Here is a 72,089-nt window from a genome sequence, read left to right as displayed (position 1 = left end):
GTGTATTTGAAATTGAATCCCCATCTCCCAGCACCTAGAAGAATGCCCTGACCATCCAGCTATTGGACTGGGGCAATGACATTGCTACCTGGCAGACACAGCGCTCTGGCAGACACTTCTGGCTAAAGGAAGCTTCCCTCAGAAATGATGGATGCTGCATTGTGTTCACTGAGCGAATGCAGAGAGATTTCTATTCTGTCCAATGTATTGTATGTTTGAAGTTATTTTCCAGTTCCTATGAATAATTCTTGGCTAGGAGCTCTTTCATAAACAACTTATTGCGAGGCCTGAAAAAGCAGCGGGACAGATTCTCCACTTGTTGAAGTCAGCTTTGGTCCACGGGTAACATGGACGTGTGCTGATTTAGGTTAGCTCAAGATTTAGCCTGACACATTTTGATAGGTCACGACAAGTCAAATCTCTAATTATGATGCCTCATTGAATAAGCAGACCCCTTAACATGAGACCTCGGGTGTAAAGCATTATCTGGACGTTCACTTGCCTGCAATATCCAGCTACATCTATTTAGGTATGACAGTAAGTAAGCCTGAAAGGGATGAACAGATACTGATGTGATTTCACTTAAAATACTGGTATATCTGAATTTGTTGCTTCCGTATCTAATCAGAATCTATTAACAAGGTTTGGGGAAACAGGTAAAATCCCTCTGTGCAAGATTATTTAAAACACAGGGCAGAGAAAAGAACCTTTAGCTAATTAGATTTTCCTTTTTGTCCAGTATTTCAGTAATGCTGAGAAATGTCATTTCTGTAGTGGAGGGTGCAAAGAGCTCACTAGCCATAATCCTGGGAAGAAAGAAGCTTTGAAAAGCAGAAGTAAGTATCCTTGGGGCAGCCACAACCTGCTGCCACATACCACAATCTCCTGCCTTGTTTTGCATGCAGTGGGGATGTGTTGCTGTGTGCCCACAATTGATTATGTTCGCACTGCAAAGGACCACTAAGTCACTGTAATTACAGGGCTGCTTTATATGCTCTGCTTATAGATGTGTTTAAAGTTGTAATGCTGCTTGCAAGGCGGTGGCAGATAAAGGTGGATTGTGGTGTACAGCATCTCCCCTACTCATGCCTGCGCCGAGGGTGCACTAATGCAAAAGGTGTCACCTGCACCAGTAAATGCACCACAGTGAGCCTGTGTGCTCCACTGGCCTGGCTTCGGTCAGGTATCTTAAATGAAACGGAGCAGGTTTTATCCCAGATCCTCGTCGTCTGTGACAAAATCCCATTTTGACATCATGAAATTGGCCTGGCAGCCCCTGTCCCTGGTTTCAGATCAGTCAGCAGGGCTGTCGCTCATGCTTCCATCTGCCTCCACATACAGAACAGTCCCTGGGGCACGGGCTGCCGGGGGCTGCCGGCACATCACCAAGCTGCCAGCACCGCCGACGGCGAAATTCACTGCAGCTGAGGCACAGTGGAGAGCCCTAACCACCAGTTTAATCTCTCTTAAGCATAGCTGACCTTATGCAGCCCAGAGGAAGGGTTAGCTATGCAGGCTTCATATGGTCCTGTGAACAGGGGAAGAATAATACAGAGCAAGGAATAACACGGCATAAGCTCTTTTTCATTCCTGCAAAGCCTGGCACTGGATTTGTGCATGCATGTCTCTCCTCCTCCTGCTCCTTTCGCCTCCTGCACTACAGCTACCCGAGCCCTGGGTTGGGTGCTGGTGACCCACTTTTTGCACGGGGTCTGAAGTCCTGTGGCTGTCCGCCTTTTGTGCCACTTGTACCAGCAGCTTTTTTGCAGTTGTGCCCAGGCGCTGGCCCTGATTTTTTTCATGACTAACTGCCTGATGGACATGACCGTACTTTCACTCATTTTTTAGTCTTTTTTTCTTCAGCAATAGTGCCTGGGCTGGTTGGGACAGATTAACACATGTAAAAATCTCCTTTTCTCATAACTGCCTCTTGAAAAAAACTGGAACACAAGTAAAAAGCACATCCTTAATCTGATGTTTTGTGAAAGGCAATCTGCCAGGTTTTTAACTGGACATCCTGATGGCAGGAGGCAGAGGGATGACATTTAATGCTGTCATCCCACAGAACTAAGGTGTGTGAGAATTTTATTAGGATTTTCTTTAATGGCTTCAAGATTGCTTATTCTTTCCTTGTCAGCCCATCACAGTTGAGGCCCCACCTATGATATTCTAGCACTGCTTCTGCATTAAAGCTTTGAGTTGCTAGTCCTCAGCTTTCCTAAGCAGATACAGGGCAGAAGCCTTCCACTTGGCCCCGAATAATCCTTGTTTTTTCATATAGCATTCTCTTTCTTCTTCATTAACATATAGGGGCTATAATTGTGTATTTGAACTTCCATTACCTTCATGTGTTTGATTCCTTTCTACTGAACTGCTGTCCTAGGAGTGAGTCAGCCCAATACAGCAAAAGCCAGTCCCCATAACTGATAAAGATTACAGCAGTTTTGGGGGGAAAGTGTTAACAAATGGCCTCATTGCGTGTAGAAGAATTCTTCTCAGATATATTCCTTGTTCTCATAAGAACAGGCATCCTGCATTGCCTACCAAGTCTAGGGACAAACTAAATTCATCTAAGAAAAAACCCTCACATTTATTCTTAGTTCACTAGATTTAAGAACATGACACTACATATTGGAAATCTATCTTTTCTTCTTTAAAAAAAGAGAATCTCCCAGCACTACTCTGAAACATACTGTATAGAAAACTACTTTCTCACTTGATAATGAGTCTTACCACTTAAAAGTCAGGTCATGAGTTTTAGATTTAAGTGCCCGCCTTCAGACAGCTAAATAAAAGTTTCTTCATTTTCAGGGATGCTCACTAGCAATTCCTCTGTTGATTTAATTAAGCATTATTGTACTTAGCAACTCTGAAGAATTCAGGTCTACCTTCATTTGGGTGTATAATGGTGCCTAGCTCTAGGCATCCACAGAATAAAAAATTTATGCTAGCTTTAAAAACTCTGTAAAAAAAGTCAGAGTAACAGTTTTGGCCAATCCCCCTCATCCACACTTCCAGTGAGCATTTAACATGGTCTGAAAGTTAACCACTATTAGGAAAAAGGAGACCTCAGGGAGCAATATTGCACTGGCAAGGTGATAAACTACCGGCAGTATAATCAGAGTGTTACAGCACAAAATTGAGAATGTGGAAATACAAATTCTAATCTTGACTTGATGTGTGGCTTTGGCAAAGTAATTTCAGTCCCCTCTTTCAGTTTACTAGCTAATAAACAGAGAACAGTAAGTTATTCTGAGGATGCTGTGATATCTAATTAATTTTAGTCAAGCAAGCATTTTGAAAACTGACCATACTAAGCACAATTTTCTACTACTACTAGCAGAAGTAAAAGATAAATCAATTAGGTGTAAGGTGTCTCTTGGGAGACACAAGTGGAGCACCTGTATTCTTCTGCAGGCTTATGGTACACAAGTCTTTCCACTGCAAGCTTTCAAATATATTCAGGCTCTTAGATATAACCAGATCCAACTGGAATTCACCAACCTGACAGCCTTGTGGATCTAAGTATCCTCTTCAAAATGAAATAAAAGTTCCTCCATACCTTCCTTTTAGTGTTGCTGTGACACATTAAAACCTGAGGGATTTTCTAACACAAGAAACTATGTCTATACACTCTCTAGCCTTTATGTCTGTTTTTGAATATTCAAAAGATTCAGCTTTGGGTTTTTGCAAATTTTTTAGCCTCTATGGAACAGCAGAACAAGTCTGCTACCTGTAACATGCAAAAGGACAGGACAGTTAACATTGTGGTTGTAAATTAAATGTTTAAATTACATACCTGGGCTTTAGAACCAGTGATGAGAAAAAGGGGAAGTTCTCACTTATTATTCTTTAACATCTCTGTTTGAAGGTTTGCATTTTGGAGACTATCAGGACATCACAAAGCTCATCAGCTTCATTATAAAGCTGAGATTCTGTAAGATGAACAAGAAAGCCACTCAAACTGTGTATTTTCTAAATCTGTAGAAAAAAATTTAAGCATTTTCTGTTTGATATATGACCTTCATAGTTTTTTACAAGAATTCTGTATTCATTGTCATATACTCATGATTATCTTTTTCACCTAATCTGCCCATTAAACTATGTATCCTGCCTAAGGTCTTTAGACAGTCCCCTGGCCACTCAAAAGGTCAACACAAGTGTCTTCTTGTGTTTCCAAAATCACGTAATGGTGTTTTCCTATTGTGACTACACTTCAGTGAAATAATTTTAGTTCTAGGAATGATTCTACTGGTATACTCTTCAAACAATTTACAGTCTTGAGATATAGGAGATAAATTCTGACAGCCTCATATGTAAGGCACAGGCTAGTGTAAATGATCACCATATTCTTGGGGGTGGAAGTGCTGAATATAGAAGTGTGTTAATTGGTTAAGTGAAACCTATGGTTATTGCTACACTGGTGGCTTACCTCCAACAGTATTTGCTCATCATTAGAAAGTTAAAGTCTGAGCATGACATTTGGAAAGCCAGTGGTGTTAAACTAGACCTCCAGGTAGCAGAAGGAGCCTTAAAGTCTTACAGAAAATGCAGCCTGTGCCACAGGCAAAACCAGACAGATTTTGTTTTGAGAGAACTTTTTTTGAAAATGACAAGGAAAGAATTTAATTAAATTAAGGACTTGCTTAAATTTGGACCAACTGTTTAAATGATAGGGAAAGATGGGGAAAAATGTGTAGTTAACTGGTATTATCTATAGTAATTTCTGAGTTTGATTTCAAGCTGGAGTTTAAATAGGAATGTCAAAATAGAGGAAGAGGGCACTTTCTGTAGATATTTCAGCAGTATCAAACCCAAAAAAAACTATCCATGTGAAAATGTTTATTTGCATGCCAGCCTTGCTATTTGATATTAGATATTTGGATCATTCGGGTAAACATAGAAATTTACAGTTATTTACCATTGACCAAGTCTTCTGATAGTCTCCATGATATTTGCAATAATACTTTCTGATTGTGAATTTCTACTACATTTCAGTTTTAAAAAAATTCAGAACCATTGCAATACTTTGTCTGCATTTTAGCACTGTTGAGTCTCAGATGACAGGGTCTTGAGTGCCCTCTCCTCTCCTGGTCTAGTCTTCAAAACAGACAGGAATGAAATGCTACAAAAAGGGATATTTTCCTGATGAAAATTAATGGAAGGCTGTAACACAGCCAGTTGTTTTTGTCAGGAAGTGTGTGCGCTGGAAACACTCCATCCTACTAAGCTGTAGAGTGTAAAGATTAAAACCTCCATCCAGTCTGACCTCCTCTGTTGTTCTTCATTAGAACATACAAGTGAAAAGAACCTCCATGTTTAAGGAAGCCCAGCACCCATTATTGTGGGCCACAGTATCACAAAACTGTCCTAATAAACTAAACAGCCTCCTCAGAGCATCCCTCTTACTCTTAATGAAAGGATGTTTTAGGACCTTACTGCTATAATAATTAGAAACCTTTTACCCATCTCCAGCCAGCACTTACCTATGACCAGTTCATATCTACATAAGGTTCTTCAAGCCCTAGTACACTCTCTTTATATCCTTTGCTCAAATGTAAATTAAATATGCCAGGCACTTTTAGTCTTATCTTCAAAGGAAGGTACTTTTGAACAGAGAAAAGTTTTTAATAGTTTTGAGACACAAACTCACCAGTACTGCAATGGTGTGTCACAGCACCCTATGCTCCATACTGTTCTTTCTCACTTCTTTGTTCCCCTTTCAACTTCCAGGCATCAGATTTTGTTATCCTTCCCCTTGAGGCATTAACCAGACATTTAACCTGTGGTATTTTCTCTGTGTACACTGTGATCAAATCACCTTTCAACAAACCAGCCTCCAACTTTTTTCCACATGGAATTTTTTGCAGGTCTTTGGGCCACTGCTTCGTGGGTATTTTTTGCATACACCCCAGCTTTTAGACATCCTTCAAATAATACAGACTCTCAGAAAATAAAAATATTTCGGTATCAATTCATCCAGTGCTGTAGGCAGACAATTCACCTCCATATGCTCCTCTACCCAGTTCATATACCAGAAGATCACATTTCGTCTTTTTTGTTGTTGCCACAGAACATATTTAGAAACTGATGCTGACTTGCTCACTCACCATGACTCCTAGCACTATCTCAGAGTCACATCATTTGAGAAGACATTCTTCCACTCTTTATCAAATGCCTGAATTTCTGTCCTAAGTACATACTTTCAGATTTGATTGTGTTAAAGCATATTGTATTTGAATGGAAAAAGTAACCCCAATCTCTATATGTAATTAGTTTACCATCTTTTAGCATTCTGCAATTAATCAATGGTTGAGTTTATATTTATGGTATTCAGATGATCCATGAAAATGTTCTATAGTTTAGATGGGTTGTCAATTCCCAATGTCAAACCCTAGCAGCATCCCCAAATTCACTATTGACAGCCTTTTTAAATTTGTTAAGTACCTGACTTTTATCCATTGTAACATATTTGTAACACATACCTTATTTATATTGTGTAAGAGCATTAAATACATTCCCTCTAAGTACAAATAACTTCATCAGAAAGAACCATTCTGCTGAAAGAACAAAACCAGATTCATTTAACAAGACTTATTTTCTGTTGACTAATTTTGACTCCTGTCATTTAGCTCTGTCTCAGCTGACACTGCACCAGGGTTAGTTCTCTGGTTGCTAACAAAAGCATTTTTAACCACTACTGCTTCATATTAGTGGCTTGGACACAATAAAAAGTTACTTAGCTCCAGCCATCACTGCACAGAGAAACCAGTCTTCGGGCAGCTCTTAACAGAATGGTACAACCCCACACTGAAATGAGATCCTAGGCATAAATGTCTGCTTTCTGCCTCTAAAATGCTAATATCAGTGTCCAGATGGAATCCAGGCATCTTACTAAGGAGACCATTTTTAAACACGGGGCTCCAAAACCTAGTTTTAAACAAGAAAAATTTGCATTAATCCTCCTGCGTTATATTAGCATAACGGCAATCCATTTGTGGTCTCACTGCATGGATCTTTGTGCCAAAACTTTCACTTGAACAAAGAACAGGTTCATTTGCAGCTGCAGCTCTTTCCCCTGCTGCTTCACAACAATGTTAAATAGAGTCTTTATGCCACCCTTCCTGCATATGTTTTTCAGGTGGCTGCTAATCACCCTTTAGCTCTGAAGCAACATGGCAGCAAAAGAAAGGTCACTGGAAGGTTTTGCCTTTTTCCTTTTTTTTTAAGTCCTTGCCACCAGTGACTTTAAGGCAAAGCTGAGATTTAGAATTTTATTGCTCTTTTTGTGACAGAGGTAAGAAATTTCAGGATTTGGATTCAAATCCCTCTCCCCATCCCCTTCAAATGAAAGCTTTAGGTATTAAGTCTGAAATTGCAATCTAGCCTCCACTCATCAGCTAGTCACCTTGCAATTAGATATGTGACACAGCTCTTTTATGGTCAGATAGGGTGATCTGTCTGCCTCCTACCCCTCTCCTTCCAAAGAAGATCATTCTGGTTTTGATGGTATCACACATGTTTAATCTCAGTGGTCCCAGCATACCAAGTTACCCAGCTCAGTTTACATCACTATCTTACCATCATTACTTAGGTCTCTGTCAGGGCCAGCTCATCAGGAGTGTGCCCACATTGGACTGTTCAGTCAATCTAGCTTCAAAGCCTGTCTTCCTCTATGGTAGTGCAAACCTGCAAAATCACCAGCTATAGCATGAGATGTGAATAAGTAGTTAGACCTGTCCTGTTGAAAGTGCTATGAAGACTTTAGGGTCTATGGAGCAAGAAGAAAGAGTCAACTTAAGGACATGAAGCTGTTGCCTACTTATTAGAGGATACAGAATGGAAGCAAATTATAGGTCAGTCCCACAGGGGCTTTGCTGTCCAAGTGAGTTTAATATCACGAGAACTTTTCCGAAAGTGCAACACTTTCCCCGTTCATTGCAAAAAAAAAAAAAAGAGTCATTGATTGAATCAGGTTGGGTGGAAGCCCTGAAGGTCCTCTGGGCAAACCCCATGCTTAGAGAAGGACCCACTTCAGATGTAGATTGCTCCCCCAGTTTGGTATCACCCACCAACTTCCTTAGGCTGCTCTCTGTCCCATCATCCCACTCATTAATGAAGACATTAAACAATCTCAGCCCCAGTACCAAGCCCAGAGTAACAGCAATGGAGGAGGAAGCAGAAGTTTGTCTTCCCCCATTGGCTCTCTTCAGTAGAGAACTCACCGGGACTACAGGAGACCTCCATCCAAAGCCTTTCTCCAAGTGAGAGGTGCTAAACGTGTAGTGTGAGGTCCAGCTTCCTTAAACTGCATAAAAACAACCCATTTTCTTGAGAGTTAGAGCATTCATGTTGAATTCTTGATCTAGAGCAAAAACTGAAACCTGAAAGCTTTTCCTGTCTTGTGGCTACAGTACAGGAAATAGTATAATTGAGACAAGGGGAGTCAAAAGAATCTCAGTAGACATAATAAAGGGGGGTGAAAGATGATGTTTAGTGCTTACATTGTTGAAATTAGCTGAGGTAGAGACAGTCCTTGATAAGAAGCGCTGGTCCCAAGAACCAGCCAATGAGGTAAAGACAGTCCTTGATAAGAAGCAGGGGCAGGCCCCAAGAGCCAGCTAAGACTGGTCTTGCGGCTTGGGTGAATACCAAGAGATCACTGAGCCTGCGCAAGGAAAGAGGTTACTAGTGGTGACGAAGAGGAGTCATCTATCTTCATCTCTGCGACCACCAGACGACCACCATAAAGGGGCCTGGCGCAGGCGCAGTTGGGAGGGGACTATGGAAATGACATCTCAGAGCTAATTTTAATATGAAGCGGGGATAGGTCATGCATATATATAGGCGTATTGTGAATATGTAATACCTGACTGTATAAACTTGAGGCGAACTGCGAAGTCGGGCACGCACGACTTTGGTGGGACTACCCCCCGTGCTGCCCAGCGCTGAATGAACATACCTACTTTACAGTCTCACTGATTGTGGAGTCTGTTTTCTGCACGTCATAATGAAAGTAATTTGAGTTATACAGTATATTAAGCATACAGGAGGCCTTCTATACATTTGCAAGTTTAATCCAAAGATAAATGACATAATTTCTTCTCATAAAATTAATTATGATGAGCTGCTACATTTTCCTAATACTGATTCCATGAGTACTAATATTGATGTAATACTTTAAGATCCATGGGTAGAACCAAAAATTATTATTGAGGTCTTAAAATGCAGTTTTCAGAAAATCCTATTCCTCTAAAATCAGAAGTATTAGAGCTGTGAAATAAGCAGAAATAATTTCCATCTTGATTTCCTGAGTAGTTCCACTGAAATCAATCTCTGCGACTACATGCATGCTTAAGAAAAGAAACACCCTAGTGCTCTGCTGAAGAGAAGCTAAATTACCAATAAGCACAGTTTAGATGCTCCGCGTACTAATGCAGCACTAAATCCAGTACAGTTCACTCCAGGGGAAGAAAGTCTTTCCTAGTTATCACAAAAATTACACATATCCCCTGGGAGGTAAGTTCTGGTCCTGACTTGACTTTAAACAGATGCTCGTTATTTTATATTAGGTCTTATAATAAATGAGCCTTCAGTGGAAAAGTATCTTCAGATAATATAACCCATGACTATAGATTTCCTCAGTCATCATGCTCTAGTTCAGCTATAGAAGCTGCTATGCTAAATAAACCCTTTTCTTTAGAATTTGTGTGCATGTGTACATGTGCTCACCCACACATTTTATGTTTTTTTAAGAACACAATGTTACGTGAACCTTTTAACTCCAACTTAGGCTTCAAACTTCTACAACTTTTTTGATAATAAGCTTTACAAAAAAAGGTATTAATATCAGTGACTTAAGATCCAAAGCACTAATAATACTGTATTCAGGTTAGGTTTCTAACCTAGTCCACCAATATCATACTGTAATAGCTCCTGCTGGAAGACTTTTGTGAAGACCTCCCTGCACACTGCACCATGGGATGCGAGGCGTGAATCTGCATCTGGAGTACTGCCAAAGCCAGATCAAGAGAAACACATATCTTCACCGCAGCGCTGGAAGACTTCTTCAGCAATACCCACTTTGTCTGCTTTTAGAGCATCTTGCCATCTAAATTCTCTCTACAGTCAGTGGGGAGAAACAGGCATCTGCAAGGTGCAGTTAGTCTGTTTTAGGTATTTGTCTTGGAATAAGACGATTCAAGTGCTAGAGGCACCCAATTCTGTGCATTGATTATAAAGGCTACCTAGTAATTAGCTCAAACACAAACATCTACACCACATGCCCAACATTAATTGAAACAGATTTTACCCTATCTGTGTCTGTAAGCCTTGCTGGGAAATAGGCCATAGGAAGTTTCCTAATAAAATAGAGCCAGTTCATGAAACCCAGGCCTAATGGAGCTCGTCTCTGCATGGGGAATCAGAGGAATCGAGGTTATGGGCCAACACCCCAGGAAAGGTATTTCTGGTGGTTACAAATATCTTAGCTTGGCATTGCCTTGTAGTTTTGTTCTCAGCATCCCATAAGGTATAGTACAAGTCGGTTGAGTAAAAAGGATCGATAACTTCTACAGTCTCCTATTATAACATCACTGTCAAGCCAACATTTGGTTTTCTATGGTCCAGCTTCAAAAAAGAGTCTGGCATCACTGAAAGCAGCTGAGCAATGTTTGGGGAAATCTGGAGCTGCACTATATAGGATCCAGCTGACTGTGATGAAAAAGAGCCTGTAATAAAACTGAATTTGACACAGTCAGACAGTTTCCTGGTTGATGTGAGCATACTAAATATGAAGAAAGAGACTAGCAAACCAGTTAAAAGGGTCGCAAAGGTTAAATACAGAGAAAGAGACAGTGAGAAATGTATCCCAGTTGTGTACCATTTGCATTTTAAACAGAATGATTTTAGAGGAAACGAACCCACCAGAATAAAGAAACTAAGCAAGGAATATTCAGAAACACATTCATACAGTTGGACAAAAAACACTTTTCCTGGATTTTAAGTCCTTTTTGTACATGTTCATCTCCACAAATTACTACACAGATCAAAATCTCAAATAAACTAAAAGCCCACTTGTTCAAAATATTTTGTTTGGGTTTAGTTCAAATGTTCGATTTCACCTTGACTGCTTTTTGTTTATGTGGTTTAATTATTACAGTGACTTTAAATTTTGAAAGAAACTATTTGCATTTCTCAAAATGGAATGCCATACAGAAAAAGCTAAGCTTTAAGCCATCTGGAACATGGAGAAGTTTTCTGGAATAGTTCTGACCTCTCCCAAAAAAACAGGCTTGGTTTTACCAGAATGATTAGAAGCTTGTTTATCAGAAAATTGCTCCAATTCTGCCGATCTCTACCATTTTGAGTTAAAAAACGAGCCTAGTTTTCTTCATACTTCTACTCTCTTGGTCAGGAATAGCTGCAACATCAGAGTGGGGACAGGCCAGTACACAAGAGACCTAGGTGGAGAATGTTTCTTTTAGTATAGTTTCTACAATACATAGGAGGATGCTCGGCAGCTGCCTGTTATATGGTGGAGGATATTAACTATTCTCTGTGTGTTCCGGTCCCTTGCTCACAGATGTGCACACATCCACGCTCACAGATCTTGCCTTGACTCACAGACCTAATGACCTGTTCCCTGTAAAGATAGATGCAGGCGGTAGCACGGTCTACGCTGCTCCTTAGCCACCAGCAAGAGTTAAGCATCTGTCTTTTCCTTGATACCTTGGGACTGCCCTCTAATGCAGGTAAAAATTCCCTGAAAGAGGTAATTTTACTCATGATGCTCTTAAAAAACTGTGGCTTCTCTATCAGATGAAAAACCACTGAAAGAAAGACAGACTAAAAATTAAGATCATTATGCTACACCTTTTATTGAAAGTCTAGGAGAATGATTCAGTGAGGTCTGTGAATTTAAGACTATGGTTCTTCCAATCAAAATAAAGTGATTCAGCAGGCCATCACCTCAGATTCTCTTTCTAAAGCTTCGCAACTGCCTTTAAAACTTAAGGATCAAAAGCAACTGTATTATCTTCCTGTTAAAGCAAAGTAAAGCAATTTAGTCTTTGATGTTTAGTCTTGTGCTGCCTTTCTGCCTGCCTGTGGGCACGATCCTGTAAGCTGTCAGGAACCTCCCAAGTTGCCTGCAGCACTTAACAGGGCAGGGCCAGTTCATATCTCTCCTTCCTGAAGTCAGGGCATGGAAGCCCTCCTCTTCATCAGTTTTGTGGTGCAGATGCTAGACAGGCACTCCAAAGATCCAAAGTCGTGTCCTGTGGGTACCTATGACACCCATGACAATGTCATTCCCTGTGATCTGAGTTCCCAATCTTAAGTGCTAGAGGTGGGGTTTCACCATTCAGTTATTTAAGATACAGACTTTTCAAGGCAGAGACTGCACTGCACAGGAACCTCTCTGCTGGTCTAAACCTGTCTCCTTTCTCTCTCCCTCTTTCAAGACATTCAGTTCTTGCAAATAACCCTTTTACCTTTCCTTACCAATATGAACATAGAGATTAAAGGCACACAAGCTGCTTGTTCCTTTTTGTGTGTGTGACTCATGCTACTTCAAATCAAAGAGCACCTAGACATAAAATAATTCTTCAAGGCCCAACCTAAACATGCAGAACTTCAGAGTGTATATATGCTTTTATGTTTGTATATATAGAATACCAAGAAATACATCCTGAACAAAAGTAGAATTTGATCCCATCTCCTGACTAGCAACACCCTGTCAGGCAAGGATGCATTTATGGGCTTGTTAATTTAATTTCACTTTCCTACGTAATTTGACAGGTTAAAAAAAACCAGGCTCCTATAGTATACATGCACCTCAAGATGCACTCACTTTATTCATGATTCTCCTCTTGCACTCATGGAAAATTATATTCAGTTACTGTATTGACTTAAGGGAACTTGTAAGAACTTGAGGAATTGTTCTGAATTACTATCTTTTCCCAGTGGTATTGCTTTCACCCATGTAAGACCCAGCACTTCTAATATCTGCTTCAGATTGCCCTATCTGCATTACAGGCAAAGATGAAGAAGATCGTGCTAAAGATCTTTCACTGTCGTAAGAGCAAGATCCTGTTGGAGGAATGGACAAATCACTCTGACTCATTTGCAACAAATTGAGGCTTTTCTGCAACAAAAGGCAGTCTTTTTTATTCCTCATAAGACAAAGTAAAATTATTTTAGCTCTGTGCAATGTTAGCCAAAAAGTTCATGCAAAAAGCAGGAAAAATAAATCTGTTTCTCAAGGTGATGGGCTTGTTAAGGACTCATCCCACCACTCTTGCCCAGCATCACCGTACATGTGAGGTTTTTTTCCCCCTAGAAACACTGTCATTCCCACAGTAGTTCACATTCCAGTGCCAGATTCAATGATGTTTAAGCTAGTTGTTAGATAGGGAACGCTTTTGAGATGAAAGACTTTGAGAGAGCCACCTGAGGATACTTTAACTGGCTGGGGCACTGCTGAAATTTTGTCATATTTGTAACACAGAAACATCACAGGTGGAGACTGAATTTAAATCAGAGCTTTTAAACAGCTTAATGGTTGCACGACTATTTAGTGTCCCTCTACTGTTATCCTTTTGTTTAAGGCCTAAACTAGAAGATGAGACTATTATCTCTCTGTTCAGGTCCTATATTCAAGAACATTAGTAGAAGATCATCTAGACTGTGAATCTTTGTAGGACCGAATTAGAAAAGTATCCAGGATTTGAGCTCTTTCATGTCTTAGATGATAGACAAGAATTTTGAAGATCTAGATGCCAGATTCAGATACATACTGTGGCCATCCAGCACCAAAAACCTTTATAGATGTACTCACAGCTGTCCTCATTTTGCCATCTTTTTTACTGTAATGCAGAGTTTGATTAAATATTTGATTTCACATGGGGTAAAATCTGGGCTGTGTAAAAAAATCAGTGGAGGTTTTGCTATAGATCTCATGACGATTCAGAAATGCCAAATTTAATGATTTCCTCATTAAGAACACACTATTTTTGGTACCTTTGGAGCTTCATCCCTCAGGAGCCAGAGGGCTGTGAGAGTTTGTCTTTCTGATATATATGCAATACACACAGGTGCAGGTAAAGCTTAGACATGTGAATACTGGAGAGCTCTGAAACCAGATAAAATGAACACTAACTGTATGATCTTTCAAACAAACCACAGCCTTAAGACTTGTAAGCCAGTCTCATGACGACTCAGGGCCTGGCAATAGAGAATGCATTCTGTATGTAAAAAATATTCCATTTTATATGAAATAACTGGAAGGTTTGGATGATTTGTTTTGTACATAAATAACCATGTTTTGATATACCATTTGCATGAAGATTTGTAAACAAGACCACTAGGTGATTAAAAAAACACAGCAAAAGGCAATTTGAGGAATTTAATTTGAAGACTACTTTGCAAGTAATATTCAGCACATTTTCACCAGCTCTGCTCAACAACCTCTAAGCAGCTTTCAAAGTCCCCACAAATCTGATGGAAAGTAGTAACTCAAGAAGTGAATTGAGCTGATGCTAATCTTAAGCTTGGTGCTTTTACTGTACTTTCAGAAAGATAATATATACCCTTTGCAGATGTTTTCCTCCATTTCTGTGGAAGTAGGACTTTAGCGGCATGAGACAAGGACATGTTCTTAGCATGTTTATTCATTTAGGGGAAAGGTCTGCTGTCTGTAGAAACAAAGCTATCACTCTCATACATATTGACAGAGAGTAGGCACAGCCACGGCTGGAGGGGGCTTTTCTGCTTCCCTCGGTCATGTGCTGTGCATCACGTCTGGAATGATGCTGAGAATCTTTTTTTTGCCCCCCCCCCCCCCCCAAAAGAAGGAAGTATCCATGATCAAGCAGGATTTCCCAAATACTTATATAAGTGTTAGTGAGACTATGGCAGAAGGAGCAGCTCTTCATGAATATACCAATAACTTCATACACCAATTGGATTCTGAGCCCCCGTCTGTATCGAACCTCAGAAAAAAACCCAGACAAAACAGCCAAAGCAGAGTCCAGCATTCCCTTTAAATTGCTTTCTCAGTTGATTAGTGATGCCACAAGACAAAAGATCATATTCAGCAAAGTCTTCCTAACCCTATTAGTCCAGGAAAGATCCTTAATATCTTACCAGGTAGGAATAGGATGGGAGATCTGAACTGGATTTGGTCTTTGCAGCTTCTGGACTCTTGGAAATGTGCAGACTGGAACTGGTACAGCGAGCCTTTCCTATGTACAGACCCACAAACAGCTGGGGAAAGTTATAGGATGGTCTAAATAAAATGCATGAGCACTGCTGGTGGCTAATAAAATACCAAACATGCAAATATCATTGATACATGGCAGCATTAAATTGCAAATGCATGCCGCAGTAAAGGGCGTGCAGCCGCTAATAAATGTAAACTATTAATACCAGTTCTTCAATAAATAAAGCCACAAATCTTGCCAAGACTTACCGTGAGTGCTGCAGAGCGTATCAGCAACTGCTCGTATTTCTGTTCAGGAAAATAATCATGACAATGACAAAGAAAAATTGGCAGAAAAAATGTATTGAGATGAAATAATAATAATATTAATAATAATCTTACTTTCTCTTTAACAAAGCTTTGTTTGAGCAGAGAGAAATATTTTTACAGGCTTCCACCTTAAGCCTGATTTTTATTCTTTTTGTAGTTCTTTCTGCATTGTCCTGCCCACAAGTAGGGCCTTGAAGTAGCAATGAGGAGCTTTTACTCCTGCTCTAATCATAATACATATTTTTATAAGACTTTTTCAACCATTCAGTCTCAAAACACTTTGAAAAGGAAGTCTTTATCCCCAAAATGGGGCAAGAAAATGCATGAAAAAAACAGTTTCCCCACTCATCACGTAGACCCCAAAGTTGGTGAGGAGCAGAGCAGTTTGCCGAGCGCCAGTGCAATTTACTCTCCCGTAGATCCCCGTTTCCAATCCTGCTAATTGTGGGGCCGGGGCTGGGAACCTGAGGGTTTGTGCCTGCTGTTAGTGAAGTCAAAGGCACCTTCTGCTTGTGGGTAGTGGTGCAACATCAGGGCTTTGGGTGTGGGGTTTGTGTTGGCAGCCTTTCTGCATCATAACGTCCTGGTGCTCGTAAGGTCTTGGCATGGGACAAACCCAGCTCCTCTTTAGTCAGGGGACCGAGGCAACTGGGAAGGAGAACTGGGGTGAAACCAAACAATTGCAGTCAAATAGTATTTCTGAATAATGGGGCTATACTTTCACACAGAGCCCAGCAGTGAGTTTAATTAAATACTACACATACTTACTTACGGAAAAATCCTGTTTCATTAACATAAACGGATAGGAGAGCATCAGTGCATGACAACCCACAGGGCACTAGGGAAAATCTGTTTTGAATTTTGTACATCAATCAAGTGATTCATATACATGGTATTTGCAACTGATGGCTGCCTGAATGGAGTCGAGTGCTTTTTACACCAGGGTACACCACTAAAACCCTCTCATTAATAGATAATCAGCTTCTACTGATCAACTCCTCGGCTGCATTCCAAAGCATCTGTTTTGCCTGTTTTGTGGTTTAGAGCTGCTAAGCGTGATGAAAGCAGGTTTGTGTTATTTCTTTACTCATTAACCTTATTATACTATTTCACCCTCAGCAGTGATTTTTTTTTAATTTTTATTTTTTTAAAGAAAGATGATAAAAAGTGAGTGAAAAATACATTAGCCCACTAACTGGCCCATTATTTCATTATGTTTGTGCCAACAATGTAATAGCAAGAGCCACTCTAAGCAAATAATATTTTTTAAAGAAAAAAAGTCATGAGAATAATTACTTTTTTAGCCAAATTGAATAGTTTATCACTAGACTTTTAGACTTCAAGTGATTTTGATAGGATTTTTTTCCTACTAATGTTACACTGTGAGATGAATGGGAAATTAGTAGGTGAAAAATTACTTACAGGAATAACATTTTTTACTCAAGGCATGTAAAATGGTTATCATTTGCTTTTCAGAGTGATATTCTAAATGATGCTTTAAGCCTTTTTTTCCACTGCATGGTAATATACTTCAAAATGCAGGAATTTTTTTAAAAGGTGCTAGCTGTGTCTGTGAACATATGGTGGTTTCCCGCTTTGTTTTACGTTACTGCACCTGTAGGTATTTATGGTCGAAACACTCATGTAACATCTATATGTTGTTTATATATTTCAATTTGGAGGTAAAGTAGCCAAGGGCTGATCTCACGTAGATCAGATTTGCCACTAGTGTTTTATGATGTCTTATTTTCAGGCCCTATTAAACCTGACACAATGATAGGTGGAAAGGAGAGAGAAGACTAAATAAATAAAGCGACAGTAAGCTTTGAGAAAGAAAAGCTCTCCGACCAGTTTGCTGTTGCTTTAATTTGTTCCTTTGAACATCTTAGCTGCTAAAAACCTAACCTACATTTGACATCCAAATTATAGCCCTAAAGGTATCCTATGCAGGGCTCTGAAAAGCAGTCAGTTATCCTCTCTGCCTACTCTTTTATTCCAGGTTGCTTTAGCTCTGTGGATTAGGCAGCAACCCCAAAAACGTTATTTGCTCAAGAAGATCTGCAGAGCTCTGTAGCAAGCCAGGATCTCCAGGGTATGTTCAGCCATAGCGGATGCTGCGGTGCTGTCAGTGCTCTGGTTTGCTGGTAACCCACTGGCTAAAGTGGCCCTCTTCTGACCAAGCTGTGGTCCTTGGCCCATTTCCCAGGATGTTGGCCCAAATGGCAGCTTGCTTCTCTGTGAGATGCCATCTCCTGAATATGTTTGCCCTTGCTCTGAGGGAAGGTATCCAGAGCCAGCTCATGCTGGTAGGAGTTCAGTCCGGGCTTCACTCCATCCTCGCATAATTCTGCTCACATGGGCAAGGAGAGGATGTTTGGGAACTGGATCCCTCTTCACTGATACCTTCTGGAATCAGAAACTTGTTCCTCACTATTTCCCTGTGTATTAGAGCATGTCAGGCTCTTACCTCACACCTTATTATTATCATCACCATCGTCATCCTGAAACATTTATAGTCTCAAGCTGCTGAACGTTTGCTTATTAGAATCCCACAAATTCCATTTAGTGAAACACTGCCCATACTCAGAAAAGCCACCTTACTGGCAGTGCAGTTCTGTAAGAGGGCAAGGTTTGGCACAGGCTTTAAAACAAATAAGCATGGAAAAATGAAAAACTTAAGTAAACCCATTTCAACAACAGACATAGAACAAATGGCACGGCGGTATCACTGGCTCAGTAGAGTCCAGAGCTGTGGGGCTTTCAGGAGATGTATCATCTGGCACATGACCTTCTTACTTTTCTATCGCTTATACTTTCTGGGAAAGGGGTGTGACATCAACAATTCCACATGTTGGGTTTTCTTTGTCACTAGTGCTTATTAGCAACCCCATGTAAATTAAAACAGTCCTGGTTTTTAAAACAGCTTTATTTGCTGATGGCCGGGCTGAGTACAAGTCTGCTGCATCTTGGGGCTGGGGCCATCATCTTCAGCTTGACTCAAGGACTCTGAAAGCTTGTGTTTTCCAGCTGCTGTGACTTTGGAGATCCTTCTACACTGCAGATTCTACCTTTCATTTTTAATGGATTTGGCCCCTCTTGTTTTGAATTCCAAGAGAGAAACCGTCTGAAAATGAAATTATCATAATTGAGATTTATCAACAGTTGAGCAAAATGCTTTCTGCTTAGTAAACAACAATCTGAAGGTACAGCTACAACATCTCTTATCGAAGAGTCAAGTTCAGGTGCATACCAGTCTTCAAAACCCCCTCTAGTGGCTCTGTGCATCATTTCAAGTTACGGTTCTAGTTTTCACAACCACTTAAGAAATATCTCCACGTAAGTGAATTAATTTACTGTATTTTGCAGCTGAATCTCTTCCCAGGCAGAAAATTATGGGGTTTTAATTTATTTACCTACTTATCAGTGAAAAGAATTATCTGTGTCAGCATAAACAGATGCTTTGTCTGCAAAAAACATTTGTAACTGCTACCCATTTTTTTCTCTTCACAGAGGAAGAGACATTTGTACATTTGTAATGTCACAGACTCCTTTTTGGCTCAAGCTGTGATTTATGTTTCAGAGTTTGGGTAGAGAAAGCTGCAACATTTTATCACTAGATATAACCCAAATATCTCAAAGCAAGCTCAACTGCTTTGATCACCTTTAATGAGCTAAACATCAGAGACAGTTTTTCTGGCTTGACTTCATGGGAGTCCATGGAGTTAAGGCAGAATGAAAACTAGATATTCCTCACCTACAGGGGCATGGTATTCAGCAGGTCTAGGTGTGATTTTCTCCATCCATGGGATATTAGCAACGTCATTCACTGTGGGATTTCCAATCATAAGTGGTACATGTGAAATGCAGGATAAATTATGTCAGTAACCACATGTTAGAGAAGACAGAGTTTGATCCTGGGAGGTCTTTTTACAGCACCAAAGTTAATTTGCCATAATTTCACACCTACCTATCTTCCCACAAAGAAAAGCAGACTTTGTCCACTGACTTTCTGGTAGTGTCCACATTACAGCATAAACTGACCCAAAGGGAGTCATATACTCAGAAGCTGAGGACTGCAGTCCAAATCCATGGACTGCCTCACTGCATCAGACTTGCAGGGTGCTGGATGCAGACTCAAAGCACTGGAGGCAGGGGAACCTTCCAAATACCATGTAGGTACTTAGACTAAAAGCATCACAGGTGCAGAGGAGCTGAATGTCCTTGTCTAAGACAGCCTCAACTGGACCCAAAGTTTCACTGAAAGTCATTGCTACTTTTACTCTAGTGTGCCAAAGCAGGCTTTTGAAAATGAGATGTAAGTAATTTCTTAAATCACATACACAATTCCTATGATTTTATTTGCAGTGGTGGTATAGAAGTGAACAAAAGAGAAACATCACCTGGGAGACAAGAAAATTAGCTTCTATTAAAGTCTCATTCTATTAAAGTTTCATTTCAGCTCCTTGACTATGACCAAGAAGACTGAGGCTTTGTCTCTCCAAAACACTGAAGCAAATACCAACACTCCATGAGACATTCTTTGATTCATTTATGTACTCATTTTTAGAGTGAGAGTAAAAAGCTGTCTTAGCTTTTCAGGCATCTGACAGGCTAATCGAAATTAATATAAGCACAATTAAAATTAACTAATTGGTCTACAACCTGATCTTTAAAGGCATGCCACAGTGGGCAGCCAGGCAGAGCAACACAGTCAGCGTTCCAACAGTGTCAGCCTTAATCAGCATCCAGGCAGCTCAAATCTCCAGAGGGTTTACTAGACACCTCCTCTCATTATCCCTTTCCTAAGGAAAATACCACATTCTCAAATCAGTAAGAATATTTGATTGAACTATCAATACGCCAAATGGAAAAATCAGCTTCAAAGAGCAGTATCTCCACATCAGTAATAGCTCTCAAGAAAGTCATCTTAGTTTCAGCCAGATTTCTTAGTGTGGTTTGAAATGGCATGTTTTCTTCCTATTCTTGTGTTGCCTGCCCTTCAGACTCGTATGGTATTAATAGCAATGGTTTCTGTCACTTTTTTTACCCATATTTTGTCTAGGTCTGTGCTTCTTTTGTTTTAAATGGCTGCAAGAAATAAATGGTATGCTATCCTCTCTGTATTCTCACTCTTCCGGTAATGCAGCCATTATTTACTGCCTTAATTTTTAAAGCACGGCCTGTTTTTGTCAGCCCTGTTTTAAATCATCAATGTAGAAAAAATCTGCAACACAGTTATGAGGAAGGCCTGTGTGTAGAAGCTCTGCAATCTTACTGTGCATTTCTTCTCTTCCTTTTCCTGCCAGTTTTACCTACCAGTGCAAGCTTCCAGCATGGAGTGAGAATCTAGACCTGTCCTTGGCCCCACATTATCATGTCCATAATTTTCAGCAGTAATGATCATCATAGGAGTGAACCACGAAGAAACTTATGTTTCTTCAGTCCTCATCATGATAACACCATAAACTTACTTGAAGAAGTTTGAAGATTCAAAGAGTTGGAAAAAAAAAAAAAGGAAAAGAAAAAAAAAAGAAACAATACATCATACAATCATAAGAATATGTTGCCCTGCTTAGTCTATGCACTGGGAATAAAACCCAATCAGTATTGTTTAAGTGCCACCCCAGTAAATCAGAGACCATAGCTTTATATTTGGAGAACAGCTGTACAATTAAATGAGAGCCCATTTGGAGCATCAGCTCCCCTCACTCGATACCATTCACTGCTTTGCCCTCTTTCAGGAACATCACAAAGTACATCAAACTTCCCCTCTTTTCCTTCTTCCCCAGCATTTCTGTGCAAACAATATGTCAGGGTGGAGGGATTCAGTGACAGTCGTTTGTCAGTGATGGCACTGGGCACCTAATCTGCCACTGAATGAGCAGGAGCTGAGATACATAAGTTGAGATGCAGCTGAAATTAAGACATCTATACTGAGGTTCAATTCCGTTGGCCAGGAACAGAGGTGTAAAGCTATAGGATATGCTTAGGCTGCCTGAGATATCTGCATGGAGCTGGTAGGTGTGGCATGAGGCCTATGGGAGACCTGTCCTCTTTTGGAGTTGTAGATGGAGACCAGGCAGAGCAAGACAGGATATCTCAAATAGTAAGAAATGCTTATCGATGGAGAACAAAATTGAAGGCCTTGTCAATACAACATGCAGCGGTTCAGCTGAGGCTCAGCTAGGTTGCCTAACATAGGTGTCCAGAGCTATTTGACATGGTTTTGGTTATTTGAGGCAGCCCTAGGGGGCTAACAAATAGTGCTTAAGTTGGCACTTGGACACCTATATCTAGTCAGCTGGATTGAGCTCCTGCTGCCTCCTGAAGAGTGTGCTGAATGCTCCATTAACTGTATTGATTAAATTTTCATGATTTTTCTCTTTATCACTTGTTTTTCAAGTCCTCTCTATGTACTCAATAACATTCACATACAAGTTGACCTTTTGAACCTCCTCATATTGTTAGAGGAGGTTCATAATTAGACAAAATAACAATCTCTGCTTTTCTTTGCCCTGCTTAGTCCATATATTGTGCACTGGGAATAAAACCCTATCAGTATTGTTTAAGTGCCGCCAGAGAAAATCAAACAGCACAGCTTTACTTTTAGAGAACAGCTGTACAATTAAAGAAGAGGCATGTGATTACTTAAAAGTGATATCTATGTAAAAGAAGTGATTTAAGGTAAGCCTCATTGTAAATCCATTGTGCTCGTTGCCAAGTAGTTCAGACATTCCACAAAAGCTTGAAATATGGAAAAGTGTTACCTGCAGGAACTGCTCTTTTAAAACATCCCCACAAGCTCCCGACCCTCATTTATCAAAAGCTTGCAACTGAGCAATTGTAGTAGTAGTGCTCATTGCAGTAAATTACCAGCACACACACACAAAAAGCTGCTAGGCAGTATCAAAAGAAAGAAGAGCAGTCTCCCCTAGGTCGCTTTGGTAGTTTTCCGTAAGAGTTAAATATTGTTAGCACTTTGACCAAAGCAGTCAGTAAGTAAATGGGAACTTGTGGGAATATTTCCATTTAAAGAAAAAGAAATGTCTAGTATGAAACAGGTCATAGTCTTTGATATAACCTTGTTTCTTTGGAAAGGATCAACAAAGCTCAGTTTCTCTGAATAGGCAGAAAGAAATGAGAGCATACAACTCTTTCACTCACAATTTCCAAACCTACTTTTCCAGTGCGTTACATTCCCTAAAAGCTCTATCTTGCTGTTTTTCCTCAGGGATATACTCACAGCTGTTTGTCTAGTTTTCTGCTGGTTTTCTCCTCTCTTCCTCCCACACATTCAATTTGTCAAACAATTTCTTAGCCTCTGTATTCATACCCAGTGTCAGGGACCCCTCTTACATTCTCGCTATTGCTTTCATATTGCTGAGTGCCCCTGTTCCTGGAGAAGTGTTTTTTTCTTACTTTTTTCTTACCATTGCAGCATTCAACCTTCATATGGTTCCCTTCAGTTAGCTCCAGTGAAGGCTGAAAAAGACCTGACAGCTTTAAATATGTCTATACTGGTCTTGTGAACTAAGAGCCACTTGATGGCAGGTGCAAACTCCTTCCAATACAGCTCAATTCAGGAGTTGTATCACTAGGATAACAAGTGCATGTTGGTTGTACCAATCTTCACACTCAAGCCAAAACATTAACATTCAGTGTCACATTAATTATAATCATGCAAGCAGTCATATACACATGCACACATAAATAATATTACAGAGCAAGACCAACAATCAGGTATAGTCCCAAACATATTTTTCACTGATACATATCCAAGAAACTAAAATTATTTTTAAAGGCAGAAGGAAAGGTGGTGATTCATAGGCCAAACCCTGAGGTTTTTACTCTATTTTGAAGCAATACTGCTCTAAATTGAAGGAGACAGTAATTTCCGGCAGGATTCATGAATTACTTTGGATATACTGTAACCACTACAAATACACACTTCTGGAATAAATCAGTTTTGAGAATACTGTTGAAAATATTCATAATTTGGCAAAAGTAGGAATGGGAGTTTGACAAAATGATCTTATTTTTATCTTTGGCAGAGTTTTAGGCCCATTCCAGGATATTGCCATCTAATGGTGTCTAACATCAGGTAAGGAACAGCCCTTAGACAACAGACCAGGCTGAAGCTAGAACAGATCCATGGAGTTTAGGCAAATGTGGGATACTTCTGTCAGGCTTTTCATTTTCACATAAAGACTGCTTATTGCAACAACAAACCACTCCATAGCACCCTTTCCCAGCTTAGCAGTGTGGAGATACAGAAGGCATCTCTAATTCTTGCATCTGTTTCACACACCTACATGAGACAGAGTGGCAAGACCTTCTTACCAGGCAGTGTGCTCTGTTACCGACTAAGACTGTTTCAGGCAGTAAAAACCTTCTGTAAGCAACAGAGCATAGATCTATCCAAGTTCATGTATCTAAAGTGAACAGATTTCACTGGAGCTTTGCAACCTTGATGGTATTCTAGTAACAGTCTAGATGCCATAACCATAATATATGGTTGCTTTGTACCAAACAAGAGGATAGCTATGGTTCAATTTCTAATGACTGGAGTGCACATTTGTCATTAGAAAGATGCAGAAATCCACCAACTCTGGTTGAAATGTATCATGTCTCAGCCAAAGGCAAAGAACTGAAATAGAGAAAGTCTTTCTCTAGAAGTGGTCATTCAAGAAAGCTTAGAGGTACATAAGCATGGAAATATTAGTCATCACAGATCCCATCTGATGAATAAAGGCAAGCCAGGGAGCCTCAGGTTATCACTAAGTTGCCTTTAGGGAACCAAAAAACTCACACGTACATAATATTTGGCATACCAGTTCTTGAAGACAAAACAAAAACCTGTAGCTATGATAAAGGAGCGACCACATGTTCTGGTGCTATATTAATCTCACCTATGATTGAACATTCAGGAAAATAAAAGCATGGAAAGGTCCTATAAAGGAATCCAAAAAGGAATCACAGAAAATTCCCCACAGATCTATTTCAGCCATTAGGAGAAGTGATTTTCAGCTCCATCCATTAGAAAGAGTGTTTATAGCACTCTTTTTTCATCAGAGAGCTGAATATAATTCAGAACTCAACTATGTGGAAAAAAATAATTATTGAGAAAGTGCCGAAAGGCTTTTATGAAGCTAATGAATTAGCTCAAATTGGAAGAGAAGGTCAGTAAATTCAAGGCTTTCTGAAAGCCTACTTATCTTCCTCTGTAAAAATAGTAGAGACCCTCTAATACTCTTTGGGCTGTCCATTTCCTGCAAGCTTCTGACCTGCTGGAGCAGGCAGGAAGAATTTGACATCTCTTAGTTAATGCTTGGAATTTGTACAAGCAGATTTTTACACTTGACATTTTTTATAAGACTGTTCATTATCTAAGATCCCCAGAGCAGGCAAAAGGGCTGGCATCTTTTTTTTAAACATAGCTAGGCACAACTGTTGATAGAAGGAGAATTAGTCCTGATTTACATGACAACTAAGAAAATAAAATTGTTGGTATATATTCTTTGGTTTTGCAAGAAACCAATAAATATCCTACACTGCTTCTTCATTGCATAGGAAGCTTCAGGGTGCTCTTGCTTTCTTGTGATTTGAACCCTGCCATATTCCTACATTTCCCATTTTGTAAACAGTAATACTAATAAAAAGAATTTTAAACATATTTTAGGATATTTTACACTAGGGAGTATGGCTTTTCTTTGAAAAAATATGGCATGACAGAGTTCTGGTTGCTGTTTCTCAATGATTTCCAGATCAAACACGTTGACTTTATAAATATTGTACAACTCTGGATGCAAACTCTACGTGGAATCTGAGAGCTCACACTAAGATCTTCCTTTCTTGTGTATCTTTGCCAGTGGTAATGATTCAACAGAACACACTGCAACCTCAACAGTAAGTCTCACCTGAAAAATGCAAAATGGTACAGAAATTCTTGAGCAAGTGGATTCTTAAAGGGGTAAGTCATTTCACATAGCTCTGCACAATAGCTTGGGTGTGGAAATACCTTTCTGTGCTACCACAGTGTTAGGCAGGCATAGCACCAAGCTAACATGTTTAAGCTGCATCCAGACTCAAGCTGACGAAGTCTTCTTTGTCCTGTGTCATGCGAAGGTGTCCACAAACTCAAGCATATCCAGTACACCTGAATTACTATGTTTCTTCTTCCTACATCCCCACTGCTTTAAAAAGGAAGGTGAAATAGATACATAAAAAGCATGGGTAATTCTGGAGCAATGCAAAGAAGGAAAAAAAATAAAAGAAAATCTAGCACCAGCGAAAAGGGAAGGAGGAACTAACACCTTAAAAACTTGCCTTTACAGTAGGGTTTGTCTTTAAGCAAATATTTCAGGAGTCAGGCATTTGTCATTGTTTTTGAACACCAAAATTAAAAAATCCCACCCAAAAACATAATTGCATTTTAAAATCGCAGAGGCATCACAAAGGACATAAAAGAGATCCAGGGCCAAGTACTATGTAGGGTGGATCTTCTCCCAAAGGAGCTCACAGCAATGTAGCCAGAAACAATTTGCACCATCTGGCCCGGGAATCAGAATTTACTCCCAGGAGTAGATGCACTTAGCAGTGTAGATGTAACCTACAGGTTACAAGGTTTTCAGTCAAGTCAAGCAGATGCGATTAGAGAGGGACGAGGCAATTTAAAGAAAGCTCTCTGATCCTGAGCACTACATGCTTTCAAGGAGATGGTCCACTACCTGAGAGAAAAACTACAGTTTGGATAACTACAGTTATCATCATCAGATAAGTCTTTACTGCTTTTACCCATTGTGCTCTGTGTGACATACCTTTTGACAAGCAAAGAATGCTTTCCTTCCAAGAGATTTTTCCTGTGACACGTCATTTCCTGCTCTCAGAGGGAAAGGGTTTCTGAATGTTGGTAAAATGAGCTGCAACAGTAGTGTGAAAGTGTCAGGTGATGCCATTCAGATTTGGCTTAACAGATGAAATCTGTCCCTGGTAGGTTAAACTGAAGAGACACTAAAAGGCGTCTAAAGCATAGCTTCTCTTTAACATCTATATTCAACCTACATATAGTGGACATAGATGAATAGGTTAGAGAGACCATTTGTATTATCTGGCTTGTCTTTCTGCACTGCTTGGACCATATATTTTTACACAGCAGTTCCAGAAAGCAGGGACGAACTGGAGAAATTCTTTACAAAGACATGAAAATTGAGTTTAAAGATTGAGAATGGAAGAGAATAAACATGATGAGCAGAATTATTTTTTTTATCTTTGGCATAGTACTGAAGCAGTAAAGGAGTAAAGCAGTCAGACAGCACACAGACATTATCTCTTCACTGCAACAGGTGGAAAGGAAGAGCATGGCCTTAATTAATATTAAGGTAGTGCAAAATCTGTTCCTAACCTACCAGCTATTATAAGCAACCTTTTAATTTGAAAGATAATACTAGAACTTCAAAGATCATCAGCTAGGAAGAAAACAAAACAAAACAAAACAAAACAAAACAAAACAAAACAAAAGCCAAACACCACTGCTAAGGTTTGGGGTTTTTTGCATTCATGGGAAACTCATCAAATGCACAGAAGTAAGAACCAATTATTGTGGAATGAGCTCAAGGGGAATTTGGGGGCCAGTATCTGGAGAAAACAGCTGTTGACCTCACTAACCTTTGACAGTCCTAGAGCTAATTACATTGCCCAGTCTACCTCATCTTTTTGTATTGATCATTTTGCATTTCACAAGAGAATTCATAACAATACTGGAAAAAATTTGCCATTCAGAACAAACAAACTAAGAACTCGTTCTCACAGTTTCCTTCTTTCTTATGGAGCTGCAGGTAGCTACTGATGCAAATGTTGCATCAGCACATACTGAACTTTGAGAAACAGAAAATGTTCTCACTCAATATGCAAGTGATGTGATCAGTCCAATAAAGAACACAGTCTTTATCACACTCATCATGTTCCCAGGATGTTATCATGACTTACTCAAACTCCCACAAAAGTAAAATAAAACCTGAGGTTGCTTAATCTTTGAGGGGCATTGAAATTCAAGAGGAATAATAAATACAGAAAAGCTGTTCCTAGAGAAGCCTAGGGATTTATGTATGCAACTTCCATTAATATATATTTGATGGGAGCTGAGCAAGTAAATCCCCATGCACTGTGCTGAACATTTGCAACAGGGTGCTGAAACAAATATTTATGTTTCAATATGTTTTTCCCCCTCCAGATGCTAAAAACTATGTGTATTTTCCTATGCCTTTCCAAGGCCAGTAGTGTCCCCGGTGTCTTGCATCTCAAAGGATCCCACTAGAACTAGGAGAATCACTTCACTAATGCAATGCTGCCCACTCTGAAGTGGAGGACAACAATCTCTTTGCGTCTGACAGAGAAATTTTGATCAAGCTGAATGGGGCAATTCAGACCTTTAATAGTCATCATGGTGCTGTGATCCTTGTGGAATTAATGGATAACTGAAGTAGACAGAGATGAAACTTCAGACAAATAAAAAGTGCTCAGCTCAGTTTTTCAAGGAATCGCCTTGGCTTACACCTTAGCGGGGCAAAATGTTCGGGCAGTATAAACCAGTGTGACTCTACTGAAGTCGAAGGAATGAGACTGATCCATGCTAGTTCAACAGACGAGGAAGGTGGTGTTAGGTAACATTGCTGCATTTAAACCTCCGCTATCTGTGTATAAAGAGGGAAAGAATCAAAAACCAAAATCAGATATCCACACAGATCTTCCCAAAGTTTGAGAGCCCTCTCAGCACAGCTCACATCATCCAGCTCTGCTATTACCCACAGAACATAAAATTTGTCTAGTCAGAATGACAGTCTCAATGACTTCAAGGAGATAGGCTTTTGAATTATCTGGGAAAGCCTCTATACAGCGGCATTAAACTTAAATTTATGGATATGCTGCTTAAAATCTGAATGTAGCAAGCTCATTTTTACAAACAGTGAAGGGGAGAAGATTATTTCTTTGTATAATTAAACAGCCAGTGGTGTCATTAAGCTAACTTACTTCCTTTGCTTGTTTGTGATATGTTGTATATCTTCCCTCTACTTCAGTGCTTGGGCTCTGAAGACAAGCTTCCTATAGTTCATAAAAAAATAAATAAAATTAATTTTGTAAGAAAGACCATAAGCATGCATTTTTTCAAACATACAAATGTTTGCAGTTATTTTCTTCATATCAGAATAGGAAAACAGATAACACTGCGCTCCAGTCCATCAATTCAGTTTCTGATAGGAGATGGTATCCCATGTTTCAGAAGGCAAAACCCATTCCAGACTTGGCAGATGGTTTTTAATATACCTCCAACCTCTGGTCTCCTCTAATCTCTAATAGTGCTTGATTGGCTCAAGTCCAGGAGGAAAAAAAAAAAGCTAAATGTGTTCCAAAATGTTAGCTTTTACAATTGCAATCACCGTATTTTTATTATCCCTGTATACTTGCAATCCTTACTGTGACCTATCTATGTATTTCTTGCCTCTATGCCATGGTGAACCTATGAGTGCCAGCTTAAATTACAAACTGCATGAAAAGGTACATTCTTTATGTAGTTTTGAATTTGCCATCTCCTTGTGTCATTGAATGTGTCCTTGATCTAGGGTTGGGGGAAAAGAAGAACGGAAACTCTCAATCTTTGTCCTTTGCACTGTAATTGCATAAGAAGCACAAGACTGCAAGCCAGTATAAAAAAAAAGGACTTCCAAAAATATACTGTGATTTATGTGAAAATATTAAATGCAAGGGAGAGAGATTTGGTGAAAATGGCAGTGGATTGGATTGTGAATCACTTCCTCACAAACCTTCCCAGAAAACTAACCCTACTGATATCAGAACAAATAAAGCAACAACTTCTTGTCCAAGAAAGGGAGAGAAGTCTGGAAGGCTCAAACCAGGCAGAGATGAACAAAATTCCCCTTTAAATTCCACTGTGATTCATCCAGAAGTTCTGCAGTGCCAGGGGTTTATTCAAAGTTAAAAGACATGTGTTTGTTATTTTGAACAAAGCTTTCAAAAAAGTGTCCACCAAATAAATAAGACAGAAAAGTCATTGTTCTTCAGATGATGAGTGAGGAAAGCTAAAGCAAATGGACACACCAACTTCAGTTATTGATCAGGCTTATAATATTATCTTTCCAACCTGAGATACTGGGAAGAAATTTTGTAATGGGGAAAACACAGCAAGATCTGAGAGAAATGATATTTGCTTTATCTTGAAAAAAATGAAGTAAATAAACCACATATGTGGAAGCTGACAAAAAGAAAAATGGAAGAGGAAAAGGTCACCTTCACTGCAAGCCTCTGGAAAGCTCTATCTGAAACTTAATAAATTAAATAGGAAGTTCTAGATAGATTGTTGCCATGGGCCACAACAAGTAGGACAAGATCCTGGCAGGGAAATGTGAATTTTAACTCTAAAACTGCAGCTTCCTGGGACCAAGTGAATAAAGAGCAAATCTTAGCTCTCATTTGGAAAAAAGAAAATGTAAAGTTCCATCCTCATGGCTGCAGAGTAAGGTTCTGACATGAATAAACCATAGATGTTTGAAAAAATGTGGTGAAGAAAATAATTGGTTATCTATTATTTTGAGGTTTCCCCATGTTCAAAACCAGACTTGTGATTTGTGACACCTCCCGTATTTTTCTTGAGTTTGAGATTGGGAGGATCAGCGATGTCGCTCTTCCATGGATGCCAAAACCTCATGGAAGAAGAGTGAGGATGTGAGCCTTTGGTGGCATGAAGCGCAGTATAGGGCAGACACCAATCTGGTTTTATATGACCTAGCAAAAGAATTGGGAGAAGTTGGTAGCAGCAACCTGTAGGCTGCCAGGATGCAATGGAAGGTCAGCAAAGTAAATTAAATCATGTGACTCTTCATACAGATGCAGCTAGCTTGTAGTTAGGACTTGAACCAGCTCGTTTAATCCTCAGTCAAGGAGTTCGTACCTATTACCCAGGTACCTCAGTGTAGATGCACCCTAAAACTGCACAAAAAAGAAATTCCAACATCAGACTTCTGCTTTCCTCTTCCAGACAATGTTCTTGTGGCCATCCTTCTTGTCTGCCATTTATAGAAAAATAAAATTAATACAAATAATCTAATTTTCCGATGCTACTTTCAGAAAAACAATTTTGTAAAAATAGCATCATCCTATTTTGACACCTCCAGAGTTGCATTTAATGTTGCTTCTATAAGCTTTAGAGATGACAGCAAGAATTTGATGTTTCTCTCTGCTTTCAACCCTTAAGACCCACTGCAGTTCCAAGAAACAAAAAGAAGAGTGTTTCTGTTCATTCTTGTCCATGTACCACTGATTTGCTCACTAATGTCCCAACAGATCCAGCTGAGCTTATCTGCTGAAGAAAAAAATAGCTGGACAGGTGTCACTGAAGTCATAATTTGCCATTGAGATGACAGAGCTGAGATTAATTCTGGCACTGCACATTGAGCTTTTCAGAGATTAATGTTTAAAACCCCAAAGGAAGAAAATAACTTCAGGTGAGCAATTGGTTCCATACTGCTGCATTTGTAAACTGAACTCAATTGATTTTGGAAATCACTGAAAAAGAAAAGAAATTCTGAATACATATTTTTTATCAAGATTTCCCAGTATAGTCCTACACAGGAGAGTTCTTTCAAATCAACTGTATTTATATCTGCTGTATTTGGATATTTGACATTTCAGTCAAGAATCTCTCCTTGATTACCAGGGGCTGTCATTCATTCTATTTGTCACTGAAAAATTAATTTTCCTCAATATGCAAAAACCTCTTGGAAATAGCCTATGACCTCAGTTTTCATGTACCAATTCCTCTGACGCTAATTAGGAACTATAGGCTGTGTCCCAGAAGATTCAAATTAGCCCAGCGAGGACTTCACTTTTGCTAAGTTCACATGAAAAGTTTTCAGAACAGAGCCAAAAATCCCCAAATGCCCTGTCAAAGACCATATTAGAGCTCATAACCAAATGGGAAGCAGAGTTCAGGTGGTTTAACTCTTCCATTCCTTTTGCTAAGCCTCACAGTTAAGAGATCACAATGGATCTGGACCATCCCCACAGATACTTCGCATCCTTCTCATGAATTCAGGTCTGTGCAGCTCTAGACTGGCTTTGGCAGAGTGCCACAATAATGGGCAACTGGAGACCTCTTTCATCTCAGTGATAAGCAACCAAGGAGAAGAGGCTTCTGAAACAGGCTGCATGAGAAGCAACCTCTATTTCTAGGACGTGATTTTCAAAAGCTCTTAACTTTAGTCTAACATTTCCCTTTGAAAGCAATGTTAGCATCTTGAGTGTGGGCAGTCAGGTCAGTGCTAAAGACTCTACTGAATTTACTTGTTTTTCATGAAAGATGTCCTTGTCGCTTCATTATCACTGTTTATTTGAAAGCCTCTGTGACCCTATTCTATGTTTGCACTGAGCTGTAGCTTTAAATTGAGAAAAATTTATTCATTTTTTCAAAAGAAAGCAATAATCTCTCCCACATTAGGAGGTATAAAGGAAGAATTGTATAAATTGCAGCTGGCCAAGGTCAGCATTAACTTAAGTACTGGAGCTGATTGTTGGCATCCACTCTTATCCACAAAACCAGGAGCTGTTTTCAGGTCTTTTGGAGCTCCTGTATAAATCCATCCTTCCACGCTTTAAAAGGAGACAGCCAGGACTACATTTGTAGTGAGTCTTTAAATGCATTTACTCAGCTTGACAATTTCTCTGTTCACATTACCACTGGTGAAATTTGAGGGCAAGGGAGTAGGGGAGGGGGTATGTGTGCGAAAAATGGTGACAAGTTTTATCTTGCCAATTTTTAAATGAAAATTTGTTTCCATTTTGCAATGAGCTCCAATTTGACATTTCAGGGAGCTCAGTCCAGATTAAAGCTAAGACAAATTCTCTTTTTCTCCTTGTATGGGTTCATCTGGAGCTGCACTGGGTAACTCTCCCTGCAGACAGGCAGTTCAGCCAGTGAACCTGTGAGCCTTACATGTCTGTTAGTTGAGCCTCATAAAAATATGAAGAATATAACCAGAAGCCACATATATAAAAGAAGCTTTTAAAGATTAGACACACACTGATTATTTGGCATTTGGGGGTTGGACTCTAAACACTAGAGTTGTTTGAAAAAATTTGTTTCTATTTTACATATTTTGACAGCATTTTTTCATTCCAAGATAGTTTGAAAAGTGTAAATCACAAAATGTAGAGGCATATTTTTCATTAGAAAGGCATCTTGAAGGACAGCTCCTGGCTAGCTTTTTGACAATAATTTTCCATCTCCCACCTTCTTTTTTGCTGCCAACACCACTTACAGCATTCTCTTATTCACATTCCCAAGCATAAATAAGGAGATATATTGTAACCTATATACTTACACAGCTAGATTTCAGCAATGTTAGCAATATTCAAAATTAAAAACCAAATTCTGATACCTGAATTGCGCATTGCTTCTTTTTTCTTTTTTTCTCAAAGTAGTTTGACATATTAGCATGAAAAAAAAAGATTACAGTATTTTTAAAAATCCCACTAGTAGCATAATTTCCAACATATAGACATATTCTGTGAAAGGCATAGAGTAAAAGTGTCTGAAAATTCTTTTTTGTCACAGGAAAGATAACACAGCTGTCAAAATTGTGATAACACTGCATTTATTCTTGTAGTTTTGACCTTAGAATAGATTAATTGATATTCTATTTTGTCCTTTTCTGAAGAAAGAAAACTCCTTGCCTTCATTTTTGACAGAAATCTTCCCGTAGTTTTGGACTGATAAAGACAAATGCAGAAGAGAAATAGGATTTATTCTAGCTAGATGAGCAGATTTGACACCCATGTCAAACATTATTACAACCTATATGCTTCAAACATAGACTGGAAGTTAAATACTGCACAGACTCAAGCCAAGCATTACAAAACCCAAATGTTTCACAGCCCACATACTTCTTTCTATATGTTCTCAGTGATTCAGTAATGAACAACATGCTGAGACAACATTTGAAGCACTGTAATGATGCGCAAAGTGCACAAAACAAAAATTAATATATTTATAGGCTGAAATTCACTGCAACCACAGGAACCTTTCATAATCAGGTTCTGCATGAGAGGAGAGGATGTGTGGAGAAGTGCAACAAATTCACAAGTCGGACTACAGAGCTGCTTGCTCTCTTGCCCTCTCCCTCAGCATGCAGCAACCACATTTCCCCATCAGTTTTTTAAAGCTCCAAGATTACTGGATCCTTACAACTGTAAGTCTGTAGCTTCATGTGCCCTCACATTACTCCAGGAAACATTTTAAGGAGGAGACCCTTCTGCTCAGTGTGCATGAAGTGCTGAGGTATCTCAGTAGTGCTTTCCAACCTCTTTTCCCTAGGGAGAGAATAAAAGGGTACAAAGTTTTGGACCAGCTACATGATACCACCAAAGTTTTTCCCATGCTTGCTCTCCACTGCAAGTTTCTTGTGGTTTCTACTCTCTGGAGCAGTCCTTCCCAAAAAGAGCTGCTCCGTCAGCCACAGTGCAAAATGAGATCTATTTTGGGGGGCTACCGGGATTGCACAGCTGACGTTTTATTGAGCAGGATTCAGGATGTAACAGGACCGCCACCCCCCCCTCAACAGCACTGAAAAACAAGACACAGCTCTGCAAAACTTTGCGTGCTGCGAGCTGCTAAGCCCGTGTTCATCCTAGAGCAGTGCCTGCTGGTGGTGTCGCTCTAGGAGTCCTGATTAAGAGCAACACACGTTTTACTGAAGACCAGGGCCTCAAGTCAATAACCCACATATTAAGGATGGAACATTTGGTGTTAACTGAGCAGAGCAAGAAGGTGAATATTTAAACTTAAGCAAGTTTTCTTTTTCCCCAGTGGATCAGATTTAACAATATGCTTCTCCCTCCTTTTGTCTGTGTGTGTGTATGTAGCTCTTTGTCGTGCTCCTAAAGTACATACACACATATTTGCTTCAATATCCCACCTGTATAAGCGAAGCATAAGTATTTCACGGATGCGTTATAAGGATAAACTCAGCAGCGTTTAAGAGGTTGTCAGGCCCTGTTAATGCAAGCACTGTGAAGGAGGCTGTGTGACATAGCAAACAGAGCACTGCTTTTGGACTCCCAGCATCTCATCTCTATTCCAGCTTTACCCCTAAGCCGTATCTTGGTTTCCCTACCTGTAAAAATGTACATAATCACATTGCCCCCATCTCAGGACTGCTTTGATGCAACTCATCGTATAGGAAGAATGAGACATAAAGAGTAGATGCCTGGTTTCTGCTCCTTCTTTTCCATATTTACACTGAGGAAAGCAGGAATTTTCTTCAAATTTGTCAAAAGAGTGGATGCTTACAGGTCTGGTGCTGATAAAATATGGCCTTCTAGCTTGGCAAAACCACATGGAACAAGATGAAAAATCTGCTCATTTAGTTTCCTGAGAACAAACACACAAAATTAATGTCACACATTTCAATAACAATTGGCGTCTGTGTAGTTCAAAGAAAAACTTCTGGTCCAAGGAGACAACAGGTTTTATTATACAAATTACAAATAGCAATCCCCGGCCAAGACAAAGGAGTGACGATCAGAACATAACACACAAAGAAGAAAGAAAGGAGCTCAGATTTAACATGCAGAATACTAAAATTATTTCTGGCTGGCTTGCGTGTTGGGCAGTTAAGCTGAAATCATTTCTGCCTGCACGGCTCGGCGTGCCGAGGAGTATGCGTGATGAGATCCCCATCAGCTCTGCGGCGGCAGCTCTGGGGCAGCCGTGCCCGCCTGTCCTGGGTGGGAGTGGGCACCACACCTCAGCAGCAGCCCCTTGGCTGCCCACACTCCTCCTCTTTGCTCCCCAAAACTGTCCTGGTCCCATTTTTATGGGATACTTCTAAACCTTCAATAAAAGCTAAGGTTTGCTGTCCAATCTATCATTTTTTGTAAGTGTTACCAGTACCGGAGAAAGAAAAGGTCAGATTATCTGCAGGCAGGTGACTAGCAGCAGGAGAAGCTGCCCTGCGTGGGGCCTTGGCTCCAGACAAAAGAAACCAGTTGGGAATGAGGTCAGCAGAGGGGAAAACTTGCTAAATCTCCTATCTTGCTAAATCCCTCGTCTTGCTAAATCTTCCATCAAGCCTGCTTCGTCTAACCGCTGCCTGGTCCTCTGTGCGGGACTGGAAAGGGCAATTCCTTGAAGGAGCTGGAGTGAACGGCAGATAGGAGGCACAGGATCTGCCTGCAATGGCATGGGAAAATACTGGGTGGCAGGGTGGAAGAAATCCTGCCCCGCTACAGCGTCCTGGGCTATTTAAACCCGCTGAGTTGTCCTATCCCTGTAGTGATTCCTACCTGAATCAGTAACACTTGAAAACACACCCAAAAAAAAGGACTTTGGGAGTATGTTTGGCCCAAATATCTCCATCAGCTCCTCCCTGCTCCCCAGGTACATGGACAAAAATAATTTTCAAGCTGAGTCTTTGCTGACATATGCTTTTACAGGTCTGAACACTCAGCAGCACCCCAAACCAAAGAGAGGCAAAAGGGTAGCTATAATTCTGCTCTGCCACACTCCACTGCAAATCTAAAGTAGAGCCATTTGTCTAGTTCAGCTTAAATAATGCAGATGTTTTTTTACATTAGAATATAACCACCTCTGTTTTGAATAGTGTGGAGCATTCATTAGGCCAGTCTGGCTTTCAGGTGTTTGTTTGGTCTGCTACCTTGTCCAACCCTGATCCATCAAGACCAGATGCGAATGGTGTTTGGGAGCTCAGCTCCCCCAGTGTAGGTGGATCTATTTTTATGATGTGTTGTGTCCTGTCTGACACCTGAGCTGGGAGCCTGTCCACACACCGCCTCAGCTCCTGTCACAGGATGCTACGTCCTGAGTGGGTAAGTAGATAGTAACAGAATATAGGCAATAAAGTCACCATAGCACCCACTTCTGGTTTTGAAGGCAAGAGCAAAATTTCCACTTACTTCTTTGCAGGGAAAAGGTGGGGAGCAAGACAGGGTGCTAATGAGCCAGCATGGAATTATTTACTCCCTGGCAGATTTAGAAAAAATGTTACTTTTTAAATACAACATGGTTTCACTATCTCTCAGCCTTTGCCTGCAAACTAAATTCTTCTTCTCTTGTGGTAATACGGGTATGCCATTTTTTCTCCCTTTTCCTAACAGGCTTGACATCCTAAGAAAATCTAGCCCACCATTTTGATGAAATACATTCGGAAGGAATTCCGTTCTGTTTCCTAACACTGAGCAACAGAGCCTCTAAAATGCTTATAGAGAGCACATTTTCCTGGGGCTGCAGAGAATGAGTCAGGCTAGATATATGCCAGATCAAATACAGCAAATAATCAGGGAGCTGGCACACTGGCTGGCCTGAGAAAAGAGCATTTCGCTTGTCGGTCCTGCTGTACCTACCTACAGCAATAATTTTCAGGGTGTTATTCAGCAAGAGGATAGACTATCCCACGCTATCGTCCTGCTTCAAAGTCATACAAATCAGCGCGAAATAGATAGCTGTACATTGTGAGAAGGCCATTCTGGGCTTGCTCCCACACAGCACTGAGCACTCTGGCTCAAGGCCATGCTGTGGCTTAAGCACCAATTGTCCCATTGGCCTCGGTGGCTACCGATGGGAGTCAGTGCCTCTGAATGTCAGGCCTCAAGGACTCATCTTTCAAATACCATTTTAAAAGGCATTTAGGCACCTAACTATATTCTCCAGATTTAATTGCTGCATAAATCACATCTCTGCAATAACCCCAGACTGCTGGGATCAGAAGGAAGGTCCCTCAGCTCCAAAACAGAGACAAATCTTTTAATTCTGTGTTTTGCTTGTGATTGTTGGGAGGGGTGAGACATGAACTCTCATAAGTGGTTTTCATTTGGTGCCCAGCTCTGCCATCCACACATAACAGGTCACAGTGAGGTTTAGGGAAGCAACTTAATGTCTCTGCCCCAATGGGCCTATCTGCAAAAGGGGGTTGTTCCAAGGTTGCACTATCCCTCCTGCCAGAGAAGGTCCATTAAAAGTGTGTGCGGCTCTGACTGCAGAAAGTGATGATGAAGAGCAAAACCACATAGCAGTTTGGGCAAAGTGTTTTTCTCTGTTTCTGTACTTGTAACAGAATTAATTTTTGTATTTTATTTTGCCAACTCTGGATATCCCAAACCTGCTGGCCACTATTGGCTAAACACTGCTCAGGGAGAAGAGGATAAAGTGTGAATGAGGTTGTGTGTGCTTTGTTCTCAACAACTGAAGGAGCAATTTAACCCCAAAAAGATCTACACCAAGCGATGAAGCCCATTTTCCCAACCTTCTCTATCAGCCGTGCTGAAGCATCGTAATTTTCCTTATGGTCAATAGTTATTGAACTTTCATGTGTTTTGGTTCATACTTATCACCTGAAATAGGGAAAGAACATAAATATACAAATAATTTTGTTCTAATTAAGAAAAAATCCAGAAATAATTATTTTTATCTTTAAAGTATCTGCATTAATGTTACCTCAAGGTCAGCTGCAAAGGTGTAGTAATTATTAGCTTAACTATTAACATCTCTCAGCAAGCTAATTAGCTGGGCAACAAATAAAAACCATTTATGCCTGAGGTCTAGAGGGGCTAAACCAGAAGATTACTTTAATGTTTCAGGTTAAATTTTCAAGGTGGGAGAAATTCTGCCTCTGGGAATCATGAGCTATTTTCTCACTCAAAATGAAATAAGAAAAGGCAAAAAAACATCAAATGAAATGATGAAAATTGGTCCACGCCCTAACTCTAGGCACTGCTAAAAGATGAATGCATAACCTTCCCCTTTTGATGATGGTGTCTAGCAGGCTGGAGCCTGCATTTTCCACCTGGAGGCTCCAACAGCACAACCTCTCATGTCAGTGTCTGAATGGACAGACTGTCACTAGATGGGACAAATCCTCCAGGTTTCTTATCATTGCACCTTCAGTGGTGACATACTGAGCCCTGTGACTCCCTCTGGAGCAGAGGACACAGTACCCTACAGGATGAGACCGCTGGCAATTCATCTGTAACCATCAGCAGGGATTAGATGGACTGGACTGTGGTGAAGAGCAGCCTTTGGAGTTTGTGGGCTGCTTTGCTCTGGGTAGGAAAGCCGTCTCATTGAAGACAGCCTATGTCATGTGTAAAAGAGACCACTGGAAGGTCTTCAGACCAACTGAGCCCTCGGGACAGCGAGGGGCAGAAATGCACCTACTTCCAGGTGCCACCTGTCATGGTTTAATGCCAGCCAGCAACTAAGCACCACGCAGCCGCTCACTCACATCACCCAGTGGGATGGGGGGAAAAAACAGGAAAAGAAGTAAAACTCATGGGTTGAGATAAGAACGGTTTAATAGATCAGAAAAGAAGAAACTAATAATGATAATGATAACACTAATAAAATGACAACAGCAATAATAAAAGGATTGGAATGTACAAATGATGCGCAGGGCAATTGCTCACCACCTGCTGATCGACACCCCGCTAGTCCCCGAGCTCTGATTCCCCCCCCCCCCCCCCCCCCCAGTTCCTATACTAGATGGGACATCCCATGGTCTGGAATACCCGCTTGGCCACTTTGGGTCAGCTGCCCTGGCTGTGTCCTGTGCCAACTTCTTGTGCCCCTCCAGCTTTCTCGCTGGCTGGGCATGAGAAGCTGAAAAATCCTTGACTTTAGGCTAAACACTACTGAGCAACAACTGAGAACATCAACGTTATCAACATTCTTCTCATGCTGAACTCAAAACATAGCACTGTACCAGCTACTAGGACGACAGTTAACTCTATCCCAGCTGAAACCAGGACACCACCTCACCCTCCTCAGCAGCGGTGCCTGGGTCTGAGGAGCAGGCAAAGCCATATCTCAGCCGCTCTTCCACTCCAGGACCCTAAATGCCACACACTGGCATACTCTATCTAGCTGGCCCCTTCAACCGTGTCCTGCATGAGGGGTCACGGCCGCAGTGCAGCAAGACACAGTAACTGTGACCTGCCCTCCCCATTGCCATGGGGCCAGTGAAACAGCCCACGACCCACACACAGCCTGCAGGCGCAGTGCATCCCTGTCTCACTCACTGGAAAATAAGGTATGAGGGGATTTGCTCACTGGTTCTGGAAGAACCCTATCGTGATTGCAGGCATAGCCTTGGAAAAAGAGGCATAAGGTTTTATAATGCAAACCGCTATATGTTACCTCTCCTGCTAGAGGAAATTCAGCTGCTTATCCACAGCTCTTGTATTCTCATTTTGTTAAAATGAGGAGAGCTTATATTATTTAATTCTTGTTTTACATACACCACGTGCCTCAGCAGCCCAGAAAGACTCTGTCTCGCAGCCCACAGCAGCCAGCTTTGCAGGGCAGTTGCAGTCCTTGCAATAGCAAGGGACACCGCAAGGCAAGCCTGGGCCCTGTGGTCTCATCCATCACTATCGCAGGCACCATGTCATGGTCATTCGTCTCAGAAACATATCCAGCACCATCTCTAAAAATGTGATGTAACTGCCGCTGCTCTGCACTCACTCAGTGGGAGGCTGATAGAAAACTCTCTCATGTTTATCCAGGGCAAAAGTCTTTCCAAGGCTGCTGCTTTACTTGTTGTGCTATGAAAAATAACAGCTTCATACAAAAATAAACAGGTTTGCAAACTGTTCCAGGGCACTAACATCATACTGGTGTAATATACATGGGATCTGATGCAAAGCAGCTTTTTAGCAAACACACAGACTATTCATCTTCGTGCCTTCCCTTGGTACAAATACATTTTCATGGAAAATGCTAAACTTATTTTCTTCTTTTTCACAACTCAAAATAACTTAGTTAAAAAAAATGAACCTCCAATGAAAAGCTAAACCATCAAAATATTTAATTGAAATACAGCAAGAAATCACTTCCTTACTAGCTGTAACTGATGGAACTGAGTCAAAAACTACGACAGGGTTTAAGGAAGGAACCTAGTAATTTTATAAAACAACACATGTACTCAGGTAATAGGACCTACATGCAGCGTAAATTGAGGGAACCAGAGAGTATTCCCCCCATTCTCCTCCCCAGTGTCAAATGTGGACAGGCACAAGTTTTAGGGCCAAGGAATGAGAAAGAGAGGGGATTTGAACAGCAGCAGCCCCCACCCCTGCAGTCCTGACCCCTGCACGCCCACTCCCAGCACTGTGCTGAAGCTGCCTCCCAGCACAGCTCCTGCCAGGTTCCAGTTGCCAGAGCTGCACTGGGAGAATAGGAGGCAGGAGTGGTTTAGCTGTCTTTTGTGTTGTGGCTGCTATAGTCCATGTTGAGACGAGATGCCAGGTTTGTTAAGGGAAAGTTCCTCCTCTCCCTTTGAGGCTCTGACCATGTATTAGGGTATATCAGGACTTGGAAAGCTCTTAGTTCACCATGGTAAGATACTTACCCTGAGGATGCTTCATCAGAGTGATCGAAGCAAAGTAATAGACAAACGCCCACACTAAAAATTAACATGCAGGAGAGAGTCTGTGCACAGACCAAATCTCTGGTCTGTTTTAATCTTGAGGTTGGGCTTTCTTTTCAAAACAGTCCTGCAATCTGATCCCCACGCTGAGCCTCACAGCCTCTTTGGCCTGATTATAGCCCATTCAAATTGAAAAGACTGACTGAGGACTCTGGATATTCAGCTTCACTTGCAGCATGATAATGCTTTATCTGCAGAGATCAGCTGTCCCCTGTTTCCAAGTATCTGTTGCACAATTACAATGGTATTCAAACAGGTCTATGCAAGACTGTAGTTGTTATGAGTTTATACATTTTTTGACTGACGCAGGATTAGTCCTTTAGTTCTTGAAGTGTCAAAACACATATATGATCAGATATTACAAATGTCCAGATACACTTCTGAATAAAACTTGGGCTATTAGTTGGTCACATAATGCTCCCTTGAGGATGCAGTCTTTGTAAATAAAGTTCATAAATAAAACAATTAAGCTTAGCTTTAACCAAACATGAAAATAAAAGAAAGAAAATGGTGTGGCTTCCTATATACAGCCTTTATTGGCAGCGCGTGAGTATTTTTCACATATTGCTTTGAAAGAGAAACAATGTACAACTTAAGCAGAAGGAAAGATTACTTTTTAATTGGATTTGTGGCATGCAAGGGAAACTCTCCATCACAAGAATAACAAGTTTGGGAAGCATAATATACATCCAAAATGCTTCAGCATCCTTTATGATCTAACAGTGGTGACCAAATCAAACCATATGAAAAGATAAATTGCATGCGGCTTACAAACATTATGCCCACAACTGGCTGTTTGGATTTCTTCTGAGCTATGTGTGTTTTAGCAATACCATCTGGACGTTGCCAAACTGGTTCTGAATAGCAAAATACATAGCCATAAAGTAGAGACTTACAAATAGTAACTTGCCTCCTGTCCAAGGCTGCATGTCAGGGCTCCCTTGTTTGCTGCATGCCTGTTTCGGAGTGTATGGTGTAAGAATTAGCCAGACTTGCATCTGTGCATCCAGCAAAATAAGGGTTGGCAGGTTAGGCACGGAAACCAGAGATGGGAGTGGTGTGGCATAGGGGAGTAGGAATAGTGACCCTCGGGTTTTGCTTTGGGAACAGAGAGAAGAGTTGTGGGCAGTGTTATCTGAGAGCTGGGAGGAGGAGGAGGGACTGCAAAGCCCAACATCACCCAGATTTCTCACACATCTGGTGGCTCTCAGTCACATGCACATTTTTTATAGGTGGCAGATAAGGCAACACTTGACCATCCCTAAAACCCCAGAGGATTAGCAGCGTAAGAGGAATTTAATCTACTGACAGGTCTAAGCAACATTTCAGTCTATGCCATTTGGGGGTTTCTTAATGCTGTTGGCAGCCCAGCAGCAGTGAGAGGCCCCCAGTGAGCTTCCCAGCTGGGAAACGTCTCTGATATACAGGGGGAATTAACTTTAGCTCCAAAGACCTTGCAAGCTAATGGACAAGAAGGTCATGCAGCAGAGCAGTGCCTGGCACAAAACCATTTTTTTTTCAGCTCTAGAATGGTACCTACTTGACTACCCACTTCTCTCTCATAAATAATCATACCCATGTTTGAGCAGGAGCTCTCTTCAATATCAATAATCTGAAAAATGCTAGTGTCCACCGTTCACACAGGCTTAGGAAGAGAATAGTTAGAAGCATTCAATCTGAATCATCTTCTTTATCCAGAGATAAAGGACAGTGTTAAAGCTTTTAGGCTTAAAATTAGTCTAAATATCTTTGATCTCTCTGTGACATCTGCCTTCTATTTCATAAGCCTTGGGTACACATGCAGATAGACTAGCAATTTTACATATATGGATATATATAAACATACATACATACACATACAAGCACACACTAAAGCTCCTTTGTCTTTCAGAGAAAAAAAAAGCTCGCTTTGACTACAAAAGTGTCTAGCCTGCAAGAAAAAGCACCTGACTACCATGTCTAGCACTGCTTACTTGGTCCCAAAATCAAAATCAATGAGGAAATGCTTTATTGCTGTTACCGGCCATTGAGTCACCAAAGCTGAATCTACACAGCCTGGCACTCCTTCCCATGAAGTGCAAAGTGGGACCAAATTGCTACTAAGCAGAAATCACCATCCTCAGGGGTCCTCTGGGCTCATTTCATCCTCTTGACCAGAGCTCCTCCTGCAGTCTTGGACTACTTTGCCTCTTATTGTGTGACAGTATACTGAGCAACCACAGAAAGATTGTAAGACATCTGTCGAGTGGATTAAAAAATTATCCTGATCTCCAGGTGAATAAGGGGAATTCTGCTTGGGTCATATCTCACTCCCATTTTTTTCTGTTGGGCTTGATCTATAGAAGTCAATGGAAACAGGAAATTTTCAGCAAAGCAATTTGAAGTCTCCTACAAAGTGATGGGGGAAAGGAGAAGCATTAAGTTTCTTTCTCCTGACTTAAGGTCTGAACCTGTCCTAACTGAAGTTAATAACTATTCCACTTATTTCAGGAGCAGAAACATCCTCTTGCATTTAAATCACTAAGAACTTGAAGTGCCTCAATTATCAAGTATATTCCCACCATGTAGACCATTCTAGCAGCGTAACAGACTCGATCAAGTGGACAAAAGTGTAATTTATTCTGTTCACATGCATAGGTGACTCCCCACCACCAGAGGCATAACATTTAATGGAGAAAGAAACTCAAAGCATCCAAAAAAAAAGCAGTTGCCTCTTTCAATACTTGAGAGTAGGGAGACAATAAAAAGGATGACAAAGCAAACTCCTTAGCCAAGATCTTAATAAATATTGCACAATATTAATTAGAAATTCCAAGCACTTGTAGAAGAAAAAAAATTGTTCCCCCTTGATTAAACATGCATTACATGCTGGAGGTGTCTGAGGGGTCTTCCTGTTACAGCACTGGAATTCAATGTTTGATCTTCCCACCTGAGTTTAAACTCACATGCTGGCACTTTCTCGCCTTTTCAGTTTATAAATGTGTCTCTTGTTCTCCTTTTTAAAGAAAAGGTCAGTGTTCTTCACATAAGTAATGTCATTAAGAAATCAAACCTCATTTTTTCAGCTTGTGTAGCTGATCTACTGAAAGGCACAACCTGCATTTACCTTACTTCCACTTTTTGAACATAAGTAAAAATATATGAATGCAGATAGTCACAGAAAATGAAGAGCAATATCTAGTAGTCTGTCTCTAGGATTGTTCCCTACAGTATATTTTCCAACATTTTTTCTGTTCATTTTAAAGTATACATTTAATAAACTAACTGTTCCTTCCTATCCTAGGGGACACTATTTTGCAGTGCAAGATGTTCATGTTATGAGGGTCTTTCTGTTTAAATTATCCCATTATTCCTAGGTATATATTCTAATATCAGCCTATCTGGCTACCCTTTCACCCTAGAGCTTGCTTCTTCATGTTTATGTCAATACAATAAACTAATCTTGCACAGATCAAAGGAATGAAGTTGTTACTAGTTTCCCCACCTGTCTACCTATCCCATTCAGCAGGTGTTATTTAATGTCATGTACATTACCAGCTTATTCTCATGATAAAAATGTGGCTGATTGATTGATTGTTTAAATATATGAAGACAATACTGTTTACAAAATCAATGTCTGTTTAATGTATTGTGTTGCTTTCTGTTTAGGACGTGGGTCCCTCTCTTTAAATAGTAAGACTGTTTTTCCTCCAGTCATGAAATTAAGAAGTTCTGCACCAATAAGTAATATTCACATTGAGCAAGGATTTTGAAGTAGGGAGGGCTGCTTCAGTTAAGCTTTATAGCTCTTTGTTCAGCTCAGATTTGTTGTCAAAAGCCAGGACTGAATACAAACATTTTTAGTTTTGATCCAATGACCTTTTGGAGCAGAGGTCCCATGGAGAATTTGAAATGGGATGACAGTTTAGAGTGTAGTTTGGGGTTAACTGTTGTTAGGTACACCTTTAGCCCGTGGTTAATCCAAGGCCCCCAAAACCTGTTTGTAATGTTCCCTTTATGGTTACACTGATGTTCCCTTCCACCAACAGAGCCAGATTGGGACCTGGGGTATAAAGTAGATTGAGCTGTGCCATATTCCAGCTGCTTCACACATCCTTAACTCATGTTTTATGTGAGTTTAGATGATGCTGAGGGCATTATTTTAGCAACGGCCAGTTGCCTGTTGATAGCATGACCATATCTGAGTGAAAAATTGTCTTCTCCTGGGAAATATCTCAGGATGTTTCTGTTTAGTTCAGCAAATAGCATCAAAGTGTACAGGAGCTGAATTTCTCTTCACTTCAGTAATGTGATATTCTACTGCTGACAGTGTCCCTAGATGGCTTGTATCAACTGTCCAATCCAATAAACCAATGATATGGGCATAAAAATGAAGCAGAGTCTGATAACCACAAATGAGAGAGCTCTGCCAAGGAGACTGATAAAGTGCTGTGCAGGACCTTAACAGTACAAAACAGAGAGGAAAAAGAGAAATTAAATAGGCCTGGGATGTAGGAATTTTCCTAATCAATACCTCTATATCATTTCCCTTTCCTGATAGCACTGCTTGCTTCTTTTTAGTTCCTCCAGGCCTAGCAAGATCTGCTGGACTATGAGTGAGATAGATAGTCTACTGTGAAAGTTAATGGTACTAATCCCATCATCCGATTCATCTGAAATTGCACCCATTGCTTGAAGCACTCAAGGGCAGACTTGCAGGGCAGAACCGTGTCATCATACAAGAGGTTGAAATTGTTCATGACACCCAGTAAAATATTTCCCCTCTCCTTGTGTGTGTTGGCCCCACCTATGCTTCCTTGTGCTGCCATCTGTAATTCCTATTTTGCGGAAGTGCCGGAAGTGCTGACCAGTGCCCAAGCTTTCCACAAGTTTCTGCCTGAACAGAAAGTGCTTCTAGCACAGGTACCTCCACCCAGATCAGCATGCGCAAAGGCCGACAGGCATGTACAGAGAAGGGTTACTGCCCTCATCAGAGAATGGGAAGAATAAGAATAAATTTAAAGGTAACTAACAAGAAAAATTAGCTCTCATATTTTCTTATCACAAGTTCTGCATTCGAGATCTCCTGAGATACCACTGCTGTGTGCTGATGATAAATATCATGCAGATGAACTATGGCAATGGAATGTTTTTTTTTTTCTTTTCCAATCAAATTATTTGCCTGGGCTGAAAAGAAATATGTTACTTTCAGACAAAAACTTATTAGCACAAATCCTTGAGATTTGATAAACCGGCACTGAAATGGCTATTGTTTGACAAAGTAGCGGTCTGTAAACAGGCAACTATGGCACAAACACAAAAAAAACACCTCTTTTTGAAACAAGAAATGCCATGTTTCTGTAAGCAGTGTCACCTAGTCTGATTTCAGCTGGTATAAATCACAGCCATGCTACTGACAGTGAATGAAACCAATCTCAGTTACTTCATTTGTATAGGACCATCCCCTTACTTCGACTCATGTTGGATTAGATGTAGTGAAGAGTCTAGCATTGATTTACTTTGAATTTTAATATAGCCTGAGAGCTGGCTTTAAAGATCAGCTAGAACACAGTTGTCCTGATTGGAATCTATAATCTCCCACACAAATTCACAGGTGTGATTAGACATATACCTGTATCCCTCCCCTCCACACACAGACAGACATTATATTTATTGTGCATGTGAACCCATGCCACATTCACCTGAAAATTAGAACTGCAGCAGAACTAAACACAGTGACAACCTGTGCTGTAGCAATTGTTATGAGGAGTCTCTGCATAAAGAGAAGCTGCTTTAGGATCCAGGTTTCTGCCCAAACTGTAGTTGTGGTCAGACATCTCTTCAGAAGCACGGAGAGCTGAGCATTGAGTTTAAAATGGCCACATTATATAACTGAAGTTTCCATCAGATTTAGAGACTGGCCTTTATCACCTATAGCTTGCTCCATCCACTCTAGCCTCCACGTAAAATGACTTTCTAGGAAAGCACCATGCTACAATCAAAATGTATCTCTTCACAAAGGGAAATAGCAAATTAGAACAGTAAAATGCTTCACTTTGTGCTGACCTAGTCTTTTTTCTTCTCTCTCAGTAGGTCTTTCCAACTTGACTCCTGCTGATCAGGATTTAAACAAAAGTAAAAGGAAACCATGCATTTCTATGCAGCCTCTGCTGCAAACCTATCTAATCTCGTACAAAGAGGTAATAAAGACAGACTCCGTTTTGTCTTAACATGAAGCCTGTTGCTTTTAAGTCAAATTCATCAGAAGGGCTTTGAGTGAAAGTAGAAATTGATGTCAAGTTTAACAGTTCTTCAAAGCCTTAGAGACATTAAATTTGGAAAGTTCAGAGATCAGCCTTAATGGGAAGGCAAGGAAGAAGCTCATGTTCTCCAACCAACACACTTCTGTGTGCCCCATTCTCACCTTCCACAGTGCAAAGAGAAGCAGCTCCAGGAGACTCAGTGGAAAGACTCTGTCAGCATAAAACACTCTTATACAGTCAAATATGCCATCATTTTCATGATTATTCATCATCACAGATAAGAAACCCTAGCAAATGTGGGGAGCAGACACCTGAAGCAAGACACATGGTCATCAAAATACCTCAACCTCACAACTCCTCCAGGTACCTCAAGTCTTTGGTGGATCAGAAGCATTGTACCTTGGTCTACACTGTTAGCAAGTTACAAGGTAACACATTTCATTGACAGAGGTGTTAATTTTGTTCCAAGTTTTTTTGTTGTTCTACTCACATTTAGTCAAATAAGGGCCAGAATACATGAATAGTGTTCAGTTCCCCTAGAACTTAAACTAGACATTAATGCATATTTTTCTTTTGCAAATAGCTGATGTTCACAGTGAACTGAGTGCTGTATAAAAGCTTTATAAAGATGAGCCTGCTTTGAAGAACTTGCACTCCAAGAAGTAAAAAGGGGAAAGGGATAACAGCAAGCAGACAACAAACTGTGGCCTAAAGCTTGTGACTGACCAGACACTGATGACACAAACTGTTAGAAACAAAATAGATTTGCTGAGACTGGAAGGTGATGTATTTTGTACTCATACAAGGATGCAGTGTTTCACACCAATTTCAATTCACCTGTCTTTGGCATGACATATTATCAAGGTCAAGAGCTTCACAGGAATCAAAAAGGTCCAAGATTTTATGCAAGTATTAAGAATGTCCAGAACTGTAGTAGCAAACCCAAAAAAAAAAAAAAAAAAAAAAAAAAGACGACCTGCAAACCTTCCTGCCTCCAGACATAAATGAATTTTCCACCCATGGAAGCTGGGAGAAAATTTCTCAAAGGTTAATTTTCAAATTGCCACTAGCTGTGAAACTTCTTGTCTCCTCCTTTGAAGCAGCTGGTGCTGTCTGCTGCCAGCTGCAGAAGACTGGTCTTCATCAACCTTGGGTCTGACCTGCTCTGGAGATTCTCCTTGTCCTATATATTGCAAAGTGTAATAAAAAAATTCTGTTGTCACACAAGAAACCACAGACAAATATGTTTTAAAAGACAAGGTTATTCTTTTCTCCTTCCTCAGTGAAGGCTTGGAATAGAGCTGCTTATATCAGGGATTTTCAAACATCCAAAATGTTTAGAAAGTAATGTATGACACTGAGAAGTCTGATAAAAAAAAACAAAAACAGTTCTATTCATCTTGTAGCATAACACCACAACAAGGGGATATTTAATAAAAAATGTGAGTGCACTGAACAGAATTTGAAATTACCTTAAAATCTCATCTCCACTTCGACAATTAATCAATTTCAGCAGCCGCTTATTGCTTAATACACAGCACATCAATAGAGATTAGTGCTGAAACAACAATTCCTTTTAGTCAATCCTAGCAGTGGCTGAAATTTTCCAGATAAAAACAAATTATTCACACTGATGGGTCAGTGATTGTCTGTAGAGAAGGACAGGTAACAGAATCTTTTCAAAAGACAGATACAATGCACAATTTGGACTGCTAAATGTGTCAAATGTGTTTTCCTTTTTCAACCTACAAAACACCAATGCAGCAGTTTCTAAATGCACTGTGACTTGCTAATTCTCCTGAAATAGAGGATAATTATATTAACAAGTGACAGAATAGATATTATTTTCCTAGCAATGAGAAATGCAGCTCTAAGGCTCATAAATACACTTCTGAAATCTAGCTGCAATCCTTGCCTCATTACCCACAGCTACTTTCTGTACAGGACTATTTTATTCTGAATATGCATTTTAAGCCCCAGATCCTCCTCATTTGGTGAAATTTGGGATAGTACCTCTAATTTCAATAGAACTACACCAACCTACATCACCTATAGATCCAGCCAGAAAAGCAAAAAGAGAGATGAGACATAACCACTGTTTCAAGCATTCAGAACAAAGTTTAAACAACACTTAATGTTAGGAAAAAAAGAAGCCAGAGGGAAGGATCTGGACACAAAGCTGATTTTTCTCAGTCAGGGCTTTGTTGTTTCATTGGTAAGTGGATAGCCCCAGATCTGTACATACCCATCTGCTCCAGCCCTTCCTAGAAGGAGCAGTTTGCAGGAGGATGCCAGGGTCCCACAGATGTGGAGGTCTGTCTTATACACCGAGCCCGGGAATAAAGTGGATGAGTCAGAGTGCAGATGGCGACTGAGAAAATCAGAAGAAACTTCATTACGGAAAATGTCAGCAGCAATTTTGGTCCACACCACAAAAATTAGGCTCTTGGCAAATGTTTGCTGAGACAAATTTCTTTCCATTTATTCTCATCACTGTCTTTTTCTACCTTCTCTACTAAGCACTGATTCTTCTCTGCAGCTTTCACAATATCTGCTCCTGGCATCTCACATGCTACCTGCATCGTAACAGAAATCTCGCCATGATAGTCCTTGAAGGGTTTATTAATCCTGGAGCTGTTCACTAAAAGAAACACTTTTAAGGACCATAAATGTTGCCTATGCTCTTTAGAAAGTGATAGCAATCCCTTACTGTATATATAAGGAAAATCCTTTTCATTTAAGAAAAGCAGTAAATACCATCTCTCTCCTTGCTAACAGAAGCAGATACTTGAAGAGACTTTTTTTGATGAGTGTCCCTAGCTGTGGGTTTCTTAGCCTGTGAAGAATGGGGGAGGTCACAGGCATGTGTAAATGCAGTTAGTGCAGCCTCCTGACAGGTGTGAGGAATTCGGTTTCCTCAATTGAGTTTGCTCCTTTTGTGGATGTCCTCTAAAACCCAGGCTTCTCTGTAGTATAATTACTATTTTAACTGTCAATATTGTTACCAAAAAGAATGAGTTTTAAAGGATGCCGTGCAGAGAAACGTCTGTGGTGTCTCCATCATGGGTCATTAGTTTGTGCAACATCCATGGTATTGCCCCTGTGGTCAATGCTTATTGCAGAGTCCCCATAACACAATATACCGATGATAATAAAAAGCAAACCCAAAGGTTTTCATGTGACTGGTATGAAAATCTCCCCCTCCCACAGAATACACTCACAGATAGCTTTGCAAGGCCCTGTTTCAGGCCTAACTCCAATTAAAGCAAGTGCTTAGCTTTGAGCGCTGGAGAGTGCCCATTGTCTGCCTTATAAGACCAAAAAGGTAATTCATGTCTGAAGAAGATAGTGAACAAGGGCTCCTGAAAGGGCCAAGCAGCTGCAAGGGAGGAGGCTATGAGCTTGGACCATGTGCCAAAACACATCACATCTACCATCATTCAGTTCTGTAATGGACCCATGAGCAGTTCCCAGGACCATAGTGCTGTAGGGGACAAACCTCCCAGTCACTACTCTCAACTGACTATGCAGTATCATCCACATCATACAGTATGTATCTTATACACACACACGTACTCAAACACACATTTATAAAATCCCAAACACTGTTTCTGGGAAATATTCACATTTCTCCTCCATCTCACCTCTGTCCTTTAAAACCTTTCAACAGCAGCTCAAGTGAAGATCCTGGGAAATGGCTTACTGAAGAAGACCCCACACAACTTAGAAATGACCAACACAGAACCCAACTCCTCCCAAATCAGGGAGCCTTGTCTCGAGTGAAGGTCAAGATAAGACTATGCAAATGCAATGCTCCCCTTGGCAAGTAACGGGAAACACAGGTGCCACTCTAAGCATAGCTGCCAAAAGACTCTGGATTTCCAGGGGAATATGACCCAGTGGCACCAAACAACAGCAGTGCCTGCTCATGTTTAATCATGCCAGCAAGCAGAGCAGGGAGTGACATGTTCACTTGTGAGTCTCCCTGCAACTTGTTCAGAGAGTGATATATTGCACCGAGCACCCATCTGACTCCCTTCTCCCAGCACAACAGTGACTGATATTCCTGGATTACTTTCTCCTGACATACTTTATGTTGAATAAAATTAGGTACGCTCATGGTTCATAATACCCAGTGCTGTAGCTGTTCCTGAAACTCTTGCTTTGAAGTAAAACAGTAGGAAACCAGCAGGAACATTTTGTCCCAGGAGGTTGAGGGTTTACTTTGCCTTTTCTTTTATTCAAATCCTTTCCTGCAACTCAGAGGAGATATACAAATGGAAAAGAATAACGAGCAGGTACTAAATTCTGTTGAAATCATTGATAACATTTCCTAACAGTAGACCTGGATTAACCTTTTCTTATCAAAGACAGGGGGTTAAACTGGGTCTAACAGGGATGGAGTTAATTTTCTTCATAGAAGCTCATATGGTGCTGTGGTTTAGATTTGTGACCAAAACAATAATGATAAAACACGCAGTATCAGGCCCTTCACTGTTTCTTACTCTATTTCCCCACACACACCATGAATAGTTTGGGGATGCACAATAGGCTGGGAGGGAACACAACCAGGTAGTGGACCCAAACTAGCTGAAGAGATATTTCATGCCATATATATGTCATGGTCAGCAATAAAAACAGAGACAAAGGGGTTTAGGGGGGGTTACACATCTTTTCCTCAGGAACAGGCTGGGCATCGTGCTATCTGTGGGAAGTGGGGAGTGATTGCCTTTGCAGCACTTGCTTTGTTTTGTTTGCTTTCTTCTTCCATTTCTCTTCTGCTTATTAAGTTGTTCTTTTTATCTTGACCCACAAGTTTTCTCACTTTTCCTCTTCCTTTTCTCTTCCCCCTTCCCACTGGGAGTTGGGTTTGGGCGGAGTGAGTGAGCGGCTTTGTGGTGCTTAGTTGGCTATCGGAGTTAACCCACAACAAGGTTTATAATTAAAAACTTTTCGCTTCATAGCATACAGCCTTCTGCCACTGGGTAATGCGTGTGACCAGTGGGCCACGCTGCCACTGGCCCTCAGCAGCTGTGCAAATGAATGCGGAAATCGTACAGCAGCGACCTTCTTCTCTCCAGGTGGGTTCCATCCCACAGCCTATGCTTTCCCTAATTGCAGCCGCAAGACAGAGGGGGAGGCTGACCACCAGGCTCCAGGCCTTCTGCCGCATACAGCCAAAGAAAGCCCTGGGTGCTTTCAGGTTTCAGGCTCAGACCAGCTGAGTTTTCTTGCCCAGAGCTGAGGAAGGCTGAGAGAAATGCTACACTGCTGGAAGCTCAGTTGGTGACTTTTCTAATTTTGTCACCAGTGTACCAGTATACAGTATTTTCCCTTAAGGTCCAGCTCCCAGCATCCAGCAATTACATGAGAATTTCTTCTTTTTTTTTTCTTGTTAAAAAGAGAAAGTTTCTAGAACTTTGGGTCAGGCAGGAAAGGTAGAAAATGTAAGGCTCAAAAAAACCAAAGTCAACCAAGATCAACCTCTCATTTCTTAATTGCATACTAACATGTGTGGTTATTCATATGTTAGAAACCACAGAAGTGCCTGAAAACAGTCACATAGGAATGAAGGCTCCTCCACCCAAAAAGGTGATGGGATCAATAGCCAAACTGAAGTGCATATACACCAACTCATGGAGCATGGGCAACAAACAGGAGGAGCTGGAAGGCATTGTACAACTGGAAAACTATGATATAGTTACAATCACAGAAACATGATGGGATGACTCACACAACTGGAGTGCTGCAATGGAAGGCTATAAACTCTTTAGAAGGGATAGGCAAGGAAGCAGAGGCGGTGGGGTAGCCCTGTATGTTAGGGAGTGTTTTGACTGTCTAGAGCTTCATGATGGCAATGAAAGGATCAAGTGTTTATGGGTAAGAATCAGGGGAAAGGACAAAAAGGCAGATACCATAGTGGGAGTCTGCTACAGACCAACCCAACCAGGATGAAGAGCCAGATGAAATATTCTATCAGCACGTGGGAGAAGTCTCATGATCACTAGGCCTTGTTCTTGTGGGGGACTTCAACCTACCAGATGCCTGCGGAAATACAATACAGCGGAGAGGAAAAGGTCCAGGAGGTTCCTGGAGCATGTGGAAGAGAACTTGCTGACACAGCCGGAGAGTGAGCCAACTAGGGAAGGTGCCCCACTGGACCTGTTGTTTGTGAACAGAGAAGGACTTGAGAGTGATGTGATGGTTGGAGGCCATCTTGGGCACAGCAATCATGAAATGATAGGGTTTTCAATTCTCAGAGAAGTAAGGAGTGGGGTTTAGCAGAACTGCCACCTTGGACTTCTGGAGAGCAGACACTGGCCTGTTTAGGAGACTGGTCGACAGAGTCACTTGGGAGGCAGTCCTGAAGGGGAAAGGAGTCCAGGAAGGCTGGACATTCTTCAGGAAGGAAGTTTTAAAAGCACAGGAGGAGGCTGTCCCCGTGTGCTGAGAGACAAGCTGGCAGGGGAGAAGACTGGCCTGGCTGAACAGAGATCTTGGGCTGGAACTCAGGAAAAAAAAAAAAAGATTATGACCTTTGGAAGAAGGGGCAGGCAATTCAGGAGGACTGCAAAGCTGTCATGAGGTTATGCAGGGAGAAAATTAGAAGAGCCAAAGCCCAACTAGAACCTGATCTGGCTACTGCCATAAAAAAAAAACAATAAAAAAAAGTTTCTATAAATACATTAGCAACAAAAGGAGGGCAGAGGAGAATCTCCAGCCTTTATTGGATGCGGGGGGGGATCATAGTGACCAAGGGTGAGGAAAAGGATGAGGTACTTAATGCCTTCTTTGCCTCAGTCTTTAAAAGTAAGAACAGTTGTTCTTCGGGTACCCACCCCCTGAGCTGGAATACAGGGACAGGGAGCAGAATGAAGATCCATTATCCCAGGGGAAATGACTAGCGACCTGCTACACCACTTAGACACACACAAGTCTATAGGGCTGGATGGGATCCACCCAGGGGCACTGAGGGAGCTGGTGGAAGTGCTCACTAAGGCACTTTCAATCATTTATCAGCATCCCTGGATAACCGGGGAGGTTCCAGTTGGCTAGAAGTTAGCAAACGTGATGCCCAACTACAAGAAGGGACAGAAGGAGGATACAGGGAACTACAGGCCTTCAAGTCTAACCTCAGTGCCAGGAAAGGCTATGTAGTAGACTATCCTGAGTGCCATTATGCAGCATGTACAGGACAACCAGGCGATCAGGCCAGTCAGCATGGGTTTATGAAAGGCAGGCGCTGCTTGACTAACCTGGTCTCCTTCTATGAGAAGGTGACCCACTTAGTGGATGAAGGAAAGGCTGTGGATGTTATCTATCTAGACTTTAGTAAAGCCTTTGATACTGTTTCCCACAGCATTCTCCTGGAGAAACTGGCTGCTCATGGCTTAGATGGGTATACTCTTTGCTGGGTAAACAACTGGCTGAGTGGCCGAGGCCAGAGAGTGATGGTGACTGGAGTTAAATCCAGTTGGTGGCTGGTAACAAGTGGTGTTCCCCAGGGTTCAGTATTGTGGCCAGTTCTGTTTAATATCTTTATGAATTATCTGGATTAGGGGATCAAGTGAGGCCTCAGTAAGTTTGCAGATGACACCAAGTTGGGAGGGAGGGTTGATCTGCTTGAGGGTAGGAAGGCTCTACAGAGAGATCTGGACAGGCTGGATCAATGGGCTGAGGCCAATTGTATGAAGTTCAACAAGGCCAAGTGCCAGGTCCTGCACTTGGGTCACAACAACCCCATGCAGCACTACAGGCTTGGGGAAAAGTGGCTGGAAAGCTGCCAGGTGGAAAAGGATCTGGGGGTGTTGGTCGACAGCGGGCTGAATATGAGCCAGCAGTGTGCCTAGGTGGCCAAGAAGGCCACCGGCATCCTCGCCTGTATCAGAAATAGTGTGGCCAGCAGGAGCAGGGAAGTGATTGTCCCCCTGTATTTGGCACTGGTAAGGCTGCACCTTGAGTCCTGTGTTCAGTTTTTGAGCCCCTCACTACAGGAAAGACATTGAGGTGCTGGAGCGTGTCCAGAGAAGGGCAACAAAGCTGGTAAAGGGTCTAGAGCACAAGTGTAACGAGGAGCGGCTGAGGGAACTGGGGTTGTTTAACCTGGAGAAAAGGAGGCTGAGGGGAGAACTTATCGCTCTCACTTTCTACAACTACCTGAAAGGAGGCTGTAACGAGGTGGGTGTTGGCCTCTTTTCCCAAGTAACAAGTGATAGGACAAGATGAAATGTCCTCAAGTTGTGCCAGAGATGTTTAGACTGGATATTAGGAAAAATTTCTTCACTGAAATGGTTGTCACGCATTGGAATGGGCTGCTCAGGGAAATGGTTGAGTCACCATTCCTGTAGGTATTTAAAAGGCGTGTAGATGTGGTGTTTAGGGACATGATTTAGTGGTAGACTTGGCAGTTTTAGGTTTACAGTTGGACTCAATGATCTTAGAGGTCTTCTCCAACCTAAATAATTCTATGATTCTATGATTAAGGACCTGATATATGAAAAGTCAGTCCTGTGACGTTGTTGGAGAAGTGAGAGGGACAGAACAATGGCTCCCAAGCACTTTGAGCTGGAAATAAAGTTGAACTGACAGTTTTGTTCTTCACTCCCATGCTATGTCCTTGCTGGAGGACAGTAGTAGCATTGATCATCTGGCATTATGTATAATACTGTGCAAATGTCCTTCAGTCACACCTTCAGACACAATGAGGAGGGGAATTCACAATTCCCATTGGAGACTATTGACAAGTGAAGGTGTCTTACTGCACTGTGACCAAAGTTAAGGATGCAAATTCTCTGTAGAGCAAACAGAGAGAGGCAGGTCCTTAAGCAGAGGCAATGATATGTAAATTGTCTATTTAACGTGTATCATATGAGTGACCTACACACACCCACAGTGAGTATATAACATGTAAAAATTTACCAAGTGGGGTTTCCATCACCTAGAATAGAGCAAGGGACAGTCACTACCTTAGTTACCTGCACTAGCTTAACGTACATTATTTATAGACCAGTTTATTTTGATGTTCATGGACCACATTCTGCATTTGATTGCTTCAGTGTAAAGTGGAGTAACTGAATGGCATAATTAGAAGCACTATAGATTCATACCAGTGTGAGAGCTGAGTCCCTGCTATTCCCTGTCCCCCACATCCAAGGGTCACAGCTCCAATGCACCGACAATGATTTCTTGTGTAGGAGCAGCTGGGTATGGAATCTGGATCTGCTGAAGTTCAGAAAAGAAAGAAAAACCTACGCAAACAATAAACAACTGCTCTTAAGCTCTAATGAGTCAATCAAGAAACTGCCACGGATTTGAATATGAAAATTAATTGACCAGTAGAATCCTAGACCTTGGCATTGTAAGTGAAGGTAAACAGCAACATATTAAAAACTCACCACTCTGTAATTAACCTTGTTATGTGTTTTTAATGAAGACTAAAGTCCCACAGAAAATTATGGGATACTTACGCCATTGATTTTATTAGAGTGTTTGTGTGAGGCGACACAGGCAGGACACAAGAACAGCCACAAAACCACGGATGAAATGCAAAGAGTAAATTTACTCTTGTTACCTCATGAACCAGGGGATCTCCAAAGCAGCACCCGGGCAGAGGCACGCAAGCGGGAATGCAGGCACTGCAGATCTCGGCACATGCTAGAAAGAGAGAGATTTTGAACCTGCTGCTTTCGCCTCTATATCAGGGATTTTTGCAGGCGTAGTTTTCCACTGTGCTTTGATCTTTTCCACAGTAAGGCAGGAATCTCAAGCACGTTCAATACGGTGCCTCTGAGTCTATCCCAGGCCTATGTTATCTAAACACAGATGTTCTACTTGTCAAGCACACAAGACTAAACAATGATTAGTACGATATATGTGTTTTTCAACATCCCAGCTGCAGGTCACTTGAGCGTGTTTACAATCCTCCTCACTAATCTTCCATTATTTTCCCACAGTTTTGCATGGCAAAAATAATAAAAATGGCTTATATGATATTCTTAAGGACAGACTAACACTATTACTGCATTGAGTCCAGCTTGACAATGTTGTTATTACAGTAAGAACCACACTTGTCACAATTGCTACACATTCTTCAAAATGCTCCTAAGAGAAATATTCTCTTAATATTCCTACAAAGTGCCTCCAATTGTGGTTCTCTGTTATGCTCTTAAGACCGCATTTAGGCATTTCTGCTTTAATGTTGTGAAATAACTTCTCTTATGTTTTCTTTCCAGCAATTAAATCAGACCTTGAAAAGTCGCAGGGTGAAAATAGGCAGTAAAATGAAATAAGTGAATAGTAGTTACAGTTTATATGAAGTTACGGTGGTTTCCTGCTTGTAGGAGAGTCCTTGGTTATATTGTTCTGCTTGATTGTTTCAAAGTTTTTTAGTCAAAGACTTTTGCTTAGCCCCATGCTCAATTACATCAAGTCCCTTTGTTTCCTGGGTTATTCACAGGGAGAATGATTCAGGGGCTGGAGGCAGCAAACCTTACCTTTCAAGTAGCACTGACAGGTGGAATAAACACAGCATAGACTGCTTTAACCTTTAAGAGGTCTCTGACATATGTAGATGTTAATGTAGAAAGACAGTACAGAGAGAGATGCAAAGAAAAATGGAAATGGAGAGAAATGCACAGAAAGCACCAGCGTGCCTATGGCAACCACACACCTCTGCCTTTCCAGGATGTTCCAGCTTTGGAAAGATTTTGCCACCAGCCAAAATTTCAGGTTTCCCCAACACCTGAGTAAAGAGGCAGAAGACAAATAATCTGCCTATCACCCTTCCTGCTCTGTGGGTCTTAGGGTCTGGCCCATGCACAGCACTAGGAATGTCATACAGGTGTCTTGGTGTCTGCCCTCTCTGCTTTCCCATTGAGTGATGCAGTCTTAGCTTTTTTCCAAATATATTCATGACTATAACCGCAGCAAGAATGCCACAGGCTTCCTCATACAGTCAGTGAGAAGGTCCTCAACGCTGAGCGTAAATGGAGGGCAAATTAGTGCCACATTATGGTAAAGAATCACAGGAGGCTTGGGCTCCTGTTTGACTCAACTCTGCTTTATGGAGACAACAGATATTTTGTAGGATAAATCCTCTTGCAAGTATTTGCAGAATAAAATGATTCATCCTGTGCATTGGAGCTATAATGTAGAAAGCAAGGATAACACTAGATTGAAGAATATAACCCTTCTTGTCAAACAAATTAGAGATCTACTATATATTGTGCAACTCCCTATAAAGACTACTGTTTCTATTACATTTGCACACTGACTTTGAATTTCTAAATCAAGGCATGCATGCAAGTCGAAGGAACATTTTCAGGAAATGTAATTAACGTTCTCTCAGAACATGCTATGCAAAAGTATATGAAATAGGTGTGCTTAAGTCAGTGTGTTTCCCAGAAAATACTTCTAGATTCTTCTAAGGAAGCTAAATGGTGCATTTGTAGGAAAAGAAAAAAAAAGTCAAATACCTTTTGGTAAGTAGTAATTCTGTCTGACTTTTATGTATCTTGAAAAAAACCATGCAGTATTACATAAGCTGATGTTTTGGAGTTTCTTTGCACAAAATATTTGTCTACATAGATCATTCAGGTATGGAGGTCAACGTGCTGGTTCTTAGCTGGGACACAGTGTCATCAACCACGTGGGCCACCAGGCTCTCTCCTGCAGGCAGGTCCCACCTGCTGCTGGAGACCCAAGTCTTAAACGGGAATCCAGCCACAGAGAGAAATGTGCCTTCCACCCACTCATGCTCCAGAGCAGTCAGGGCCAGGAGAACATCCTACATTGACCATGAAGACAGAAAAAATTGTGAGCAGCATCTGTTAAACAAAGATTGATATCTTACTCTACAGTGGCTAACAGCATTAGACAGATAAAACACAGGGGCGTGGGGAAAGGTCAGTGCTAAGTGTAAAGCAGACACAGTGATTGCATGAATTGCTTGGATTCAAAGTACTTGCAGCTGTAACAAATCTTGGTTGTCCTGTATTGGATAAAACAGGGGTCAGGGGCTGGATTTCAATACCCATTCAGAATTAAGGACTGAAAGCCTGAAGGTCTGTCTCTCTTACTTCACTTACACCAGTTTGCTTCCCCTGTTTCCTACAATCATGCATGTGTGCTCAGGCTTTTACACCTGCTGTCAGATCATGTTTACATGTTCTATGAGCATCTATGGGTAAAATGGGTGTTGAAATGGTGGGTATAAGCACTGTATTTGTAATTTCTTGGCATTCAAGTGTAAGCTGGGTAAACTGATTCAATAATGTAAGAAATACCTTTCTCATCCTTCCTTAAAACTGGATTTTAAGCCTACCTGAAAGCAAGTTTCTAAAATTGAGGACTCCAGTCCTCCATGTGTTTATTTTTCATTTTTCTGTATGTGCAAACTCCTAGCAAACCAGAACTCAGAGTGCCTGAATGTAGGATTCATGCTGTGCATTTGGCCTGATAAAAAAACATGGAGTCTAAGTAAAGCTGGTATTTTGAAAAACTGTCAGTATGTGCCTCCTTGTCTTGCCAGGAAAATGAAGGTTATGCTGTTACCCTTACCTCTACACCTCTAGTGCTATGTGTCAGGTTGGTCAAAACAGAGGCCTTCACAGAAGTCCTGTACAGGATTTTTAGGAGAACTAGTCCATGCCCAAAGTGTCTAAATGCTGAACATCTGTCTTACTAACAACACCTCACAATCCAATAAAAATCATTCCAAGGAGCTGCATTAATACTGAAAAACAAAACAACCAACTCAGACTTTCAGCAGTACTTGCAATCGTCTGCACTGGAAATGACCTCTTAGATTTCCACCAAGCAACCTGATCCAGTTGGTCCTGCTTTGAGCAGGAGGTTAGGCTAGAGGACCTGCAGATGTCCCTTCCAACCTAAATTATTCTGAGTCCACAAAAAGTGTATCAGGTGTCCTAAGACCTGTGCAAAGGGCGCTCTCGGAGGGATGCTGTCACCCTTTTGAGTATGTCATATACATCTGAGCTGTCTTGCGCTGATCTACTTTCCTTCCTCTCCCCTCAGCTGGAGTCAAAATCAGACACAGTCACAATAACTCATACTCTGGGAAGTGTTAGTTGTAACATCCATTCCAGAGCAATTATTAGGCAGCGGCATTTAGGGAAGCCCTAAGATATCTCTGCTGTGTGTCAAAAGCTACACCCAGTACCACACAGTGGAAAGGCAGTTTTAAGATTCCTCAGTGCACATTTCAAGCTCATACCCTTCTTCTTATGTTCTTCACAGATAGTGTCAAATTCTCTAGCTGGCTCAGTGCTAAGGTCTGAAGAGTCTAAATTCTTCTGATTAGAAGTGAGAATCACTTCATCTCTCAAGCATTTCTGCCCTGCTGACTCCTCTCCCTCCCCAAAGCAGCCAAATCCTATTATCACTCTGTAAATTGCATTGGCAGAGTGGGTGCAAGGGTTTTTGTTGCCATGTGCAGATAAAAATTACTTCCATCCATTCTTATCTTTCCTAAGGTAAATCATGCATGTGTAATAGAAAGATATGTGATAGCTGTCCCCTGATTTCTACCAGGCATGAGCAGCCAAAATATTACAGGTCTTAGATATGAGTACAAGAAGCCATCTCTTTTGTTTTGGACTGGCTCCAACTTTATTAGGCAAACTCCTTCCCTGCAAGTAAAAAAACACTGAGTCAGAAATGGGATTGGTAAGTCTTCATTCCACAGATTTCTGGCCATTTTGTGGTTTTTTTGCTTTTTCAGAAAATCATATTTAAATGAAAAAACAGCTTCCCTCCAAGTCTTTTGCTTTCAGCACAGTGAGCAAGGCCTCATTTTCCCACCAAAATAAAGCAAGATAAACCTATGATCAAAACTATGTCCTCTTGGCCTTCCATTTTTTATGGTCTCTCTTCTTTTTTGCTCTGAGAGATACAATTTTTTAAAATCCTCATCTTTCTGCATCACTCTCATTTTTGTCTCTTCTCTTTTTGGAGCTTGCAATTAGCTTTGCCAAGCTGCACCCCAGCAAAATGCAATGAATCTATTGTAATTGAAGGGATCAGAAACAACATGGAAAATTGAAACATTTTATTTTAAGAATCTCGGGGTCTGTGGGAACCTGTCTCATGAGTTTTGAACACCTGGAATTCTGCAGGAACTGAGAAAAAACAGGATTTGACCACCAGTAGCTAGAATTGGGACAAATCACATTGCAGTTAAAGCCTAAGAAAACTAAGAACTCTCTTCTGAAAACGAGAACAGATACAGTGTTTCTACTGTATCCTGATTTCTAAAGGTATAAGAGATAATCCTTTCACGAGACTCAAAGTCTTAATCAGAATTTATTCAAGCTGGGGGAGTTTAGATCTATAACTGAGAAAGACCAGGTGTCATTCAAGGTAAACAGTCCCAATCTGGACCCTTAGATTTTCCCTTCAACTCCTTCCCAACCATTAATTAAACTTCCCATTATAGGTGAGGCAGTGCTTGTGGAGATTAGGCACTCTTAATTAAAGCTACATACCAAGTGCTAGAAATTCCTAAGTCTAGAAGAAAAAGACTAGAGTTTTACTTCCAAACTAATGCTTTCTTTTTAAAGATTTGGGGTCTTACACTACGAACACAAAAACAAGTGATTGCAACAGCTCCAAACTTGTTCTCTGTATGGATAAAATTGAAAAGCAAACATAAATTTGCAGTGGAAAATTACAACTATGCACATGATCAGCTTTCAGATCTTGATTTGAGAAGTTAGTGGAAAATTAACTTTTTCTTAGGAACCTTTAAGGCATGTTTTGTGCCATGGGACTGAGCAGCTGGTATAATGCCTCTCTTCTCAGTCTCTAACAGCGTTTTGCTTCCAATAGGCACAGTGCCTTTGGAGCCAGAGTGAGAACAGCTATCACTGAGAATAAGGCTGCAGAGCTCACCAGTACTGGAAAGTCAAACCCAAATGCTCTGTGTTCAAGGAGAAAAAAAGGGCTGTGAGTGTGTGCGCGATACCTGCCTAGGGATGCAGATAACTACATAATACTCCTTTCATACTCTTTTTCCAAGGATTTGCCTATGCCAGTTGACCAGGTATTTTTTAGCATTTATTGTGGCTGAAATATTTTGCAATCTACTATAATCTTACTATTATTATTATTATGTTTATTTTCCTCTTGTGGAACTCAGCAACCTGAAAAAAGTCCTCTTTGAACTCTTAAATGTACCCCGTGGACTTTCCCCTCACTCCCACCTATTTTCACACATCCACATTTTTGTGGGTGTTTGTAATTTTGACACCGTTCCTGCACCAAGCCATCCCTTTTCTGCCCACTTCCCATGCAGCCCTCCCAGTTCACTTCTGTCATTCCAGAAGAAGTGGAAAGTTTTCTGTAATAAATGGTAGCCAGCATCAACTAGATTAGATGCTCCTTCAGTACAGATGCAGAGTTGTCTCCAGTGGCAAACTAAGCCTCTTGCCCCACTGCCCTCTTACTCCACCCTCGGGCAAGAGCTGTTGTGGAGTTTAATGAGAAACACTGGGGCAGGCTGTTGTGTATCTATATCTCAGCTGCTTCCTTCCCAAGCTGTCAAACTAAGAGCAACCCTTAAGCAGACAACCTCCTGCTAGTTCCAGTGAAGATTTTGTACTAGTAAGAGATTGGGAGCCTGCGGAGACTTAATTTCCATCCTAAGGAAATATTTTGTCAATGAATGTCTAAAAGCTCTGAGCATTTCTCACTTTTGGCAATGCAATGGCTGAATTTACAGCCCTGAAGTAGCCAATATTCCCATCAGCCCCATCAGAGTTTTTGCCAATAGAAGATGCCCAAATAGAGCTATCCAAGTATACTTGCAGGAGATTTTCTTGAGAGTTTTTGGAATATTTTTAATGACGATGAGGAGAAATGGTACCAATGAGTACATAATGAGTAGTCAAAATTAACACATGGTTATAAGTAATAATGAACAAACAAAATGGACTTTAAGATTATGTAATGTCGATCATTTTGACATTAAAGCAAATTTTATATATGTTGGTGACACCAAATGATAATTTGATTAAAAGGGGAGAGAATTGCACTGTGTATTTCTGTCTGGATAAAAATAGGCAGATTAAATCTCTTAAGCTTTGCCAGTACAGAGACTGTCTGGTGTAAATTTACACATTGTGTCAACTAAAATTGAGTTAAAGAAGCTGTAAATGCTGGGAGCAAGTTCTATGCTAATCCTCCAGAAAATGAAAAACTCTCCAGAAACCTCTCTGAGCTAGATATGGATGGTTTTGTGCCTGAGCATTGTGCAATTTTTAACTTTCAACATTTCAAAAAATTTGCAATCAAACAGAGGCAGTAAAAATATGCAGTCATCCTCTGAACGAAGATGTTTCTATTACACTTCTATCCCTGCCACATCAGGCATGAATTCACAGTATTACAGAAAAATGTTAATCTCTTCAGCTATTAAGGATAAACAATCCTTTCATTATAAATTCTTTCCAGTTACCTTGTCCAACTTTTCTTAAGTTATGTCAGTCTCATAGAACTGATCATAATTCTTGAATTTTTCTGGTCCACATAAAAACAAATTAAAACATACCTCTGACAGATACAGGTAGAAAGATGACAAAGTAGAGTAAGTCACTCCTTTCCTACAGCTCATGGAATCTCTTTCATTACAGCATTGCACAGTTTCTCTGCTTGACACAAAGTTGGGGCTGTGTTCTCACAATCCACAGATCTAAATACAGCAAAGGAGTTACAAAACAGGGCATATAATATTGGTCAGGAATCCACAATAATTCAAAAACCTGAAAAAAAAATCCCTCAGAATTCAGAGACAAAAATCAAAATGTCTGGAAGGGTTGTTGTGGTTTAAACCCAACCGGTAAAAAAGCACCACGCAGCCACTTGCTCACTCCTCCCTCCTGGCCACGGTGGGATGAGGAGGATAAAATACAAAGAAAAGTTCGTGGGTTGAGACAAGGCCGGGGAGGCATCACTCCCCACTTATGGTTATGGGCAAAAGACAGGCTCAACTTGGGGAAGAAACAAAATCAATTTAATTTACTACCAATCAAATCAAAACAAGGATATTAGGAAGCAAAACCAAACTGTAGAACACATTCCCCCCACCACTCCCTGCTTCCCAGGCACAGCTTCACTCCTGGATTCTCCACCTCCTCCCCCACCCAGTGGTGCAGGGGGACGGGGAATCGGGGTTGGGGTCAGTTCTCCACACCTTGTCTCTGCTGCTCCTTCCTCCTCAGGGGGAGGAGGATTCCGCACTTGTCCCCTGCTCCACCGTGGGGTCCCTCCCACAGGAGACAGTCCTTCATTAACTTCTCCAACATGGGTCCTTTCTGTGGGCTTCACTTCTTCCCAAACTTCCCTGGCGTGGGTCCTTTCCACGGCCGATCTTCAGTCACAGACTGTTCCAGCGTGGCCTTCCCCATGGAGTCCCGGCCATCTTGGGGGGCCTCCGCTCCCCCGCTCCCCTCCATGGGCTGGGGGGGGACAGCCTGCCGCCTCACCACGGGCTGGGGGGGCATCAACCTCCTCCCCTCCCCCTTCACTGACCTGGGGGTCTGCAGAGGTGTTCCCCTCACATTCCAATCTCCTCCCCCTCTGCAGATTTTCCTTCTTAAATCTGTTCTCCCAGAGGTGCTACCACCGTCACTGACAGGCTCGGCCTGGGCCAGCGGCGGGTCCGACTTGGAGCCAGGGAAGCTTCCAGTAGCTTCTCACAGGAGCTGGCCCTGCGGCCCCCTCCCCTGCTACCAAAAAGCCTATGCCGCACAAACCCATAACAAGGGTCTTTTTTAGGCTAAATTGTCTCTTTTTATAGAAAGCTTGTAAGCGTTCAGCTTCTTGTAGCCTAATCACTTGGTGCTAAAGTGAAGCTCAATATGTGTCAATACAGGCCTTGTGCGCAACATTTTTCAGTGCTTAGCCACTGTGGATGGATTATGGCAAAATAGAGGACAGCTAGGTACATTCCAGATATAAAGGGAATAAAAGCCTATAATTTATAATTTCAGGCAGTTTAATTACAAGAAAATTAAATGAATACACACTCTACCTTGTCAGACTTTTCTTTTACAAGGGAAGCCTCTTCTGGAGGAAGCTTCTGAGTGATAACAGTTCAGACAGCTTCCCAGAAAACATGATATTATGAAATCTTGTTGTATTTGGACTATGTTACTCAAGCTTTCCGCCATAATTACAGTTAATACCCTTCCCAATAAAGCAGCAGAAAAGTCACGTTCTCCACCATTAGTTTATGCAGCTGAACTTGGAAACTCTGCAACCCTCATCCTGTAACATGGTGAACCTCCTGTCTTAACCCAGGTGCAAGCACTGACAGGCCTGGAGTATCAGGTGATCCTATCTCAAGTCTCAGTACCAAAAACTTGCATGAATAAACAAAGATAAATGCTTGAGGAACCTTTGAGACTCACAAGTTTTCAGATGTGAACACACCTAAATCTCCTACACTTGGAAGTGTAGGAAACCCTCTTTCTACACAGTGAGCAATGCATACAATCAAATAGTAAGCCAATTAGCAAAACTGATATTGCTGGAATACAGAAAAAGACTTAGGTCATGGGATCAGCTCTGAAGAGCTGAGATGCTGAATGATCATGAAGTGCATCGGTACTGAGAGTAGTTTTCTGTACAAGACAATTTTGTCCACCAGGGTTTTATTCAGAGAAGAAATAAAACCAAGATAAGGAGTATTTCATCACTTTGTTTGTCAGCCTTGAGTCCATTACCACAGCAAATTGGAAGATGGAATGTCAGATAACACTAACAATTACTAGTGAAAAATGAGAGTGGAATTGCAGACAAATAATCTATGATGGCTGAAGATTTTTTTATGTATAACAATCAGTCAGTTAGATATGCCTCATTCCCTCTGCGGCTGTTACAGGGGCCATAACTGTCAACCCTACCCTGGTTTTGCTGCACTCACTCCCAAACTCTCTTCCTGGATTAAATAAGCATTAGGTGTCTCTCTGAGGGCAGTGGAAAGAAAATACAGAGCCTTTGGATAGCAGAAGAAGAACACCTACTGACAGTAAGAAGGGATTTGCCACCTAAAGCTGCAGTAGAGAACAATGAAATGATTTTGCAGACGCTCTAACAGACACTGCCAGAAAGAGAGGGTACTAGCCTATGGCTCCTTCCAAATCTTCTTTGCTAATATTTTTGACATGAAAGAACATCAAAGTGGTAATGCCAGATCAGACATCCAGTGAGGCGAGAGCTCCACAAGGTTCTTTCCCCAGTGCTCAAAGCCCTTCACTTCAGGAATTTTCCTCCTGGCCTTAAAGGCCACAGAGGCTGTCACCTTGGCAAGTTACAAGGCATTTTCAGTAGGTGGCAACTACTTTCTCCTTCCAGCTGAGGTAGATGAAAACATAGTCATTGCTGGATCCTGGTGGGAAGAAGTGGACTTGGACACAGAAGGTGTTCAGTGTCTCTGCCCATGAGGTTCACTTGACGAGCTCACCCTCTTTTTTATTTCCCATTTAAAAATCCCCATGTTCCTAATGTCCATAAAACCCCCTATATTAAAATAGGTTAATTGCTTAACTACAACAGTATTTTTGTAGTAGTGCATGCTATGCAATAATTTTGCTTTACATTAAAAGAAACTCCTTTTATTAGCTGTGTATCCTTGTCTTAGCTGTTGCCTTTCTGAAATGAAATTCCTCTAGTCTGCTCCCTCTGTCTTTTTGTCCTAACTAGTTCAAGTAGTGAACTGAGGTTCCTGACTGAGTGGACACTGGTTACCAAATGTTTTATTCATGTCTGTAGTGGACAGTTGATGCAAGGAGCCTGCCAGACCATACAAAGGGGCTTCGGAGTTCAAGGAAGTAAGGTCCAGTAAACCAAATACAGCAGTACTATCTTCTAAGTTACAATATAAGAAAGGAGCATAAAAAAAAACCAGCACACTTCAGGGCCCCAAGGTCACCAGATCCAGACTACAGTCAGACAATAAATTAGAGGAACTAATATAAGCTGTAAGACAAAGGGTGAGGGTGACTTTTGTAAAAGTAACCTCTCCAGTATTACATGCTACTCATGTGGAGTAAAAGAGGGAGAGGACAGAATAGGGACTTCACTAAATGACTGGAGAGCTAATATTTAAAAAAAAAAAAGAGAGGGAAGCTTTTCCTTTTGTGATGTGCAAATGTCATTTTGAGGTACAAAAAGACTATCCAGATGGGAGAGATTTCATCCAGTGATTTTGTGGACACAATAATCTCCTAAGAAGAGCTCATGGGGGAACATAACTACACAGATGGAAAGAAGAGTGAAAAGCATGAGGATCTGGCTGAAGAGAAAAACAAAAGGGATGACTGTGCTTGCAAATGAAATGAACTATCTCAGAGATTAAATTTGGGATTTGAGAGTATTAATAAAGGAATAAGAACCGAAACCTCCTGAAGAAGGTCGTTAAAAGCCTAATGCCCAAATGTAAGAAGTTTAGCAAAAGAAAAAAGAAGGCCAGGAACCCCTATATAAAGAGAAAATGGCAACAGAATAACACGCCTGAAAACATAGCCATGATATCATGAAGGCATGCGTATAAAAGTGTTTGTAAAGTTTGTGAATAATTCATAATACGGTCCCCTATATTGGAGGCCATTCTACTGAGTTAAAGGTGGGCAGCATATCACCATATGATCTGCCATACTCTGATTTTTGGATTGAGGGGAAGATGGTGTTGTCACACCGTCACTTATAATTAATGTGATAAGACAGTTCCTTAACTTCATGAACCTGGGTTGTTAACACTTCTTTCCAGAACCTTCTCTTCTGATGGTTAACGGATTACCAATCTACAGCCCATGGGAAATGACTACTGTTATTAACTAGAGGATAATTCCTCTAGTCTGCTCCCAAATACCATTTTTCACAGGAGCAGTCTTGTCCCATGAGAAAGGCAAACCAGATTCCTGGGAGCAGAAAGGACCTGGGAACGTGGATCAGGGTGCTGCTGATAGAGTTGCCCATCTCCTTCCCCAAAGGGCCAGGAGGTGATGCCCAAAGGGCCTTTGGAGTAGAAGGGAGTGAACCACAAGCCAAATGAATTGCCTTGGCTGGAGGTGGCCCAGCCACCCACACCCCAGGGAATGTGCGTGGGGCAGACACCATTTGTATTGGCACAACACTTCTCATACCTTCAGGCACCAGCAGGCAGGTGGGCAGCGTGGCCACCTTCAACAGAGGGTAGCCACAAGGGTGGGCATTTGGAGTTACCCTATGGGCTACGAGGGATGCTCACAGATGATTTATTCTCTGACTGAAACTGTTCAATATTGAAGGGAAAAGAGGACAAAGAGGGTTGCCCAAGCAGCATAATGCCAGCTGTTACACTTTGCAGTCTTAAATTTTATTTGAGATATCTTTATTGAGACACTGAGAGTTCACTGGTAGTCACTTTGCTGGGCAATTGTCATTGGTTGAACTAATATGCCTGAAGCATTGACTTCAACTATCAGACAAAGAGGGAAAGTGGAGGATGTTGCAGAGACTCAGCATCCCTGAAAGAAGCACATGTATCCCTGTGGATAAAGCATATAAGATGTGATATCATTGCACAGTAGAAATATGAAAGTGTCTGCAAAAGCCCTATAATGCCTCCTCCCCTGGTCTTGCAGACAGCACAGCTGACTTGCAGCTGGAAAAGGTGCCTTGTAGCCTACTTGCCCTAGCTGCAAACAAGGAGAGTTTCCCCTACAGCTCAGCTAGTTTTCTCGGTCTTTGTAACCATCTCTTTAAGCAATACAAACGCAACTGAAACAGCAAAGATGCTGTTCCAAGACAGTAGCATGCTTTTTTCTCTGTCTGACAGCCTGGAGAAGAAGAAGCATTCCTCAGTTTGTTTTCCAGTTAAGTCTTAGCAAGTTATTAGATGCTGACTTCTGCACTAAACTTCTCAGCCAATAACCTCAGCTAAGAACCTTACCAAGAAAAAATGCTGTGAGGAGAAAGAGAAAGAGGCACATAGGATTCAGGGTACATAGGATGTAACTGAAATAGAAGTGCATTTACAAGAAAAGATAATTTTTATGTTCATCCTGTGTCATCAAAGCCTCCAACAATTCAATTTTCCTGTGACACCACAGACTCTGCAGATATTATAGGTTTCCAGAAACAAATTTCTGCTCCAAAGACCTTAGAGTACAAACATTTTCCACAGTGGATCCTGAATCAAGCTCAGAGTTGGCTGGATGGAAAAGTCCACAAATGCTATATATATGCACACATCCCAGAAAACAGAACCAAACACCCTGAAAAAAATTCTTCTACTTAGCATTTGTGGGTTCTTGTTTTGCTCTGTAATGAACTATGAACTCAGTACCAGACCATGATGCTGCACTGGGGCCTCTAATGTCTTTGGTCCCTTGAGGAAAAAAAAGGGGGAAGAACAGCTCTGCATATACACACAAGATGAATAAGGTTGTTGGTTTTTCCTTCTCCACATGTCCCACATCAGCCAACTCTTTCTTCCCTTCTTATTGTCACTTGCCATCTGGACCTATTCTACTGCATGTCCTCTACAATGTCTTTTGCTGGCCACATACCTCTTTGGTTCCTCAAGAATCTGCACTAAATAAAAGTAACAGAGGAAAAGGCAGTTTCTAAAAGCTGGTAGTTCGGCTACTCATTATGTGGCTTGCTCCTTGTCAAGAAGGAGAATTAAGGATGTCATGTTGAACGCTCTGTGGGCAGATTAAATTATGGCTGTTTCACTAAGGCAGCAACATGAGGCAAACAGCAACATTTCAGAAGGTTTCATTTAAGAATTTTTTTTGCAAGAATAGTATATATTTTATTAATAACATTACATGGGAAATTTAGTTATCCTATGAAGTTACTGAGCAAAGTTTTGAGACTGAATTCATAAATTATATAGCCAAAAGAAAACATTGCAATGTTTAATTTACCAACTATGTGAAGAACCAGAACACTTCATTGAATTATCCCTGCCTGAACTAAAGCATTGGTATTAGAAAGCAAGTTAAAACTTAATCTTAGAGATTTCTGCAGTGGTAACTTTATCGTGGCTCTTACTAATTGTATCTGTTGCTGATTACTCTTATTGCTTTGCCATTGTGATAAAACCTACAGAAATATTATGATAGACTACATGTAGCTGCAAATGCACGGTACCTGCTTGCCCTCATATGTACCAACTTTCTCCCCTCCCAGTGCCCCACTGCTTTATAACACTTTTATAAAGTCCTTTCACTTCCCTCCAGATTTAAGCTTCTAACTGTTTGGGTTTGTTTTCATAGCTGGCAAAGCCTTCTGTTCCCACTGTCAGAATGTGGCTTTTGAAGCATCCAGTGAAATGTTCTGCAACCGCTCTCAATCATAATTCATCAGTTTGTTGATAGTCTTTTCCCCAGCTGATTTACCTCCTAATTGTTTTCATTTCTGTGAAACAGAATGTTTTAAAACATCAAGTATCTATTTTAGTCCATTGATCTTAGTTCTGTTATTTTGCTTGCAAATGTAATCAAGTAAAAATCATTTGTACCTAAGCAACCGTATCAGGTTTGTGATCTATTTCTTTTAATCTTTCAAAATGCTGTTTCAGTTCCCCAAGTTTAGATGCTAAAACTAAAGAACTTTTAGTTTCTTTCAGCACAAGAACTCAAATATATCTCACAGTCTCCCACCCTATATGTTAGTGCAGCTTTTCCCCCTCTATGAGAGGAGAGGTTAGTCATTCTTATTGGCATAAAGCTAATCAAAGATCTCTTTATGTCTCTTGATGCTCTGATTCATTTTATTCTCAACATCTTTTGATATTATGCTGAGTTCACATTTTAATCCATTTTGTTATTAATTTAACCTTCTCTGGTAACAGCGTCCTTCTCCAGAAAACTGGCTGCTCTTCTGCTATTGAGGATTGGAAGTTTATCATTCCCCTATCTCCTTAGTAAGTAAAACAGTGATCTACAACAACAAAAACTACCCTTCTTCCCAAATGAGCTGATCTTTTCCAGAATGCTCTTTCTTTACTTTGGTTTCCCTTCTTCAGAAGCTTCCTGAGCTCTCTTGGTTTTATCTCCATACACCAGTCAATAACCATCATCACCAGCAGATCCGTGGTCTCCCATAGCCAGAAATCTATCCAGCTCTCAATTCCCATTTCCTATCATCATTCTGAAAAGAGCACAGCCCTATTTACTTGTTCCTTAAAAACATTTTTCCATCCTTTTTGGCACAGAATTCCTAACAGGATCATCTTTTCTCTTTAGCTTGCTGGAGATCTCCATTTAGACACACTCAATTGCATTGCAGTCTGGGCTGCCAGCCAGCCACAGGTATGTCATCTCATAGCTGTCTAGTTCAGTCAACCACCTGTGTCTTCAGAAATGTTTTCTGCTGTTTTCGTAGTAGAGATATGAAAATAGTAGGGGTACTTCAAATTGTATTCCTCCTTTTTCCTCTTTGTCTGGGTGAACTGAAGGAGCTATAATGGAGGGTTGGACATGACATAACTTCATTGGCTGCATTTTGATCAGAATTTCCTTAGACTTCCTCTGTAGCCCCAGGAAAAAGTGAAATCCTTCCAGGGAATGATTCAGGGAATCACTGAGGAAGCATTTTAATCAGTTGCTGCACCCCCTCCAGAAGTTCCTGTGACTAAAATTATCATTCTGTAAAGAACCCAACCTATAAACAGAGCTAACTAAAGCAAGGGACATAAACCTATGGTTGTACATCTCACTTATGCCCAAGGACTCTTTAGTAAACATGCAATGTGGATGATAATAAAAATAATATTATAATTATTAATAATAGCAA

Source organism: Accipiter gentilis, chromosome 2, assembly GCF_929443795.1.
Source record: "Accipiter gentilis chromosome 2, bAccGen1.1, whole genome shotgun sequence".
Taxonomy (NCBI): Eukaryota; Metazoa; Chordata; class Aves; order Accipitriformes; family Accipitridae; genus Astur; species Astur gentilis.
The sequence above is the reverse complement of the archived record's forward strand: the minus strand, read 5'-3'. Positions refer to the sequence as shown.